This window comes from Tachypleus tridentatus, chromosome 7 (genome assembly GCF_004210375.1).
Source record: "Tachypleus tridentatus isolate NWPU-2018 chromosome 7, ASM421037v1, whole genome shotgun sequence".
Lineage (NCBI taxonomy): Eukaryota > Metazoa > Arthropoda > Merostomata > Xiphosura > Limulidae > Tachypleus > Tachypleus tridentatus.
Genome location: NC_134831.1, coordinates 78,205,429 through 78,277,517, shown reverse-complemented (window position 1 = coordinate 78,277,517; position 72,089 = coordinate 78,205,429). Strand labels below are relative to the sequence as shown.

General features: G+C 31.5%; 1 protein-coding gene and 1 long non-coding RNA gene across 2 annotated transcripts in view; both read right to left on the bottom strand.

Moving 5' to 3' along the window:
• LOC143258030 (uncharacterized) overlaps nucleotides 1–7,174 on the bottom strand; it is a 9,192-nt gene extending 2,018 nt beyond the window's left edge. The window contains exons 1-2 of the long non-coding RNA XR_013032100.1: nucleotides 7,008–7,174; nucleotides 680–740 (exon numbers count right to left, since the gene is read on the bottom strand). This is a non-coding gene — a long non-coding RNA (uncharacterized LOC143258030). The remainder of the gene's footprint in view (nucleotides 1–679; nucleotides 741–7,007) is intronic.
• Nucleotides 7,175–33,636: 26,462 nt separating this feature from the next.
• LOC143256038 (phosphatidylinositol 3,4,5-trisphosphate 3-phosphatase and dual-specificity protein phosphatase PTEN-like) lies at nucleotides 33,637–64,107 on the bottom strand. The gene is given in 11 exon segments (XM_076512622.1): nucleotides 33,637–37,178; nucleotides 39,265–39,379; nucleotides 40,835–41,124; nucleotides 47,863–48,026; nucleotides 48,623–48,764; nucleotides 49,611–49,718; nucleotides 53,054–53,228; nucleotides 54,319–54,363; nucleotides 59,766–59,850; nucleotides 63,991–64,036; nucleotides 64,038–64,107. Coding segments are annotated over 11 exon segments (1,386 nt in total). The 5' UTR covers nucleotides 64,071–64,107; the 3' UTR covers nucleotides 33,637–36,995.
• Nucleotides 64,108–72,089: the final 7,982 nt, after the last annotated feature.

Below are 72,089 nucleotides of genomic sequence, written 5' to 3'. Positions count from 1 at the left end.
ACGAAATACAAAGAAAAATTATAGAACCTTTGACTTCAAAACATATAACCTGTTGGAATTGTTTAGCAAACACCTTGCTTACGAGCTGCTCAACATTCCTAGGAAATTCTGAGAACAAGGCAGCCTACCTAAGAGTGAAAATCAAGGAAATGCCTATAAACATATATGCTCCCACTGAATTGACGACACGTCTGAGAGATTATAACCTAAAAACCGGGTTCGAAACCCATGGTTGGCAAACACAGAGAGCCCATTGTGTAGCTCTGTGCTTAACAACGAACAAATTGTAGACAAATATAAACTGGAAAACGAGAAATCGAGGGGCATGCGATTCATTCGTTGTCAGAAAACTAAACTTTGAAAACGCATAATACTGACAATTAATTTGTTTTTAATGTATTCTTTTACACCTACACTTTTTCACCTTCCTCAACCACATTTGCTATGTACCCTTTATGGTTTCCATGGAAATGACATAGGAAAGTCAGCATTATGAGCTGATTCTTCCCTATGTTAATTCCAGGGGTCCCTTATGTCTTCCCCACGTGTTGAGTGGTTACGTCCAATATTATGTGCGTGTATGTATTTTTTAGTATCAGAGCCACATCAGGCTATCTGCTGTGTCCACCAAGGGACAATCGAACCCAGTGATTTTAGCATTGTTAATTCTAAGACTTACCGCTGTTCCACCAGAGGGGCGAACATTTCCAATAGTAATTTTCTTTTCTTTTCACGAACCACTAAAAAAATAATAAACGTTTGAAAAATACACATGTACCTACATCTATTTAAAATATACTTAAAAAGAAACTTGGAATTACTTTTAACAAAGTAATTCATCAAGTATTCGTATATATATATAAATTTATATAAATTTAGACAAAACTCTAAAGAGTATAGTGTAATTGCTTTATAAAATGAAAGTACGAGTTAAGCCTAAAGATAAAAAAAAAAATACAGCTGCTGTAATTCGAAAAGGAAATGTCCAGTCGCGGCAGATTATAATGATTATGTTTCATGGTAATGAAAAAGGAGGGTCCTCAAGTATCGTAGATTACATTAAATAAATCATATTCTATGGGGAGAAACACGGACTCTCTTAAAATATTGCATATTTTTGTTGACTTTGTTCTGTAAAGCTATTCCAATAGATAATGATATTAAAATTTCGAACTTTTTAGATACACAGTAACAAACGGTTATCGCAAGTGTGATCGTTTACAAGAAATAATTACCACTAAAACTCATCAAAGTTTTTCAGTTCTTCACTGTTAGTTATTACCACTTACTTAGTTAGACTTGACAAGGTTTTCAAAATATCAACTTTATTTGGAGAAATAAAATAAAATATTCGACAAAACTGCTCCGTTGTTTATTTTATATGTGGAATTCCTTGTATCATTCATGTACTGCTCTATGTTTAGTCTGTTGCGAAGCGAAAGACGCAATTTGATATTTTGTGAAATAATATTTTTATACGTAAATGGTTAATAAGATATAAAAAAGAACAAATTTGACTAAGAGATCGTTCGTGCTGTTCTATTGGTAATTTTTGTTTCACATTATCTACAAGAAAAATAAAGATTTTAAAATGCTAAGAATGTCTCTAGCCAGTTGCGAGACTTTCAATATTAACTATAGAGACACCAATAACAAGGAAATAATTATTATTTGTTTCCATTATAATACTAAGTTTTGTGTGATAATTTAATATCTATTTTATATAATTTTTGAAATTTAAGAATCCACTAATCTTTATTCGCAACAGAATATTTTGTTTACTGGCAACTTTTATCGCAACAGATTGTTTTGTTTACTGGCAACTTTTATTAAATCCACCATTATTAACTGAAAACACAACTGGTCATTAACTGATAATTATTACCACATATGTCGCTATCTTAGGTTAAAACTGATTTTTAGAACTTCGGTCGCAATTTTTGATAAAAAAGTCGTCACCTTACAACTTTCACTGTCAAAAGTGTTTAATCTAAACAAAAGTTATTTGCATGCTTGTTTGCTCACGATAAAACTGGTGGTCAACTAATATCTTCTGATACGATTTCTTGAAAGAAGTTTAATATGCACAACAAAATAAATGTAGGGTCTTGTTCTATCTCACTAACGTGTATCTTGACAGTATTCCATAACAGGCCCGGCATGGCCAGGTGGGTTAAGGAGTTCGAATCGTAATAAAAGGTCATGGGTTCGAATCCCCGTCGCACTAAACATTCTCGCCCATTCAGTCGTGGGTGCGTATAATGTGACGGTCAACCCTACTATTCGTTAGTAAAAGAGTAGCTCAAGAGTTGGCGGTGGGTGATGATGACTAGTTGCTTTCCCTCTAGTCTTATATTATTAAATTAGGGACGGCTAGCGCAGACAGTTTTCATGTAGCTATGCGCAAAATTAAAAAAAAAAAAAAAACAGTCCACAACAATGTCTGTTGCAAACGGATTTGTCATAAGGCTATCTTGTCCAAAGCGTTTCTTCCTACATTATTTTATAAACCATCCATTGTATGAAGACCACGGTTTGGCAGTGTCATAGAAATCCATAAGGCCCGGCATGGCCAAGTGTGTTAAGGCATTCGACTCGTAATCCGAGGGTCGCGGGTTCGAATCCCCGTAACACCAAACATGCTCGCCCTTTCAGCCGTGGGGGCGTTATAATGTGACGGTTAATCCCACTATTCGTTGGTAAAAGAGTAGCCCAAGAGTTGGCGGTGGATGGTGATGACAAACTGCCTTCCCTCTAGTCTTACACTGCTAAATTAGGGACGGCTAGCGCAGATAGCCCTTGAGTATCTTTGCGGGAAATTCAAAACAAACAGACAAAAGAAATCCATAAATTAAAGTAGTATATATCTTCGTATAGAATAGCAAGAATACTCGCTTATTTTCCAACTGTTTCGGTTATGTGACTGTATAACGAATATATCGTTATACAACTATTTGCGTTACTTTTGCCCGTCTTAATTATGTTTCATACAATTAGCTGGGACATGAGGATGGCTTTCGCTGTTGATTTTTTTTAACCACGTACGACTTATTGCACGCCTTTCTCTAGAACTCCCCGTGGCATGTCTACGGGCTTACAACGCAAGAAACCAGTATTAGATATCTATGGTGAGCATAGCACACATAGCCCATTGTGTAGCTTTATACTTAACTTTAAACAAAACTCGCTTTACATATTCATTTCTTTTGCATTGCTATTAAGTGCAAGAGATATCCCTGAATATCTCATACTTACTGTGATGCTAACAAAAGCATATATATATATATATATATAGAGAGAGAGAAATTATAATTTTCTGATTCAACCACACCATTTGTCTCTAAAACTATCAATATTTTGCGTCCGAAAGGCCTCTTACACATCATTCTCGAAAGTTAACAACTTTCGTTAGCATCACAGTTAGTATGACTCTCTAAACAGTATTAAAATTTAGTTCTAATACAGTCCGTTCCCCAACAACTTTGTATCTGTTGGATATACAAGACTGTTCAGTGTAGACATTATTATTCAATTTATTTTGTAAGTTAATCTTACAATCCACTACTTTCAGGGTGTGTAGATTACTAAGTATACATATTTTACACAAAAATGGGCACAGGAATTGTAACTTTCCAAGTAAACAGTTGAAGAATATTGTTTAGGTTTTCATGTTGTTGTTATGACAAGTTTTGTTACGTAACTCGATAAGAGTCGTATGTTACGCTTGCAATTCATTGTTCTCGAGATTTAACTGGTGTTCTCGACGTCACGTTAACTTGAGTCTTATTTTCGAAACCTTAGTGAATAAGGTGTTTATATAAGTGGCGGGCGAAAGCAAATTATGAAGAAAGAAGAATATTAAAGAAGCAAAGTGAAACTAAAGTTCAGTCAAAGAAAAGTTAGAAAACGTGAAGTTAGCCGGCTGTGAGTGATTAACACAAGTGATTATTTTATAGTAAGTTTCACAGATTAGTAGAGATAAAGAAAATAATTTGATTTATCAAAGGGTGTACTAAAGTGATTTAACCCACCTGTGTGAACTTTGACGAAAAGGAAATAATTATTTAAGATTCAGTATAAACTGTGGTAACCCATGGAAAACATAATTAAGTCATTCACTGATAACATTGAGACAAAAGTAGATAAGATAGTTATCCTTGTCAATTGGATTCTAAAGTAATTGAATCAACTCAAGTGGACTTCTGACAAGAAAAAGAAAAGATAATATATGTAAAGTTTGATATACAATTGTGATATTCTATAATGTAAAGAATTTTTGTACATAGAATGATTTGTTTTTAATACATTATTTTAAAACACGTGGATTATGTGTTTTCTATTTACTGTCGAATTTATTGTCAACAAGTTACAGCCACCAAGTGTAGAAGAATCCTCATCCAACATATACATTAAACCCTGACAATATCGAATGTCGTTCTTACGTGACTTACTTAGTTACATGTTCAGAATTATTTGAATATAACTTAATCAACCATTTATATAATATAACACCCGAAATAAAAGTAGATTACTAAGTATACATATTTTTCACAAAACTTACACAAGAATTGTAACTTTTAAGTAAGCAGTTGTAGAAAACCTACAACACAAATGGATGTGCTTTATGGTGTTACAAGTTTAAGGTAGATCAAGTACAAATGTTTGTGGCTAAAGTATGTGTAATGATTTATTCCAAACTCAACAACGTAAGTAAAACCTAATTTAAAAATAGAGCAAAAACACCTTAGTGCTAAAAATAAGAACAGTGGTTGAGAAGGATTACTATTAAAGGTGTGCCTAAATAAAAATAATTTGTTTTTTATAGAAGAAACAACAACTTTAGATGCGTATAAACTATAAACAGAATAAATGGTTAACTAAAGATTGTAAAAACGATAAGTCGGATGCTCAAGTAATCACAAGCGAGACGTCAACGTTTGCTGAACTTTTCGAAGACAAAACAAATTAACTCTCATATCCATATTCTCTAGGTGTCTTCAAATCATCACAAAAACAGGGATATTTCTATTTCACGTAACACTAGTGTGTCCTCAATTTTAAGTTTCGATTTGCAACACTCGCCCTCTCATTTTGTTTCAATCTCTATAAATATAGTACAGTCTGTTATTTAGTCATGTAACTACTTCGCAAGGTGTATAAATATCATATTACTGCCTGTTGTATGTCCATGTAGCTGTTTCGCGAGGTATAGATAGAAATTCACCAAAACTGGTACAGAGGCTCATTGGATCCATGGGGAGATACATTAAATTTTCATGTTTTCAATTTTGCGGTTTTTATGGGTGTTTTTGCGGGTTTTTTTTAATTTAATCTAAGAAAAGCAACTTTTCATATCCTAATATAACCTTTCAGTAATCACGAATTTATATAACGTCCGTCCAAGGGACGGGAATTTTAGCTAATATGTAAATAATAAATTCATATCAAATTTCATTCATATTAAATTATATGTACAGGTTTCTCAAGATAGCCGAATTTTACCTTGTAACTTGCATTACACTTTCATATTTTGAATATTGTAAGATGTTCCACAATTTTCTTAATAGTTGTCGAAGATTATAGATTATTCTAGAATGTACTTCTGTGTAAGTGTTCTAGTAATTATTTGTTACAGATAGAACAAAAGTACCGAGCTTCAACGTAAGATACAACAAAAATAGACATTTTACTGTTAAACACATATATTAAAGAGAAGCTTGCATAAAGGCGGAAAAGTATATACATAGTTTTATAGCCCAATAAAGTAGACACGATATGTTTGTTATAGTAATACGAGCATTTCAAACATGTAATTCAAATAGAATCGAAGAAACTCCAATAGTGCTTATTGCTTATTACTAATTAGCTTTATATATGACGTTAGAGAAGTGAGATTAGCTATACATTTTATTCAACACAACTATCATTAATAATACCGCCAACTAAAATAATACTTATCAGTTAACCATAAAGATATGTCATTATCACTGAAAACTAACACGATACAGTACATTTATTGACGGTATTCCTCCTAATGGACTACGATTTGTAGCACGTGAACCACTGCATCATGCACGAGAGATGTTTAAGGTATTATATGTCCTCAAGAGCTGACTGTGAAATATACTTTTTTTAATATGAAATACTACTTTGTCTGCTTGATTCAGAAGAAACTAAAGTAATGAAAAGCACATTATCTTCAAACAGGCGAGTGTTGTGTGTGTTTTGCTACAATCGAAAAACATTAACGGCAGTTCGAGAATTATTAAAGTTTGTGATCATAGAAGCTGCAGCTTCTTAGAACAAGGTTCGAACTCCAGTTTTTCCAGATCGTCATTCCATTATGAAACTGGAAAATAGTGCACATATAAGGAAAATCAGAAGAAAACCTGAAACACAGCGAACTGATGAAGCAGTTTGTCAATAACTTGAATGAGCCATTTTGACATTACTTATAAAGATGCCTTGTTTGTTTGTTTGTTTTGAATTTCGCACAAAGCTACTCGAGGGCTATAGTGTGCTAGCCGTCCCTAATTTAGCAGTGTAAGACTAGAGGGAAGGCAGCTAATCATAACCACCCACCGCCAACTCTTGAGCTACTCTTTTACCAACGAATAGTGGGACTGACCGTGACATTATAACGCCCCCACGGCTGAAAGGGCGAGAATGTTTGGCGCGACGGGGATGCGAACCCGCGACCCTCAGGTTATGAGTCGCACACCTTAAAAGATGCCTTGAATTTGATTAATTAAGGACAGATAGTGGCGTGCAGAGCAAGATGAGCAGATCTTTAATGAAACTGTCATCTGTTGCGAATCATTCCAAAACAGTGATGATGAGATCGGTGAATAGAGTGCCAAAAACAGTGATGAAAATATGTGAACAATGGAAGAATCATCATACTCTAAACCTAGGAAGAAGGCAAGAAGACATACAATCACTCTAAATTTAGCCACAACTGTGGACATAATCAAGTTTAATGACAGAGAGTAAACAATTGTACTTACTGCCACAGACAGTGAAGGAGTTGACCATCAACCATTTCTCGATCCAAAAATCATCTTTGAGAAGAACTTGTCCAAATACTAAAAGAACTGTTCGAGTCAACGATTTGAATTGTAGTTTACTGGGATATCAAGTAACGGATGATCTCACACAGAACAAAAAAATTTAATTGTCCGCCAGCGACACTGCCTGGAGCAGAAATAAACAAATTCATACGTGTTCTGAACTTGATTTTTAACATTGGGAAGGCTCAAACGTCTGTCATGTCACGCTACCAGGAAGAGAGGCGAGTCACTAATTGTGTAAATGTTGTTTCCTTTGTCATAACAACAAGTATCACTGGTTACAAAAACTGAGAATGTCTGAGAACGGATATTGTAATTTTCAATCGAATTTCAACAATTTTTGATGTAAGTGGACTAGTCCGGTAATGACACTGCAGCTGATCATGGTGAAGTATAAGAAGCCATTGAGAAAGTTCATGACGGCGTCATTGAATTTGATACAAGACAACCTCAAGTCAGCTAACTTATAGAGAATTATTGAGAATTTCTTGAACCATAACCTTTCTTTGTCGTATTCCTCCTCGTGCAGAATGGTTTGCTGGACGTGGAGCATCACGTGTAATGAATGGTCAATGTATTATATGTCCACAAGATCTGTATGTGGATTATATAAAATATTACTTACAAGTTATTCACTAATCTACGATATTAACAATAAAATTTAAGGTGCATCAACTTTCTCTGGTTAAAAATATTCGTCTCTGAAGCCCTCTATTGACATTATATTTTGTACTGTCTAGTGTTTTGATAAGCTTGCAACAGCACTGTTCAAAATTACTCGAAATAGTATCCCCAGCTGTTATTTTGTAATTAATGGATTCCGACATGTGTTGATTTAAAACGTCATTCATGACTTGATTTTGATTTTTAAAATAAGCATAAATAAAGTAATTGTTGATTATTCTTTTTGCTACCAAACCGAATACATGTGTTTCATTAGCATGAGCTTCTTTCTCTAGGTTTTCAGTAAAATGTCAGCATTGTAAATCAATCTATATTGTAAATTAGCAATAACATTAAGAAAGTCCATCTTGACAGTGGCCCAGTATATTTAATGTGTTGGTTTTGATTGACTGAATGTAAGTATCGCTATTCCAGTCATTTTAAAATGTTCTTGAATTTAGAATATTTTTTACAGTTTTTCTCTTTATTACGTTTTATCTTACCATGTATAACAGATCCCCCCACGCGCACCAACAAGAGACTCTCCTTGATATAACAATCAGTCAAAAATCAGTTAATCGATGACTTATGCATAATTCATGAAACAGATACAATAAACTTGAAGTGTTAAAAAGACCAGTTAATTATAGTCAATAATGTAGACTAGAACATCGATACATGTATAATTTGTTTTGTCATGAATAGTCAAAAGTCATGTGCACCAATCTGAACTGAAGGATTGTTTAGTTTGGTTTTGGTGCAAATCTGCACAATGTGCTACTTCCGTTATGCTCGCCACTGATATCGAATCTGAATTGTAATTTTTATAAACCGTCAAATTTTCCCATAATTCACCGGAGGACCACGTGTGGGCGAAGATCTAGACGGACAGATTTGCTAACAATCTATCAATATGTATTTAATATTTCTTAACGTCCAAGTATGTTTAACTTTCTGCGTCAACTATTTTATTTTATACAGAAATAAATAATAGCTTTTGCTGTTTATGAATGACTCAATGACTAAAATTAAACTGTTATCAACATAGTTAACAGACATGTGAGTCAATCAAGCGATTTTTCTCTTTCAGGAAAACTTTTAAATGGAGTAATGATTACTTCAAAACGTCAGAACCGCCTCTAAAAAAAACATAGCCAATCAATTTTGAAATCGCTTTGACGTCACTCGCCAAACTGTACACTTATAAAATCATACTACCACACCATAAAACCTAATCCAAATAGTTGAATTTACCTTGGGAAAGATAAGATTGAAGACTTAACTTCCAGTGAATGTTAAATTTTCAGAAGCTACAGCGAGAAAATTACTTCACAAAAAAAATCACCAAACTGGTACTCTATTTTAGGTAAGTTTCAAAACCGTATACTAATATGTATATAACAGCTTATTATACGATATGTTCAGTATTTCAAACACTACAGGATATATAATACATTACTGGATATGAATCAGTAAGTTAATAACAAATATTATTCTTAAAATTAACCATCTTTAGTGATCTGGTAGTTTATTATCTATGTTTATCAAGTTCTATCTTACCCCACGAAACGTTTAACTCTAAGATTTTTATTTTCCAACATCCATACTTTTCTTTAAAGTGCTACTATTGAAGTGAATTTCTTGTTACAATGACTTCAGTAGGAAGTCAGATATAACTTGTCAACATATAACGTTTCTGGTTCAGTATAATCATGTGTATACAGGTCATTGTACATTGTTTAAACCATTAGAAGATTTATTTCAGTATAAAACTACTGATATTGCAGTGGAAAGACAGTGATTATAGTATATTAGTTAAAATTAATTTATTAAGTGATGTCGATGGGTACATTGATAAGATGACGACGAAATCGACAATATTTTCACATATTTCATTGAAATAAGATATATTTTAAGACAAAAGCGTGTTGTCTATAGTTTAGTATGTCGGATTGTTTTGAATTTCGCGCAAAGATATACGAGAGCTGTCTCTACTAGCCGTCCCTAATCTAGCACTGAAAGACAACTTTTGGACTACTGTTTTACCAACTAATGGTAATATTGACCATCACATTATAACGCCTCCAACACTGAAAAAAACGAGCATGTTTGGTGTGACGGGGATTCAAACCCATGACTTTCAGATTACGAGTCGAGCGCCCCCAACCATCTGGCAATGCTGGGCCCTTATATTTTGGGGTGTAACATGTTACAGTAATAAATGTATATGCGTATGTCATTTAAAAGGATAACATAGTTTTTAAATAAATTTTGTTGAAAGTATTTCGAATTGAAATCGCCTGCCACATTACACATTTTGCAAAGCATTGTTTTTTTTTGTTTGTTTTTAATGTATTTCAACTATATTGCCTCTGTAAAGATCTTAACAGTTTATCGACGATATGTAGTTCAAAAATACTTTTCTTCAATAGTTTATCAACTACTTATCTGAAATACTTTAATTAACTTATTTCCGTTGCTTTCAAACTCTCGTTGTCCTATAACGTTTTAGGGATTTGCAAAGTTAGCATTAAAAAATAAATACGACATTTTCAAATGGAACTAGTGTTTTTCATTGAAAGAGAAACGCATTAGAAACATTCAAAGGACCATAAAATATACCTTGAATTAAAATAACGAACAAGATATATATTTTATAAAAGTATTAAACATTTCTCTAATAACGACAATATGCGGTATTCTAAAGGAAAATCCATTATCCCTAATCTCGATATATACTAAATCGATTAAGGTGCTTATTTTTAAGCTTATATATAGAATAAAGGTTCCAACGAGGAATTGTACTGAGGAGATTAAAGGATGAAATGTAATATTCCGTTAAATTAAGTACTTATGATGATGACAAACAGTCTTAAGTCAAGAGGGAAATACAGGTAAAAGAAACGTTGAACAGAAATAACATCTGTATTGCTTGACTCCATTATTTCATTTGCAGCCCCCATGAAGTTTATTTGGTTCCCTTAAACTTAAAATGCAAACAACTACAGCTTGTGATATTCGGAGATAAATATTTTTTGATATTTGGTATTAATGTTTGAAGTTATCCACAAAACTATTCAATGGGCTATCTGTGCTCTGCTTAGCACGAGTGTTGAAAGCCAGTTTCTAGCGTTTTTACAACTTCAACAACAAACAATCAGTTTTTTTATCATTCTTTTCCGTAACATCTATGAATAATTGTTACAAACTACTATATATTTGAAATGTATGGTGATTCACAGTAAAGGTTCACTTTAGCTACAGGCCCGGCATAGCCAGGTGATAAAGGCGTTCAACTCGTAATCTGAGAGTCGCGATTTTGAATCTCCGTCACGCCAAACATGATCGCCCTTTCAGCCGAGAGGGGCGTTATAATGTGACGGTCAATCCGACTATTCGTTGGTAAAAGAGTAGCCCAAGAGTTGGCGGTGGGTGGTGATGACTAGCTACCTTCCTCTAGTCTTACACTGATAAATTAGGGACGGCTAGCACAGATAGACCTTGTGTAGCTTTGTGTGAAATTCAAAACAAACCAAACTTTAACTGTAACTGACAAACTCATAAGTAATGGTTATAAAGTGTTGAATTAATTTTGAATACTTTCATTAAAACATAAAGGCTGTCGTTTTGCAAGTGTTAATCACATGTCAGCTATGTATTACTTAATGCAGTATATTAAACAATAATCATTATAAATATATTTATGTATAAATATCACACAGGAGAAGAACCAATTAGTAATTTATTCGAAAAGAGGAAATTTAGCAACACTTTCATCCAGAATAAACCATCAACACTTTGTTCTAGTATAAACCATCAACACTTTGATCCAGTTTAAACCATCAACACTTTGATCCAGTATAAACCATCAACACTTTGATCCAGTATAAACCATCAACACTTTGATCTAGTATAAACCATCAACACTTTGATCCAGTTTAAACCATCAACACTTTGATCTAGTATAAACCATCAACACATTGATCTAGTATAAACCATCAACACTTTGATCCAGTTTAAACCATCAACACTTTGATCCAGTTTAAACCATCAACACTTTGATCCAGTATAAACCATCAACACTTTGATCTAGTATAAACCATCAAAACTTTGATCTAGTATAAACCATCAACACTTTGATCCAGTATAAACCATCAACACTTTAGTCTAGTATAAACCATCAACACTTTGATCTAGTATAAACCATCAACACTTTGATCCAGTATAAACCATCAACACTTTGATCCAGTATAAACCATCAACTCTTTGATCTAGTATAAACCATCAACACTTTGATCTAGTATAAACCATCAACACTTTGATCTAGTATAAACCATCAACACTTTTGAATCTAGTTTTTAATTAATTCTAATTCACCAGTTTGTTCAGATTACACTTTTTTTAATCTAATTCACGACTATCTATTAATTAAGTTAAATAATATTTCTATTTAATTTTCTTAAGATACAGAGTATGTTGTTTGTTTTGTAACTCGCACCAATAACTGTATATAGTACTCCTTCCTAACATAACGATGAAATTACATACATCTATTAATTTAGAATTATTGCAACTTTTATAAAAGTATAAACATTAGTAATCAAATAATTTAAAAATCACGTCTAATAAAAGTTAATTTGCAAGACCCATACAGTGCGTATGAGAATTGTTACCTATCATAGTATTACAATACGGGCACAATTCGTTTTTAGTCAAATTTATTCGCTTTAACCATATTGGGTTACATATTTCATCAGAAGCCTTCACTGCTCGTCACGTTTATTGTCCCTACCTTTGTACACTGTTTTCCATACACTTTTGTCCCCCACAGGCACAGCGGTAAGTCTACCGATTTACAAAGCTAAAATAAGCCGTTCGATTGCCCTCGGTGAACACAGCAGAGAGCCTCATGTGGCTTTGCTGTAAAAAACTCACCCCCTATTTCTTTTGGTAATCTTGGGTGATAGTTATTCAGAAAATTATTTTTGTTTCTTTTTATTAAATTTCTGTACAATATTTTAGTTTTATTTTCTACTACTGGCGATTTTAAACTAGATGTATTACCATGTTCAATATTAGTTACCTTTTCATTATTGCTAAATTATGTTATAGATTAACAATGCATTAAAACTATTGTAATCGCAGTCACTAAATATTTCAAAGACTTGTCGTTTTCTTCATGCTGTAATTGTGGCGCCAAAATTAACTTTACGTTTTCCCATCTTTTTCTTTCGTTATCTGCAATATTTGATTCTGTTATCGTGTTACTTACCAACGAGAAATAATGAAATTGATTTCTTGTATTATCTGACAAAAAATAATTTAACAAAAGATGCTCGTTTAGAAGTCCTTGAACAGAATAGTTTCCAATTTTCTTTCCTATGTTAACGTTACGCCACCTCTTTAAAGCAGAACTATAAACCATTCCTAACTTTCCTCGTGGTTCCATATGATCTATTAAAAGAACTGTATCTCGTAAAGGCTGACATGGGTATTAACAGTTTTACTGATAAGCCGAGAACATTGTTTCGACCTCCTTAGGTCATCCTCAGGTTAACATCTTTGTTAACCTGTAGATGACCTAGGGAGGTCAAAATGTTGTTCTCTGCTTATCAATAAAAGTGTTAATACCCATGTCAGCCGTTCTGAGATACATTTTTATTTCAAGTGGGTTTCTCTTCATCAAGTATTAAAAGAATGTAAGAAAATCGAAATGTTGATATGCCCATTCAATAATAGTTCTAATTGTAATTTGCATGGACGAGCTGGTTGGTTTATGTGATACACATTCGAAGTAACGATTCCTAGATTAGTTTACCATTCGATAATATAAAATTTAGTCCACCTCTTGAAAAGATAAAGTATTGATATTAACACAATAAACTATCCTTCAAACAAATTGTATTAAAGCGTTTTGAAAATCGGTTATTTTTTTCTTAATGGGTTCTCGTACCGGAAATCTACGCCACATACACCACTAGTAATTTGATTATGAAATAACATATTTTTCCCTTTAAAAATAAAAAAGGTTGAAACGCTTCTAGACTGTAACAGGTTTACTATATTTCTTTTTCAGTTCATCCCAGTTTCTTTGAATTCTACCAAAGAATTTCCTAAATACACTTCAAATATCTTCATTCCTAGATTCGACCATTTATTCAAATGATGCAGTGGCTACATAGCCCCAACCTCAATTGAGCAGATCTTAGTGGTAGATCAAAAACTTGACAAATACAAAGTTGCTTCCAAAGAAACTTAATAGGAGTGAATTAAAGACATCTGGAGTAAAATCCCAAAGGACACTTGAATGTTGCAACACTTCCTGAAAGGACTGTCTCCAGTTATCAAAGCAAATAGGGATACACAAAATTTTCACTGTTTGCTGAGTTCCACTGAGTTCCTGTTGTACTAAATATGAAGATTAATACAATTAATTTTGAAGTTTCACCCATGGTTTACTTTCAGTTGTTCTTTGAAAGTAGCCTGAATTACAGTTTTTGACTTTATGCAAACACTTTTGCACAGTACTGTATATATATATGTGTGTGTGTGTGTGTGTGTGTACATTTAAACGTATATAGAATTACAAAGATGCAATTGATAATTTTTTGCATTGTAAGGACCGCATGAAACAACGTTTAATATTTAGAACCAACATGATTTTCCATGTTAGATTATCACTTCTGATTCTTGTACGTTATATTTATATATAGTATTCTTAAGGTAGAACATTCTATAACATCAAAATCTCCTCTGTCGCTAAACGATATTTTATAATTATTGTTGTTTCTCACTCGTTATTGCTTTCAATTTGGAAATGTATTTTTTGAATACTATGATTGCTTTGTTTTTGGAATTAGGTTTTTCTTCTGATTCTCTTCCTTGATATATTCATATAAATGATAAATTATTTATTTATATTGCTCTGAAGTCCTGGCTAGGCCTTTGTTTATTAACTGTGTTGAATTCATTTATAAGTGTTGTTATTGTAAATAAATCGTGTGTTTTTGTTTCTTAAATCCCAGTTGTAACTGCGTATTTATTTCATACCATTACAAGGTGGAAATCTAGTTCAGTACTTAGAGTGCATATCTGGTAATCAGGAACATAGCGGTATATTCCGCTTTTAACGTATTCATAGTTTTAAAATACGTTAAGGTAGCAAAACAAATCATTAGCTGTATTTATTCACCAGGTAAATATAAAATGATTCATGTTTTTTTTCTCCTTTTTGTCTTAAAAATAAATTTACATTATCTTTAATAATATCTTGGTATTATTGAAGTAAGTTATACTGAAGGAAATCCTATTTCGTGTTTCTGTGCTTTCAGGGAGATACCTTCTCATAGGTTTTTAATTTCTTTATAAAACGAATTTATAAAATAAATTACCTCGGCTACATTTCACCAGCAAAGCAGAGTGGTCGTGTACTGTAATATCTGTGTAAAAATAATGTCGTCCACGCGTAACAAAATCTTATACAAATCTAACAGAGAGCAGAACAAAATTCACCAAGCAATTTCTTACTCGTATTTCTGAGACACTCTACCATTGTTGCGTGACTGGTAATTTTACCACAAGCAGATTAACATTAAAATTTAGCCACATTAGACTACTTGCTGTGTTAACTGCGGAGAATTGTGCCCCGGATTTTAGCATTGTAAGTCTATAAACTAACCACAGCAGGACATTGATTAACAAGTGTAAGTAAAGTCTTTGTGAACGCCTGCGTATCTTGTTTTACTGCACATCGTAGAAGTAATAAGGACATGCTGCCTTACTGCAGTAAAAAAACCACGTTACACAACTAGAGTAAACTTATAAACTGTTTACATCAGTAAGCGTATGCATTGAATCACTATTTACGTTTTTAAGTACGTTTTCTTTCGATATTTTTGTGACACATCTGACAACAGCGATTCGTTTTCTTACTTATTTTATCTTTGAAATCCTTAATTGAACCCCAAAACATTTGCCAAAAAAATGTATCAAAAAAACATCACTTTCAGTGCCTGAAAAGTTTTAATACAGCATTATCTGTATTAAAAAATTACTGAAAAACCTTCACACACGTTTTATGTTTTCCATGAGAAGCTCATATATATTTAAATAAATGCCTGTTTAACATAATTCTGTGTAACGTTTACATAAAGTCATCACGTAATAAACGTACAATGAGCAAAGCAATTAATCGTTGAAGACGAATTCTGTGGCTATTTTACGTGATTAGCACGTTATATTACTTACACATATTTTAAAAAACTGTAATAGTATAATATTTAAACATTTACATGATTTTATTCTATTTTTTCTCTTTCTTCCACAGTTTATACCAGAGTTAAAAATGCATATTATACACGGGCACACTGAATTAGAATTACCTGTGTGATTTCGTTATTTAAGATTTTTTAAACCTGCCAGAAACATAGTAACAATTTGAAAAATCTGGTTTAATATTTCACCTGTGTTAAAGTCTGGATCGGTAACTTCGACGAAATATTCAGTTGTCTCATTTAACACACTATTCTCTCATTACTAGTCCGAAACAAACAATAATTAAATTGGTTTAAAATTCTTCGTTATAAGTTCTTTAGTATCAACCGTATAATACCATATGATGGCTCATACAGTCATGTGAAAACATTAGGACACCCTATGAAAGCCTGTGTATTTTTGTAACATTTTTGGATATATCGATATTTAATCTCAATTTTAACAATACTGAGAGATTATAGGAATATAACTAAACAACTAAAACTGAAGAAAAGACTTTTCAAGATCTTTTGTAAATGTAATTCCACAAACATGCATATTTTGAGGAAAAAGTTAGGACACCCCCACATTTATTCCCACTTAAAATGGGTCAACTAGCACACAGGTGTATCACACCAGGTGCACATGATTAGAAGATCGTTACTCAGCATTTTGAATGAGGCTTGCTCTATTTAAACCTCAGACATTTAGTTTGGTGTGCTCCTGACTGTTGAAGTGAGAGTGAGCACCATGGTGAGAGCAAAAGAGCTGTCTGAGGCCTTCAGAAAGAAAATTGTGGCAGCTTATGAGTCTGGTAAGGGATTTAAAAAGATCCCAAAAGATTTTGAAGTCAGTCATTCCACTGTCCGGAAAATAGTTAACAAGTGGAGGGCTTTCAAAACAACTACCAACATACCCAGGTCTGGTCGTCCAAGCAAGTTCACCCCGAAAGCAGACCGCAAGATGCTAAAAGAGGTCTCCAAACACCCTAACATGTCATCACGGAGCCTACAGCAGGCTCTGGCTACTGTTGATGTTAAAGTGCATGAAGGAAAAAACTTCATACCAACTCTGAAGCATAGAGGTGGAAGTGTCATGGTTTGGGACACTTTGCTGCAGCAGGACCTGGACAGCTCACAATAATAGAATCCACCATGAATTCTACAGTGTATCAGAGGGTGCTTGAGGAACATGTGAGTCCATTTGTAAGAAATTTAAAGCTGAAACGGAACTGGACCCTGCAACACGATAATGACCCAAAATATACCAGTAAATCCACCAAGGACTGGCTGAAATCTAAGAAATGAAGAGTTCTGGAATGGCCGAGTCAAAGTCCAGATCTTAATCCTATTGAGATGCTGTGGGGTGACTTGAAATGGGCTGCACATGCAAGAAACCCCTTCAAACATCTCACAGCTGAAAAAATTCTGCATTGAGGAGTGGGGCAGACTTTCTTCAGACCGATGTCAGAGACTGGTAGATGGCTACGAGAAGCGTCTCACTGCAGTTATTTCAGCCAAAGGGGGTAACAATAGCTATTAGGGGGTAGGGTGTCCTAACATTTTCCTCAGAATATGCATGTTTGCAGAATTACATTTACAGAAATCTTGAAAAGTCTTTTCTTCAGTTTTAATTGTTTAGTTATATTCCTATCATCTCTCAGTATTGTTCAAATTGAGATTAAATATCTATGTATCCAAAAATGTTGCAAAAATGCACAGGCTTTCATAGGGTGTCCTAATTTTTTCACATGACTGTAGGTAAGTCTGGGAGCTACTAACGTTAAAAATTAGACTTTAATACCCGTAGTTGGCCAAATATAGCTCATTATAGTCTCTTGTTTTGGGTGTTTTTGTACTCAGCAAAAAATAAAACAACCGTATAATCGGTACCAGCTGTGTACTAAGTTTCACCCTATCTGTGTGTGTGTGTGTGTGTATATATATATATATATATATATATATACAGACAGCTGTAGGAAAGTGACTGCTCTCCAAAGTAATGAAGAAAAAATAATTGAAAAATAAGAATAATAAGGCTCTACCATATGGGGATAAGTTAGTTAAAAACACTGCAAGCAGTGAAGGGTGGTATAGATATGGGACGTTGTGGGATTGAGCACTCACATCTCGCTCTCCAAATTCCTATTTCTCTATCTATTAAATCTATTGCTATTCCTTTTCTTTATGTGAAACTCTATACGGTGTATCCCCACGGCAATATAGGTCTTACTTCCGTAGTCACCTCCAAAACGTAGGGTACTTTTATTTCCCACATTATAGCTTGTACTCTGGGATTTTTTTCAATTAGTGCAGCATTTTTGTGTATTATTTTTAAATATATTTTTCTTTCGGTTATAACAAATTAAGATATACAAATATATTGCTAAGTAAAGTACTAAAAATTTTCAAAACTTATTATGTATTTTCCTGAAATATTCATAAATAAATGAATCTCAAAATAGAAGCTGTTAGTTACTATCCTTTTTTAAAATATGATGAATATGTTAAGACTTTTTAAACAAACATACAAAAAGACATTTTAGAAATATTTTCAAATATAATTAAATACCATGACACTAAATTATAGTACAACTTATCACCGTATGGTTTTATATCATCGTTTTCATGTCTTAACTTTTTATATTCATCCATTTTTAAGTGTATGTATACATGTGGCTATATACTTATTTGTATGCATATATTACTAATTTTCTATTCGTTTGTATGTTGACTGTATTTTGTCTATCTTCTGTAAGTCGATAGTCTACTAATATGTTTACTTATCTTCCAAGAAACTTCTCTCGGTATAAAATCCCTCAGGTAATATAGATTTAAAGGAGAAATTATTTGACGAGTTTATCGTGTTAAAGCTAATTGTATATACTTATTCAATTTCGTTCAGGAGGAAATGAAATAGACATCCGTATACAAAACGTTTTCATAATGGAATAGAACCCTATTTAGTAGAGTGACCTTATAGACTTTTTAACGAATAGCTAAGACCTTATCTTTGAACTTCTCTTCATATGACCTTAAGCTATTTGAGAAGTTCTGGTGTTTGTTCACCAGGGTAAATGGTCTGTGTGTTTGCCCTCCTCCATGTCATTACGTTAAAAAGTGTTAACTTACCAAGAAGAACAAATAAAAATCAGAAAATCTACATACAATCAACATAGTGTCTATATATATTAACCGATTTACGCAATTCTATCACGATCATAGTGTCTATATATATTAACTGATTTACGCAATTCTATCACGATCATAGTGTCTATATATATTAACTGATTTACGCAATTCTATCACGATCATAGTGTCTATATATATTAACTGATTTACGCAATTCTATCACGATCATAGTGTCTATATATATTAACTGATTTACGCAATTATATCACGATCATAGTCTCTATATATATTAATCGATTTACGCAATTCTATCATGATTATATTCTTTTCCTTGGGACAGTATTCGTAATAAACATTCTCATCAAAAAGAAAGTGTAAACCAACACGTCCATGGTGATGTATAGGCACATAAGTCTGCATAATAAAACTGACAAAACTTTTCCGTTTGGCTTTGCCTAGTAATTTTCTTTCTGACTCAGAAATGATTGTTAATAGGCCTTGATCCTTGTAAAACTCAAGCGCAATTTCCGATCGGTTGATTATATGAGTACTAACGTAAGAATATCAAAATATCCACATTAAATAACTATTATTTAAGTCATATTTACCTTAAATGAAATGTAATGAATATAGATGTGAAGAAACCACAAACAATAAAAACAGCACAGTAGGGATAAGAATCTATAAGGTTTGAGGTTAACCCTTGTTTTGTGTTTTAATAGTAAGTGTTTGCTATCAGGCTGTAGTCATTTTTATTTTTTTCCTAAACTTATCTTATATATGTCGCTACCAAATCATAATTTATGTTATTAACCCTCTTTCCTTCACAATAGGTTTGACTTGTGACCTAGGTCAATGTTTTAAATATTCTTTTATAGAAAAATAAATTTTCTAACGCACTAGGCCCATATCTTACTAGTTTGGTAGTAGAGATAATTCGCTTGACTACCAACTTATTTGTATATTCGACTAAAAGATAAATCATACATACAATAAACTAAATGACTAAATCAGAAATTTCTACAGCTCAGACATAACTGTTCTTAATTTCTAGCGGTAAATAAAAGCACATGAGAGTAATCGGAAGTAACCATCGTCCTTTATGGCTATTCATAAACGACTACTGAGATTGACTGTCTCTCTTATAATGCACCCACAGCTGAAAATACAAATCATGTTTGATAGTGGTACGTGTCTAAGTAGAAATTCTTAGATCCCCAGTCCGAAGCACCAATATTTAAGGGAACAGTTGGACCTTGAAAATCATACCGTGGTCTTTGTGTTAAAGTTCCTTCTATAAATAATTAGGTAAGCTCTCTGACAAGTGTAATGTTTAAACTTTAACAGACACCTGATATCTTATTAAAGCGTTATCTGTATTATGAAATTTTTTCAGATACATTTAGCTTGTCTATCTCATCGGGGTTCAAATTTTCAAGTTGTCTTAGACAGCATTGCTATTAACCTAGATTTTAGGTTTCTCATATGCATGTAAACAACTTATCTAGTTATCATACCATAAAATATTACAAACTCTTTTTTTTCTTTGTTTAGACGACTGTATAGTTTGGTTGGGTTGGCTATCAGGTTATATATTATGTCTTCAATTTTTCATGTAGACAATCGTATTACCTAGTAGTTCGTTTGGTCATCAAACTGTAGTCGTCTTATGGTTTTCTTTGTTTCGAATTTCGCGCAAAGTTACACGAGGACTATCTGCGCTAACCGTCCATAATTTAGCAGTGTAAGACTAGATGAAAGGCAGCTAGTCATCACCACCAACCGCCAACTCTTGGACTACTCTTTTACCAAAGAATAGTGGGATTGACCGTAATATATAACGCCCCCACAACTGAAAGAGCGAGCATATTTGGTGCGACGGGAATTCCAACCCGCGACCCTCGGATCACGAGTCAAGTGCCTTAACGACCCAGCCATGCGAGGCCGCGTCGTCTTATGAAAATGTCTTTGTTAAATTATTGGTTTGTCCTTGTTTTTAAATTTATCTTACCGAACTTTTAGTGGAAAATTAAATTTAGAATTTTTAACTTTCGTATATAAATTGATGGTTTGGCTAAAAGTCCCTAAACTATGTTTTCTAGTTGTGCTACAGTGACCTATTTCTCGTGTGTTTTTTTAAGATTCAACGAGTGCTTAACTGTCAGTTTTTATAAAAGTAAAGTTTTTATCTTATCCTTTTTTACAGACAGAGAACTTGGTTACAAGGACATGGCTGATGACGAAACTTTCCTAAAACAAAAACAGAGACGCCGCAGAACTATTTTTACAGTTCGACAGGTAAATTTGTTGTGTTTTTTTAATTTACAATTACTTAACGTATCAGTTGTTGAAAAATCCGTTATCCATAACTTGTTTACATGTTTTACACAAAGAATTTTAACAAGTTAAGAAAAAATGTTCGAGTTGTCTGATGGAGTGAAAAGTGTTTGCATTCAGTTGAAAATATGACCTACTGGATTTGTTTAGAAAAAAATAAATGGTTCTAGACTTTAATGTGTTACGTACGCTATCATTTAGAAATTTAGAAATGCTTACAACAATTTAATTATGATATATATTAGTGAGTGTAATTAATTATATTTCTTTTGATTATTATAAGCTGGAAGAACTGCAGAAAGCTTTTGCACAATCTCACTATCCAGATTTTTTGACACGAGAAGACCTGGCTCTGAAGACCAACCTTACTGAAACTAGGGTACAGGTGAAGAGACATGTGAACTCCATCAGGATATTATCCGTTGCACAGCAACACGTTTAATATAACTTAAAAACTACGACTTAACACAATATTAAAAGTGCTAAACACTGAGTGATGTCTTTATTTTGTACCCTTAAAGATTCCATTGCTTATACAATGTATGCCCTGGAATATACACTTCATTACTATATGAAACTTGGTCTCTGTTCTTTCGATATGTCCTTGTTGTGGGTTACTGACGATTAATGGAATTTCTCAAAGCCGGAGCAAGTTATCGAATGATAGATTTAGCTTTATATTTATTTTGAGTACTTTAACAGCTCATCTGCTGAATAATTCACAAGCACAAATTAGTTTGGTTTGTTTTGAATTTCACGCAAAGCTACACGAGGGCTATCTGCGCTAGCCGTCCCTAACTTAGCGATGTAAGTCTAAAGAGAAGGCAGCTAGTCCTCACCACCCACCGCCAACTCTCGGGCTACTCTTTTACCAACGAACAGTGAGATTGACCGTCACATTATAACACCCTCATAGCTGAAAGGGCGAACATATTTGGTGTGACGGGGATTCGACCCCGCGACAACCAGGTTACGTGTCGAGTGCCTTAACCACCTGGCCATGACGAGCCATACAAATTAGTGTTACGAATGTTACACGTTATTTAAAACCAGAGCAAATATAGGTCCTCTTTGACGAGTAAAACCTAACTCGAAGAATTATACGCAGTATATAAGTTACAACGTTCACATCTGATTACACGCTCATGTAGACTACCAATCTTCAATTTCGTCACACCTCTTATCCAGAGAAAGAAACCGTCGTTGTCTAAACAAAAGCATATACAACACTGCATAAAGAAAAGTCTGTCTTCCAGTAACATAATGATACGCATGAGAGCTCAGAGTGATAAAAAACCGGGTTTCGATGGCCGTGGTTACCGCAGCACAAAAAGTCCATCGTGTTGCTTTAGGCTTAACAACAAACATACAAAATAAAAAATTGCTTCTACACTGTGGCTTTTGCCACAACGGCGTTTGCAGATCTGTTAACTGTCTATCGATGGATAAAAAATATTGTTCTAACTCGAACTTCGTTAGTGTTTTGCTAAACACTGAAAAAAATAGATACTAATAAAATTATCTTAACATCTCAATAAACTACTTTTGTATTTGAAAAGGAAACTGTATTATCCACTCAAATACGAACTATTGTTTAGTTTATAACATGATATTATCTCACGGATAAGTAATGTAAATATAATGAGGAGAATAATATGAGACGCTTAGTTACTTTATAAATGTGTTTAGTGTACTGAGTTGTGTAGGTAGTATAGTACGTTGTGTGATTAAACTTCATAGCACTGTTTAATTTAATGAGATGTAAAGTTAGACAGGATCGTTTAACATATTAAGATTTAAAGTTTACAGAACTGTTTACTATAGTAAGTTGTATACTTCGAATTTCGAGAACAGCATAGTATGTGTAGTTAGAACATATTGAAGTATTTCAGTTCACTGAATTTTTTGGTTTAACGAGATGCGTATTAAAATTTTTAAATTATTTAATGTAATGAAATGTGTCGTTAGAACTTATAAAACTTAGTGTAATAAATAGTTCGTGCTTAAAGGTACGTGAAAGGTAGTAAGATGTTAGGTACAAAATTAAATTGTGTTGTGTTTAAATGTAAACTTCTATTTCAATTTCGTATAAGAACTAGTTGACAAACATATTAGTTAGTTTAAGGTAGTATTTAATGTGGTGTTGCGAGCATTCAAACAACTCCAAAGAAATAGCACATTCATATCTGATTCAAGTCATACTTAATGATTATTAATAATGTGTTTAATGTGGTGTTGTGACCTACTCTATTTAAACATTCTTAATAAAGTTCGGTTGTTCGTTTTTGAATTTTGCCCAAGACTAAGCCAGAGTTATGGGCGCTAGCCTTCCTTAATTTGGTAGTGGAAGACCAAAAGGAAGTCAGCTAATCATCACCACCCATCGCAAACGTTTGAGCTGCTCTTTTACCAAAGAAGAGTGGGTTTGACCTTCACAATATAATGCCCCCCACAGCTGAAAGGGTGAGCATGTTTGGTGGAACGGGGATTCGAAACCGCGACCCTCAGATTACAAATCGAGCGCCCTAACCACCTGGCCATGCTGGACGCATTTTTTAATAAAGTACCACGTTGAAATCTGATTCATAACAAATGATTAATAGTCCTGAATAAATGTTTTCAAACTTTTAAGAAAATAAAGTTCATGATAATTAATTAGAATAATTTGGAATTTTTAGTGAATTAAATGGTATTAGTTAAGTAATAGGCCCACTTATATTAAAATACAGATTTAAAGCTAAAGTTTTAGGTCTATTTAGGAATCATAGTTTTTATAGTTAAATGTATAAAATATTTCACATTATGAATAATACATTTAGTTTAATATGTCAAAAATATATCTGATTATCTTTTCTTCAAAGGTTTGGTTTCAAAATCGGAGGGCTAGGTGGCGAAAATCTAATATGCTAAGAAAAATACGAGAAGAAAAAGAAAATATGCACGAATACCCAAAGGACCAAGGAATCAAAGAGCACAGGAAATGGTGTACCGAAACGTTCCGTTTCGGAACTACAAAGATTTCCTCAGAGACTGAAAATGCACTTACGTTATACGGGCTGGAACAAAACGCAGAAAACCAGAGAAGGAATCCAAACAGACTTAATAGAGTACTAAATGACCATACACTTCCTTGTACTTTCGCTTCAATTTCATTTCAAACGGAAAAAAATCAGTGTCCACAATACAAATCTTCGGATCAATATACGAGTGGAAGTAGAACAAACTATGAAGGTCAACCTGCAGGTCTCCCAAACGCTCAAGGCAAACATTACCCAGATGAAAATAGATTTCCCCTAAATGTTGCTACTCCGTTTTCCTTCAAACTTCCATCTCGAATTCTTTCATCTCTGGAAAGGCGCGTTGACTTCTAAGTGCTGTATCATTTACGAGATTTTATTATCAATAAGTTTACTTGCACAGTCGTATATACTTAATGCGATCTTTAATGAATAGTTTACAAGCTAACAAAACTAGAATAATATACAAATTTAAAATATATCTAACCCTAAATAACTTACTAGATATTTTTATCTTGCATTAGAGATCTCTCGAAATAACAATATTAGAAAAACTAAAAATATATTCTCTTTCTACTTGTTATATAAATACTTTGGAGTAAAATTTAACATCAAATTGCGCTTTATTCATATTTATTTTTTTATATTCATACACTTTAAATGTTACTATAACAACTTTCAAAAATGTATACTTTGTCAAAGTTTCTGTAAACAACTTTGAAACATTAGATAACAGTTTTAAAGGTTAAATTAATGAATTAGTTTTAAACTAGCCTGATTTTTTTTTCCTGAACATTCCTTTTCTAACATTTGGCGCTAGAATTATCTCGATTTTTCCATCATCACAGCGTCAAATCGAACATTGACTTGTTACTTTAAAATACCTTAAAAAGCACATTTAAAAAATTAACGTTTTCGTAAATGCAAGGATGACAAAAGTGACATACCATTGTTTTCCTTTCTCAATAAAAATACATTTTTTCCACAGATTTCCGTTCAGTGGACAATCTAATATGGGTAGCATTCTAGCTCCAACACAACCGCCATATTTTACTCCACCATATTTATCTACTAGCTCGACTCACCTGTTTGGTTATCCTACCTTCCCTGTTAAAGGTCAGCAAGTCTGCAGAAGGCATGATATCATGAGTCATTTGGTGTAAGTAGATGTGCATTTGTATGTCTAAACAGTGTGTGAATATAAATACAGATTTTATTTATTCTGCGAGAATCCTCATTCAAGTAAAATTCGTTATATTAACTTACATTCTTCCTCAAATTTTATATTGAGGGTTTGAGAAATATATCTGATTCGCAAAATGATGACTTTTAAAAGTTATTGTATATATATCTGTTGTTCTAATCAGGTCTTCTTTACCAAAGACACTAATGTCATGTCGCTTTCTCATATTTTCATTACCCGTGGTATATAAAACATTTAATTATCAATCATCGCATTTTTATTTTCACTTTCTTTTATTTTGAACAAAGCCCATTTTCTACTGAGTTTTATGTATGGGTTGTTTTGGTGTTATTGAAAAGATGAAAATGAAATTATGTCAAAATAACAATCATGGAAGGGTCGTTAATACAAAGGTTTATAAACTTCAAACGTCACTGAAGATCAGTGAGCCCCCCTCTCTGACGTCAAAAGCAATTAGGAAAAGTTATCAAATATACATTGTGACTTTTTAAAAACTCAATCATTCGACTGGAGAAAACATGTGAACGTATCCAAAATTATGTTCAAATCAATTTAGTGTTTATCCGAAACATTGGTTCAATACAGTATTGTGTATTAGTTACTAGAAGATAGATGTTTATATTTTTATAATTCGTTAACAAAATATAAAACAATTTAAAATATTTTACTTCGTAAAAATTTTTATTCTTAGATAAGTTCTAGTTTTATATAGTAATTTTATTGATTTCCAATTGGCTTTATAATCAAAATTTCTCAAGAAAAGAGAAAGGGAGTTAATTGTTTGACCATTTTCATCATTTTGTTTTCGTGTTCTGCAAACTTGTTACGCTCAACCAATCAAATACCAATGTATCCATCCGCTAGTTTATCGTATTATCTTGATTACGTGATCAATTCTTGCAGTTGTTGTACGTAATTATACCAAGTTAACCTGGTTAAACGTTGTAACTATATGTATTATACTCTGTATATTCAACTGTAAATAAGTTTTAAGAGTCCTTCATTATTTGATTTATAATTTGGTTAATAATTATATCCTCGGATTTTACATTACGCACTCGAGAAATATGTGATTCACTAAAGGAGAATTTTAAAAATACTTATATATATTTGCAGTTCCAGTCTGTTCCTCTTCTCTGTCAAAGGCACTGATGTCATAGACCCCATCTCAGATCTTCAATAGCCACTATGAGCAATCATTATCAAGTGTTACAGAGGAAGGACACAATAACTTTAACATGGTGTACTACAGTCACCAGTTCAAAAGTTTCCTTCTATTCTGGCTAATGGTTAATGTATCACTTAGCTGTCTTAGCACTTCACTTTTATATTCTAATGTACAAAATAAAGAACCTGCTTTTAAGTTGTGCAATACATTGTAAAACATGTCCTTATTGTAATTAAAAATTAAATTAATGTTCTGGTGGACTCCTTTTTACGTGCATCTCAGTAGGCCAGTTGATCCACTAAACCTTGGCCCAGCATGGTCAGGCACTCGACTCGTAATCCGAGGGTCGCGGGTTCGAATACCCGTCAAACCAAACATGCTCGCCCTTTCAGCTGTGGGGGCATTATAATGTGACGGTCAATCCCACTATTCATTGGTAAAATAGTAGCCCAAGAGTTGGCGGTAGGTGGTGATGACTAGCTGCCTTCCCTCCAGTCTTACACTGCTAAATTAGGGACGGCTAGCGCAGATAGCCCTCGTGTAGCTTTGCACGAAATTCAAAACAAACAATCCACTAAATCTTGAAATTTAACCAATATGCATCGCCTAGTCCTAGAGAATAACTCTGTAGGGCTAAAATATCTGTATGCAGAAATATATTTTGTCATCGAATGGCTTTTCTAAGTCAGTGTTAATCTGACAAAATAATCCTATTATTCTTTGAGGCTTAAGTGTTCTGACTCATTTTGGAGTCGGGATGATAGAGATAATGACTTCTCACTTATCCGTCCAACCAATTTTACTTTAAAAACAACAACAACAGAGGCTTGCTCCGACATTTTTGCTTCTTACAATATCACAAAACATTTTTCAGTTTGTTATCGAATATGTGTTTCACTTTCTAAATATTCTGATTACATCGCATAAGTCGCGTGCCATAAATATATAGATCCCACGTTCGTGTTTTATTACCGCAAAATAAATATAAAAACTCGCGCGAGTTAATATCTCATGATTGTTTAGTTTTTCATAATAAGAGTTAAATTACCAACCATGATTCATTACCACAGTTCAGTACCAAAAAAAAAAAAAAAGAGTCCAAGAGTCAGAGATAAGTATACGGAATTACAACGCTAAAATCCAGGGTTCCATTAACAGCAGTAGACGCAGAAAATAGTCTTAAGTGGCTTTGCCGTAAAACTAAAAAATAAATCCGGAACTTTCACCTTACATGGTAACGTTCAGGTGTACAGATAGGTGTGTACAGATAAGCTTTATTTTGATTTTTATGTTGTATTAAAAGTGAGAACACACGAGTATTGAAGTGAGAATATACCTACTCTACTGTTCCGCAAATGTTTACCAAAAATACTAGTGTATTCTTACAACGTTATGTATAAATATAGATACACACGTAAAATCAATTCTTTCTTAACTTTAAAAGTAAATTTTATATATATATATATATATAATTATAAACTAAGTAAGGTTATTTATATCTGATCCATACTAATTAACAGATTTCAATGAAAATTGAGGCCCGGCATGGCCAGGTGGATTAAGGCGTTCGACTCGTAATCCGAGGGACGTGGGTTCGAATCCCCCTTCCACCACATATTCTGGCCCTTTCAGCTGTGGGGGCGTTATAATCTTTCAATCAATCCCACTATTCGTTGGTAGAAGGTGTTGCCCAAGAGTTGATGGTGGGTGGTGATGACTATCTGCCTTCCCTCTAGTCTTACACTGCTAAACTAAAGACGGCTAGCGCAGATAGCCCTTGAGCAGCTTTGCGCGAAATTCAAAAACAAACAAACAATAAAAATTGGTCCCTCGCTGGGAGAGCGGTAAGTCTACGCCAAAATCAGGGATTCGATTCCCCTTGATGGACACACAAAATAACCCGATTTGGCTTTGCTAAGAAAAACACTCGCACACACTTTGTTTTATTTTTTGGTTATTAAGTATCTAAAGACTCGACTTTTTATATTTATTTAAATCGCAAATACACAAAATAACGATTTTGAATTTTATTATTAACATCTCCATAAACCATTAATTATGAGTTACGTACAACGTGTTATCTTATGAAGATTTAAAAGTTACCTCAAATGAATACATCTATCACCATAATGATTAATAATTCTGCATTTTTCCTATAAACTTTCGAGGGTTATCCGAAAAGCAGTTTGTGACCCGACCTAAAAAAACGAAGTTATCATTCTTTCTTATAAATATCAAGGGTTATATAGTTTTATAAGTAAACAACACGTAGAATGTAAACTGACTGACTTATTTTAGGCGTTTTGAATTTTTGAATGAAAGATGTGAATAATATTCAATGTTCTGGATAAGATAAACTTTATACCGTGGTCAAATAATTTATTTAAAAATAATCAAAATGCAAGAAATCGACTATCAGTACATTGAAACATCATTAGGAAAGGATGCTCCAGCATATTAAACAGCAAAAAAAGTGATATGCTAAGTTTAAAGCGCGGTATACAATCATGTGAGAGATAAGAAGTCAGGTGGACCTCGACTACAACAGAAGTCGTATATAAAGTTTATAATATGGTTATATATAATAGAAGAATCACCATTAAAAAGTTAGCATTGAAAGTTGGAATCGGTAAAAGCACTGTATTAAGCATTTTGAGTAATAGTTTGGACATGAATAAGGTTAGTGCCAGATGGGTTTTAAAAACGTTGTCAACTGTGCAGAAATGGATCAACGTTGTTGAAAACCAACGTCTTCGCCAAAGATTTCAATACATTAGCAATTAAGGATTAAATGTGGGTTCACCACATCGACCCAAAGACAAAAATGCAAAGTTTGCGATGGAAACACCCATGTTCGTTCACGCACCCTAAAGAAGTCACAACCCTCTCCTGAGAAGATCATGGAATAAATTTTTTTGAACACCATAGGCGTTTTACTAGTTGATTATTCAGAAAGGGATCAAACCATTACAGAAGATTATTATACATTCTTAATCAACAATTCGCAACTACAATTAGATTTGATTGTTTTTGAATTTCTCACAAAGCTACAGAAGGGCTATTCGTACTAGCCATCCCTAACTTAGCAGTGTAAGACTAGAAGGAAGGCAACTAGTCACCGCCACCCACCGCCAACTCTTGGGCTACTATTTTACCAATGAATAGTGGGATTGGCCGTCACATTATAACGACCCTGCAACTAAAAGGGCAAACACGTTTGGTGTGACGAGGATTCGAACCCGCGACCCTTGAATTACGAGTCGATCGCCTTAACCACCTGGTCATAAGATCAGACGTCAGAGAAATCTATAAACGATATGTTCTTCCATCAGGACAATGCACATCTCACAAATCACGTGATACTTTGGACGACATCTATGATACATGCATTGAATTAATTAATCACCCCTTCTCCATTAACGTATTTAGCTCCGACTAATTTTTTCTTTTCCATAACCTTAAATTATTCCTGAAAGATCGAAACTTTCGGAGTTATGATTACCTAGTGCGTACTGTCCGGACATGGATTAGGGATCAGTAAGAAATGTTCTTTCAGTTGGAAATAACAGCCTTATGGCACCACTAGTACAATTGTATAAAAACAGGAGGAAACTATGTCGAAAAATAAGTCACGCCGAAACCATTCTTTTCTCTACTGGTCAGGCAACGAACTCTACGGACATTCCTCGCACGTATCTAGTACGTTTTTAGAACATTCGCTAGTAATGTCCAGAGTTCTTATTCTCAAATGTCTTCAATTCTATGTTTATAGTAACTTAGATGAAAGTATTGATAAAGAAACATCAGTTTTTGTGAATGTTTATGCTTCCTTAAAATTCACGAGGCAATAGCATAGCCTTCATCAGAGATACAGTTTCTATTAAGATACTCCTTAAAATCCATTTTTGTAAGGTTACAAAAAACACACAAAAACTTGAATATATTACAGAACGTCAAAATAGGTGGAAAAACCTTAATACATATTTAACGTAGCGGTTAGGAAGCTCGACTCGTAATCTGTGTGTTACAGGTTCAAATCCCGCCATGTTCACATTTCCAGCCGTTGAAGCATTATAATATTACAATAAATCCCTCTGTTTGTTGGTAAGAAAAGAGTATCCCAAGAGTTGTAACTGTGTGGTGTTGACAAGTTCCCTTTCCTTCAGTCTATCACTGCTAAATTAGGGGCGACTAGTTCGAACAGCTTTCCGCGAAACTCAAACAAATAACGTTGTATATTGTACCTGTGTCACCTCAAGTTTAGATTCAGTTTATGATTCAGATTCTTTTTAACAACACTTATCAGTATCAGTTATTTTCTTAATGCCTAACTTCTTAAAGTTAAATAAACGAAACTCAGTTTGACTGAGTTTTATAAACCAATGTGATTAGTATCAGTTTGTTTGATAATGTTTTGTTTTCTCTCCTAAGTGGCCAATCATACAAACAGCCGGTACATGTAGGTAGGAATATTTTGACCTTTTCTGTTCTTACTGTGTTCCTCTAAGAACGGCTCGGCATGGTCAGGTGGTTAAAGCACTCGACTTGTAACCTGAGGGTCGCGGGTTCGAATCCCGTCACACAAAACATGCTCGCCTTTTAAGCCGTGAGGGGGTTATAATGTGACGATCAATCCGGCTATTCGTTGATAAAAGAGTAGCCCAAGAGTTGGCGTTGGGTGGTGATGACTAGCTGCCGTTTTGACACTGCAAAATTAGGGACGGCTAGCGCAGATAGCCCTCGAGTAGCTTTGCGCAAAATTCCAAACCAAACCAATCAATCGATCTAAGAACATAACAAAATACGAATCAGACCCAGCAACGCCTCCACTAGAACAAAGATAAACAGGTTATCATTTTTGTTCTACACACTAAACGAAATTTAAAGTTGCTGCTGGTACAAGTGATGAGCATATCACTTCAGTTCAACCGTCAATTTATATCATTCAAAATATCCGTACTATTTTTACGATATGTCTTAATTTGAAACTCAATACAAAAAATATTAAACCAAGGGAATGCGACACAATAGGCATATTTATTGGAAATAGAATGTGGAGTTTATAATGAACAATAATAATAATTTATAATAGGAAATGCAAGAAATTGTACAAAACCCTATAGTATGTTCGGACAAAAAGCACTCGATAATTTGAGACTCGATACAAGAAAGAAGAAAACAAAGTAATATGACACAATACACACATTTATTAGAAGTAGTAAAGTGTCGATTTCATTATGAACCACGAAAGAGGTTTGAGTGAAGATGAAACCGGAATTACCAGCCAATAATAGATAAACGTTAGATAACTAATATGTAGGTACTCAATGCTTTGTACATTATACAATCGGAGTTTTTACTCGCCCTCTGTATAAATGATCATAGATAACAAGAGATTCTAAACCAACACATTCCCGGAACCAAAGCAGTTTGTTGGTTATCAGGTCAACGAGTTACTTAAATAGGATAAATACATTTTCTTTTATATACTTGTCTCTTTGTATTTAAGTAAAAGCGTTATCATACTGTATTGACCCACCTGGAACCAAGTTCTCGCTCTATAAAACATCTCAGGGTTGTTTGTTTCAGAATTAACGCGAAAGACCACTATTCGCGTATAGCTGTAATTCTGAACTACAGCAAACTTATGGTTGAAAAAGTGCGAAGCGCGCCTTCGTATCAGAGGGATGATAACTACCAATTTGTTTATTTAGTCGGTCAAACTAATCACTATAAAGGTCATTACCTATTAACATAAGTCTGTCATAAAATAACTAATGTCATGTTTAGAAACATACTTTAGCCAAATACCATGTTGTAATAGTCAAACGAGTACGTGTATTCGTAAACCTATCAACCGATAGAAACTATAAATAAGCGTCCAAACAGCAAGTGGCGTATTACTACATTGGAAATTTTCTTTAAAATACAAGGTTGAACTCGTCTAGATGAATTTTAAGTACACTGAGACTGATGTTAACATTATAATCTAATTTGCCCTGTGTTGAATTAAATGGCATTTTCGTTGCTGCCTCGAGGCCATAACACTGTAAACTTTAAACCCAACACGTTTTCACGGAAATTTAATAAGAACACGAAAGTAAAGTTCATCTCAAACACTCATGCCAAGTTATTTTCCTAAACAAACCAGAATAAGTCAAACTTGTTTCCTAATACGGTAACTTTCAAATAAAGGTATTTCGCACTCGCATAAAAAATCACTTCTTATTTTCGTTAAGTTTCATAACTGTTTCATACTACCAATTATAATATTTTTACTGAAAATGTTATATGTAATAGTTATGGATACGGTTTCCTTGTTAGTATACACAAATGTTTACGTTAACGATGTTAAAATACGAACTTTTTTCACGTAAATTGAATGGTAACTAAAATATTAATATTTAAATGTTGATTAATCATCTGTTCATATCGACTTTTATTTTCTATTAAAAACTTATTCACGTATATAATGCAAATATAAAACCAATTACTTTTACCATACAACTTTTTAATACAGGAAATCATTAAAATATTACTCGCTTATACATGAGGTCCAAACATTTTACTTTGGATTTAACCACAGAAAAACATACCTACCTGAATATTTCTTTTGATACACGCCATATCGATGAAACATCTTACTTTGGAAATGTAAACTATTCACACCATTACGTAACAAAATTCTTCGAGTCACAATGTGAAAAACAATGATTTGAAATATTAAGCCTTTTAAAACAAATTGGTTTTTGTCCTCCAATTCAAATGCAATGACCATAAAAACCAGCAATTCTTTGCACATATCTGACACGTCTTATTTCCAGGATTTTATTCGTATTTTCTTTACAACGTACAGAAATTCAGTAAGATTTAAATCTGACGATGTATGTACAACTGCAAGTATGCACTTTGACCTGAATAAAAAAAAAATCCTAATTCACAATTTCTGTCACTTGTACTTCAAGTGGGATTTAACTGTTCTGATAAATTATCTACGTTCAGAGGAACATGTCCATACATCTGAGAAGTATCACCAAACTTTACGTAACCAAACCGTTGGTATGATTAGTGTCGAATATTTTAAAAAATTTTGAAAAACATTTTTAGGCATTTCCTGAAGTCAGATGACATAAATTTACAGCTCAATACATTTACGCACACGTGCACGACACAAATACATCAAATGCACTGATATGTCTACACAAACACTATAAAACAATTACCTCTCATATACTACAAAAATGACTTATGTACAAAAGCAGTAAAAATTAACTTCAATAACGATTTTGCATTAAAATCAAGACATTTGTACTCGAAACAGAACATTTCGTTTAACAATTCTCCCTTAATTCTCACGAACTTCAAATGTTAATATACTCCGTTCAAAATGGGCAGTGTTATAATACTGATACCAAACACTTCTGAGAACAGAAAAATGTTTGGAAACTTTTTGTTTCATTTGTTTCACAACATTTAAATTACATTAAGGGTACTCACTTTAGATCTTTAAATTACAAATTACAAAAACGAGACGAGAAGGAAATTATTGTTTCTCTTGTACTGTCTAACAAGTTGTGAATTAGAATAGGGGATATTTAATTATTCTAAATACAATACAAAGACTAACACCTTTAGTTTCTCATTTGTAAGAAAACATTACTGACTGAGAATTAATTGCTTAGTAACTAAAAATTTGAATTTAAAAAAAATTTTACATACCTCATACTTATAAATAGTCTCAATCCAAGATGTTCTTTGCAAGTGGGTTTCATGATTTCTCAAACATGCACAGATACAAACCACTAATTTTGTAAACATTTTTGGAGCTAGAACTACAGTAAGTGCAACAATGTGTATTTGTTTATCTTTCAATGAATTTTATTATGTATAAAAAAAAAACATACACAAAGTGTATGTGCCTATCAGAATATCAGCATTAGACATCCAGAGGTTTACCATGTTGAATATACCACAAAGTGGTTTGATTTGATTTTGAAATTAATAATAACAGCATACATTTTAAACATCACTACCATTTTTTCTAAGTACTCTGTGATTATCTTTCTGTTAATGAAATTAGTAAATCAAATAGGTCAGGTGTTTATAGTCTACATATAGTAGCCAAGTAGTTTCCACACACACACACACACACACACACACAAGTGTACAACAAAAACAATGTAATTTAACAAATCTTGAATTCGTTCAAAAGTTAATTACTTAAGATTTACCTTAACAGATCCAAAAAAGTGATTTTTAAACACAATACCCTAATTTCTATTTAAAATAATTAAATGCAGAAGAACAAATATATTTACTTTTCATTGGAAATCTTTAAAAGAGAAAGTTAAACAAGTGACCTGTGTACACCTCGTACGAGTTATGAAAAATTTAGAAATGGCTTAAGTTTTCAAGTTAAAAGAACACCTGCATTATATGTTAAGATACCGTTCAAAAACAACTATACCACAGAAAAGAATTCAATAGTACACCACCTCTCAAACCAATAAAAAATATCTATTAAGTTTAAAATGTAGTTACAAAAATTCAGTCCATTTTACACTATAAAAAGCATCTTCAACTATCTATTCATTCTCTATTATAATCTTTTCATAATGTTCAAAATGTTTACAAAAATAGTTTATTTCCCTTGAAAGTTTCTCAATGAAACATGAATACTAATATGTTTTTCATCAAAACTTATTGTATCAATTTACTTTAAAAAAAAAAAAATTGCTTAAACACACAAGTTTTACAGAAAAGATAAAATTAATATTTTTTAAGAAACAAGTCCATTTCTCACAGTGTAATAACAGGTAATATTTACTTAAAATCTTACAATTTCTCCTTCCGTTTTTATATTTCTAAAATTTGAACACTTTTGGAAATAATATTTAAAATATAAAGTACTTGTGGCAGTTAATTTTAACATTCAGGTAAATATGAAACAAGCTAAATTTCATTTCAAATTACTCATACCCTATTATCAATATTACAAAGAATTTCAAGTTTTGTTATTATATAACAATGAACAATGGACATGACAGTGACTATAGAAAAGTTCTGTACACAGATCAAATCCTCAGCATAAGAAACACTAAGAAATATTTAGTCAGCTACTAATGAAATAAGCTCCCAAGACTGATTTATACATTACAAATAACACATACTGATTGATTTCCACACAATACAAACTTTGTATGTACACAGTTGATGAATGTAATATTACAGCAAATGTCCTGCTAAAGAGTTACTTCAAGTAAGCACAAAACTAATAATAAAAAACAATGTTCACTAGCTTTCATTATCTGTTTATCATGCTGTTTGAACACATCGAAAATAAAGAAAGTTTACAGTTTTTAAAGAATCTGGTTTGACATTTTCATCCAACTCTTATGTACAAGTTACTAATACATTGAACTTTCTAAATTTTGAACCATTAATTTACTGATGTGTAACTTCTAAATTTGTCATGATTTTATCATTACATTTATGTTGCTACATCTAGTCACTGTTTAAATGACATAAATTTAGAAAAAAAATATAAAAACTGCCCTTACCCTGTAAAAAATATACATAATTATTTATGCATCTTGAAGTTTGCAATGTCTAATGTAAACAAGAGATTCTGAGACAACTTTTCCTTCAAAATATGTTGTATTAAAATTCATTTCTTGAAACAGTAATACAAAATTTTTAGAATTAAAATAATTTTCTTCAATATACACCTGATATCTGCACACTCTTTCTTGCTAAGCAGCAGAAACAGCCAAAATATTTTAAACCATTTTAATATTATTAAATATACACTTCCACATTTCTCAACAATAAACGAACCATGTTGTCAAATTATAGTTTGACCTCTATTTTATCAGGTACTTGTCTTTATCCTTAAATAGCATTCTTCTGTAATTTAACATTATATACAGTTTATAAGATTAAACTGTGAAACAAACACAACTTTTTGATGACAAAATGTAATAAAGTAAATAAGCTTTTTTTCTTCCATAAAACAAATGAAATACTCCTTAATGCCTACACACCAAAATGGTTGACAGAAAGGTGTGCCCTCATAATGTTGTCTTTGTACAGTCAATATACATAATGAACCGAATAGTACAGCACTACATAATGAACAAGTGGGAGGAGTTACTAAACACGTGATGCTTCACAACCTTCCCATTCCTCTTCGTCATCATCATCATCTGTTTCTGTGTCAGTGTCACCTTGAATACTAGAAGTATCACTTAAGCTATGACTTGGTGATAATTCCCTGTGGTCTAGGTAAGGTGACCTATTCATGGTTTCATTAACCTTGTTGAAAAAGAGTTGTACCTGTTCAAATAAGCAGACATCAGGCTTACATTTTAACCTCTGATCTGACAAAATTTTAATTAATAACATAATGTTTAATGTCAACTATATTAAAAAAAACATAGTATTGGCTTATTGTATTTTTAAGCATTATACTGAGTATTAAGTCCCAAAGATTTTTTAAAGTTTGCTAATTCCAGATTTTAAGACAACCTTTCAATACACATTTTTTTACTACTTGCTGTAATAAATAATGTCACGTTCACATAACAAAATAGCCTAATATTGTAGTCTTATGGCAAACAATTATAATCAACATAACTGTTATTATAACCAACTGCTTATTGATGTATCAATCCAACCATTATATTTTTGTTACATCCAAGCTAGCCTGATGAGCTCTGGTACTGAGCTAAATGCATCACTGGCAACAGATATAATGAACATAGAATGGTTCAGATACTATTACATACTCTATTTAGAAAAACCTTTTGGAATTAATTAGAGAATAGTTTTCCAACGAAAATATCAACTATTTTCTTATTAGAAACTGATTATAGTTGTGCTTCAAAGGATGTTTACATCACAAGCGTTATAATAAACAAATTTATGTTAAATAGTCAGTTGTCAAATATCAAACACAAAATAAAGCTTACATATTTATTGTAGGCAGAATTGAATTTACAGAAATATAAAACAATACCTAGTTTAATAAGAAAAAAATTCAAGCACAGCAAAAGCAATTGCAAGTTCAATGACAAGAAGTCTGAAAAATTGTTTAATGTTCAAAATGTAAAATTTGTGGGATGACAAAACTAATGTTGGTCAAACTGACCAAAAGCCATTTTGGTGGAAAGTCCTTGAACAGTATGTAAAGTTAGAGGCTACAAACATTATACACATGCGAGTATAAAAGCCCATCAAATATGAATGTCTGCACATCCGAAACGTACCTATTCTCACTTATTTCAGTCTTGAAGTAATTAAAATAATCTCCATAATTTTAGTAAAAGCTATGCAGAAAAATGAAATGTTATGAAAAAAATAAAAAATACACGTGAACTGTGAGAGAGGCTTAAATAGCATTCTTAAACCGTTTCACCGTATTCTAGGTCAGGAAGTAGAAAACAGTGTGAACATTCCTGCATAAACATTAAACACTTTTAGCTGTACAAAGGCTAAGTATTTGGTAGTAATAAACATTTATTTTTCTTTATGTTTTAATTCCAAGTAGATAGCGTGCATGTTAAAACACCAAAAGAATATTTATTAATTAACATTTATTCACCAATTAAAACTTCTCGAACAGTAGGCCTATTTGTAGTCTAATTTAATACTTAAGCATTTATACTAACATAATACGTCCTTTGCAATATACTAAGTACATTTCTTCAAGTTGATGAATTCCATTCTCATCACATTCAATCTTAGTGAATCATACACGTTGACTACTCTATCATTTCTTCATCCCATATATTACACCTACCGTCAATTTAAAAGTACGTACAAAACAGAAGTACTACAAAAACCTGTACCTTAACAGGCAAGATTTCAACCTTGGACATTAAAAAAAATTGAAAAAAATATGTTTGGAAAGCATGTTTTTCACATTATTATTTTACTGATCAACAAAACTGATTTTGGCACAAAAACGTTCAAGTTTTAAGTAATGAAATATTTAAGTTGTTAATGTTTCACAAGTGCTGGAATGGGTGCAGTTCACTTTAGTTTGTCCAATTAACTTTAATGTTTGTGATAAATGTGATTTAATATTAAAATCTACAATTAAGAGCTTTGTGCAGTTTCACCTTATGTACATTTGGTGCTCAGCTTCAAGTATCAAATATCATGGATGTTCAAAGTAAACAATTTTATCACTTTCTAATAACCACAGAATAAAATATAGAGTTTAACAACAGTAAAACCAACAATAAAGTATAGTATATATTGTCTGTTTTAGACACAGAAGACCTAAAGTAGTAGAGAATAGCATATGATTATCCAAGTATACCATTTTAAACATTGAGAATTTGTGATGTTTCATTATTATTTGATACATTTTAATACAAGGAGTCCTACTTTTGATTTTAAACACTGAATTTCTTACCTTAAAATTTTGGCTGAAGAGTCTATGGGTTTTGTCCTTGTTGGCCTTGTCCAAACTGTGTTTTGGCAAAGTAATTGTAAAAAACCTTCCTTCTTCATCTCCACTCCAGTGCCTACTGTTATTCATTCACAATAAAACCAATATAATACTACATTAGACTAAACACTTAAACTAGGAACATTTAACACTTATCTTCACAGAATGTTAAACTCTGACCCTAACACTGGTTTCTCAGGCAACTCAGCTAATTGTCATTCTTCACAAATCACCTATTTTTCACCATTGTGTTTTACCAAAGCCAGGTTCATTATATAAACATATCTAATTGATTTCTAATAATCACATCAAAAAATATATAAAATTAATTTCTAATAGTGCCAGACTTAAATGTCTAACAAAATCTTCTCTTCACCAAATTCATTACCCTTAGTAATTTTTTTATGAGACGTTTGTCTCAAAAAAATTTATTTAAAATAAGCACATTATACTGAGCACTGTCTGCTAACAAACCAAACTACTTAGAAAACAGAAAACATCCACACTAGCTTTAACACTTTGAAGATCGATAGGTCACTCCTGGTGCATGTTTGCAACTCAATTTTAAAAATCTAATTAACCAATTCAATTTAGTGGTAACAAAGCAATCTGAAGACAAAATGTTTAAGAACTTCTTCAAACTTTTGACTATATTATTTCATTTCTCAATAATGTTTCTGGATAACTAGAGGAATATTCTTCTGTAACATTAGTAAAGGACATTTAAGTTTAATAGGTAGACTCAGTTAATCCTGTGAGGGCAAAATACTTAATTGACAAATTCTATGTTTTACTGAATCCAGATTTCTAAGCTTATTGCATTCAACCAACAAATACAAATTATTATTATAACAAATGCATAACAACTATAATTAGACATAAAATTATTTACCAAAAAATGTCAAATTAATATCGTGCTATAAAACCTGGCAAACATAACAAAATCTTATTAAATGATAAAGTATTTAGTCACCAATAAATATTTTTCAGTCTTACTGTAGTTGTATAATTAACATTCAGAGACTGGTTTAATTATTATAAAGGTTAAAATAAACACTGAACACGTTAAAACTTAAAGAATGGATAAAACTAAATTACCTGAAGCACAATAAAAAATACTCAAAGCCCAAGATGAAAGGAAATATTTTTCTTAAAACTGCATTTCATAATTTCAAAAAAACTGTACAGCCTAAAAACTGACACAAGAGTAAATCAAACTTTTGATATATCTTTTTTTTAATATAAACTAAGAACTAAATACCTAAATAGGTACTTGTACCAAATATCGTAAATAAGTTCAAGTATTTTAAGAGTGAAAATTCCAGAAGGCCAATGGGTGTTTTTTGCAAATCTGTGGTCCAAAATTAATCCAATTACATTCTGCAGTATTTTTTTAAAAGATACTTTTCAGTTGCTCAAGATAATTATCTGTAGTACCATATTTCACATTATCTAACATCAGTGCTTTCCCCACACACACAAAATATTCATATTTTCAAATACAAAACTTTTTAAATAATTACTTAATACTTACTATCTGCATCTTCCACAAAGACTATAGTCATGTAATTTTGACAATGAAATGGAACTCTCCTCACGTTCTGCTCTTTCAAACCTCTCTGGCCTTTCAAGTTTAGAAAGTGATACAGAACTAGGTTCTCTTTCTGGCTTGTTAGTCTCTTTTTCACAGTCCACTTTAACATTCCAGTTGTTGCTTTTTGTGTTGTTTTGCTCTATAAACCCATTAGCTTGCACAACCCCAACTGGAGACTCATCCAGTGGCTTGGCAAAAAAGGTGTTAATCCAAAATGAAAACATCTTTTCCTGAAATTAAAATTGTGAGACTAAAAATAAAGGTTAAGCATTTCTTATACAGATCTTTCAAAATGTTTGCACAAACGTAAAAGAAATGCAATGAAGTAAGAATAAGAATTTCAATAAATATTAAATATCAGTAAGAGACAAACCAGTTATCTTTTACATACTTATTTAAAAACCAGTAAGATAAGTTAAATTTAGCAACTTTTATTGCAATATTTTTCTAAAACAATTCATAAGTTTGGCTACTGCTAGCCTAATTATCAAACATCACATCATAAACAGTAGTGTTTACACTACCAGTGAATGTTTACATATCATTGCATTTAGTTACATGTTACAATATAAATATTAGGCAACTATAATGCATTTTTAACTGTTCCTTATTGATTTTTTATAAAAATTCATTAAAGTACATTGTATCAGAGGAGAAAATAATGTTGGTTAGACTGGTAGAGAGAAGAGCAATTCCTAATAAAATAAATGCAAATATATTAGAAACTGTTTCACGTTTATTTCCTATTGAAAGTATATCTATCATACAAACATACTTACACCATGCAATTCAATAGTAGGAGTTTTCTAATTCCCATTTTTCACACTTGACATATTTTTAACGTAAAATGTTAAGTAAAAATATATTTTTCTCCTATAGATACATATATTAGTTTGTTATAACTCAAAACCTAGCCAAAACAAAAACAAATTACACAAAAAATGCTGGATCAACTGGAAAGATCCCAGGGTATAAGCTACAATGTGGGATTATAAAATGTACCCTAGGGTGTGGAGGTGACAGAGGAAGTAGGGCCCACATAGCAGTGGAAACATACCAGTCTTAACCTCCATTCACCAGTCTCACAAAATAATAAAAAAAAAAAAAGAGTAGCAACAGATATAGAATTTGAAATAGAAATTAGTAGAGTAAGGTGTGGGTGCTGAAGCCCACATCCATATCACCCTTCACTGTCTGCTGACAGTTGTACTAAAGTAACTACTCTCCCAAGTAAAGAATTAATTGAAATAAAATATAAAAATAAAAAATAAGGAAATAAGGTACTACCATTTGGGGGTAAGTAAGATGAAAACGTACTTCTTGATCTCAGCATTTCAGTAGCCAATATGGTAAAAAACCAGTAATTGATAACACAGCAAATGTACTATACCATCATGAAGCATCCCATCCAGATGTCTAAACAAACTAGTACAGCTACCAACCCCCACCCATTCACCTAGTCTACTGTGATTATCATGCTCTAAAGAAACCTTTTTTGCAGTAAGGTGAACATCTGCATAAAGTTGTGTCAAGTTGTTAAATGACCTTATTCATAACTAATTTTATAACAAATTTTTAGTTAAAATTTCTATATATTTATTTAAAGTTTCTTTATTAAATTCATTAACAATTATGGCATCAGTATTTCAACATTACTGATAAAATATTGTAATTTATTACAAATCTTACATCTGGATAACTACAAAGTTTTAATGCTTATAAAAGGGTAAGCCATAAATTGGAAAGGCAAAATATTTTTTCCAGTTCTGTATAACCCATAATTTTTGTTTTAAATTCATTAATAGAAAAGTTCTGTTATCCTTTTATAGCACAGGAAAAAAAGAATATTTAGCTCGAAAAACATAAACAATACATTAAGTTTCTCTATTTATAATAATTATATATTTTTCAACAACCAGGTTTTTAACGGAATAATAGGAGCTTTAATGGGAGCTAGCTATTCTACTCGTATAGTAAATTTATACCTTTACTATTATGAGAATATATTTATTGAAAAACACACAAATAGATACTGAACTTACATATACACTGCCTGCCAAAATCTTAAGGTCAATGAGCATGAAGACAAAATATACATTTGCATTGTTAGACTCAACCACTTACATGAGTAGAGCTTTGAAAGATGAAAATAAAAAGAGGGAAAATAAAAATATAAAACATTTTTAGCATTTAATAGGGAAAATGTGAACACTATGAAATTAGCCTAAATACTAGCTGGTCAAAAATTTAAGACCGTACTGAACAGAAGTCCTAAGCAGGGTAGGAAATGCCCAACAAGAGGTCTCAGTAGTGAGTTGCATGACCATCATTGCAAATAACTGCAAACATTCCCTTTGGCATGGTCAATATAAGCATTTGCAGAAGGCTGGCTGGAATGTTATTCTAAGTGGCAAAGATGGCTTCACAAAGATCATGCACTGTTTGAAACTGACATCCATTTCTTTAGAATTCCCTTGCCATCCACCCCCAAACATTTTCAATGGGGTTCAATTCAGGCAAACATGCTGGATGGTCCAAAAGAATCACGTTATTTGCCAGGAAAAAGTCCTTTGTCCTGCAGGCATTCTGGATTGCAGCATTGTCCTGCTGAAAGATCCAGTCATTTCCACACAAGTGAGGGCCTTCAGTCAATAAGAATGCTCTCCCAAACATGCCAAAGTAGCCAACTGCTGTTTGTCGCCCCTGTATAACCTGAAACTCCATTGTTCCATGGAAGGAGAAAGCAGCCCAGATCATGATGGAACCTCCTCCACTGTGTTGTGTAGTAAATGTCTCCAGTGGGATATCCTTATCATGCCAGTAGCAATGGAGGCCATCTGGACCATCCAGGTAAATGTTTTCTCAATAGAGAACAAAACCTTCGTTTACTTTTCTACGTTTCATGTTTGGTGCTTCTCAGCAAAGTTTAACAGAGCTGTTTCGTGGTGTGGAAGGAGGCATGGTCTTTGAGGATGTTTACAGTTTTTAAAGCCTTTCTCTCGTAGATGCCGTCTTATTGTTCTTGAGCTTCATTCTGCACCCATAAGGGTCTTAATCTGAATCGACGATCGGCTTGTGTCTTGCCAGACAACCCGTCAAATCCTCCTGCTCAATACCGGTGAAATTTTCTTGGGCTGACCACTTGAAATTCTCATTCCGTATCCCTCAGTGCTTTTTAAGAAATTTGCAACAGCAGTTTTACTATGCCCAATCTCACAAGCAATGGCACACTGAAAGAGACCTTGCTTTTGCAGCTGGACAATTCTGCCACATTCAAACTCTGTTAAGTTTTTAGCCTTTGCCATGTTTTTATCCAATGTAACACATGGAGAAATCAGTGGGAGATGTTGACAACGTTAATGCTTGAACACAAATGACTATATTTCATTACGTGATTACCGATTAACGCTTCGTTTCAGTATGGTCTTAAACTTTTGACCAGCTAATATTTAGGCTAATTTCATAGTGTTTACATTTTCCCTATTAAATGCTAAAAATGTTTTTATTTTTATTTTCCCTTTTCTTATTTTCATCTTTCGAAGCTCTACTGAAATAAGTGATTGAGTCTAACAACGCAAAATGCATATTTATTTCTTTATGTTCATTGGTCTTAAGATTTTGGCCAGCAGTGTATATAGATGATTTAATTAGTATAAATAATCCTGAAATAATGTTATTTACACTATTTATCCAGCAGAATTAGAAACTGAAAATACTTCAATATCTGATACATAAATACATTATTTAATTTAGAAATTAAAGTAATTGACAAAGATATCAATATAAAGATTTTTGACAACCGAAATATTTTACCTTTTTATCTTACTTACCCCTAAATGGTTGTACCTATTTCTTTTATTTTTTAATTCAATTAATTCTTTAATTGAAAGAGCAATCACCTTCCCACAACTGTCTGCAGGCAGTGAAGGGCAATACAGATGTGGGACGTTGTGGGCTTTAGCACCCAAATCTCACTCTCCTAATTTCTAATTCTAATTCTGTATCTATTGCTACTCTTTATTTCTTATGTGAGACTGGTAAATGGAAGTTAAGACTGATGGATATTGTATCTCTACCACAGTGTAGGTCCTACTTCTTCAGTCACCTCTAAAAACCTAGGGTACATTTTATAATCCCACATTGTATCTTGCACCCTGGGATCTTTTTAGTTTATGCAGTGTTTTTGTTTCAGCTTGGTTTTGAGTTATAACAAACTACTATAATTGGTCAAAGGTTTGGATTTGCTGTTTTCAATGCAATCCTTGCTTGCAATTTTACTATTTTAACTTCATTAAAATGTATTTATTTTCACTAAAATACACAAGTTCAGAAACACACACAGGAACAAAAAATAGGGTCTAGTTATCAAGATAAAAAAACATTACCTTTTGAGATATTACAGTAATTAACTGGAGAGTTATTTTTTAATAGCTTCTTTAGTTAATACAGTAATGTTTGTCCAATATAATTTCCTAGTACACCACATATGTAGATATAACTACTAAACATAAGCAAATATGAAGTATCACACTGGCTTAAATTGCAATATTAGAATTAATATAGGACATTAAATACCCCAAAACAAAGAAGCACTGGAGCATTACTTATTTAGTAAAAACCTGGCATTAAATGGCATAATGCAGATTGTAAAATGTCTTGTAAATAGTTCTTGTGTGTCTTATAGCAAAGCCGCATCAGGCTATCTGTTAAGCCCACCGAGGGGAATTGAACCCCTGATTTTAGAGTTGTAGAACCATAGACTTACTGCTGTACTAGTGGGGGCATAAATAGTTCTATAAAATCAAATAATTTCAATAAATATAAAAATGAACTTACATACTCAGGACTGTGCAAGACTAGAAATTACAAACTATTCAGATTGTTTTTACTGAATTTCAAAAAAAAAGCTACACAAGTATTATCTTCATTATGCATTCATAATTTTAAAGTTTCAAGCAAGAAGGAAGGCTTTCAACACCATCAACTCTTTGGTGGTGATAGCACAATGTGGTTTACCACAAAAACTTCTGTTTAGAGTACAGTAAACAATGTTCCTTGCTGGGCTAAAACTACAGAAAAGCTAAGGATAAATGAACAAATTATAAAACAGGAAAAGTCAGCATAAAAGTGGTCTATTATACACATTTTAGCAATACTGAAACTGAATGGTCCTACAATTTCCTTCCCAACTAAAATGTTTTAGATGTTAAGATGCCTGGCCTGTCTTTTCACTTGGAGAATAGTATTGTCCTGTTATGCAACATGAAATAATAAATATTAAAAAATGTTTTTTTGAGTTAGAGTTACATTTAATTTGGTAAATTAACCCTTACATAAATACTTCATTTCATTTTGAAGCATGTTAATAAAAACTGATTTTAAATTTGGGTGCTAAAATCATTTACACTAATACAAAAATATGCATTTTTCATGTACAAGCCACAGATTACAAACAACGTCACCATTTTACTATAAATAGCATTATATGGGTATTAACTATCTTATGAGAAACACTTGCATTTGTAGCATGGTTGTTTTTTTTATGGCATCATGTCATGCTTTAGCAGTTTAACTTCAAACAAGGGCCTGCATATTTTCAGATCCACACAGTTACACCCAAAATTTAATTAACTATATTATCAATTTCATGTCAAGAAAATTAGCACCACTGTGTCGTTTATAACTCAATTTTTTTTTATATTTATCAGCTAAGTTCCAATTTTGTAACTTAAAAACAACATATTTAAAAAAATTATTACCCTTCACTACTCGGCATCAGGTGATTCTGACTTCTCTTTTAGTTTGTACAACTTCAGTAGTAATGCATTTATTTTGTCCATGAAGTACACAAAATTTATAGATAATTCCAAGTTTACTAAGATCATTAAATTTTCCCAACCAACAACAAAAAGCCTCGTAAGCCTATCCTTAACTTTCAATGAAATTTTTAAAACTATTATTTTATTTAATGTACAATTACAACCAATAGCAAGAACTTATTTTCAATTTCAATCTTGTAACTGTCCTTTTAAACTGGCAGTAACAGACATTAGATTAGAGGTCATGATTGCCTGGTGTATTGGTAAGCAAACTTTGTGTTTGTTTATAGCCTTTAACAATTTTAACATATTCATTCCTTACTTATAAAGACAATTATATTAGATGTTTTTGAATATTATATTCCAGCGAACTATTGGTATTTATGTTTGAAAAGACATGTTTGACAGGTACACAATTTGTTTTCATGAAACAAGTTACAGAATATTTAACACGGCTATACTCCGCTGAGTGACGAATGTAGAACTTCATGCATACAGCAGGTGAGTGTGTAGAAATCAGTTGTATTTTCACTGTGATGTCTTAATTTCAGGCATGGATAAAGTGTGTACATTATAAAATCTGTACAGTAAAACTATAAAATATTAAAAATAAACTACACGTAAAAAAATTAAATACTTGAAATTTAACTTATAATAATTTTGCAGTGTCACAAAGTTTTGGTGTAAATCTCAATTCATTATCTAAAAATGCACTGAATTAATGTCATTTGGACATAATCCTAAAAGTAATGATTCATTAAAAAAAATCCATTCTAATATCTTGTTCTGTTATATAAAGAAACAACAACTGAAATACAAATGTAAACATTGTAAATAAATTCTCTATCTTTTCTTGTAAGCATACTGTGACATTTATTATGATGAATTGCACATCCTCTATTTATCACCACCTCTACCTCATGTCCAGAGTATAAGCTAAAATACTCATTATAGTATAGATATTATTCAGGCATAGGCTTCTTTGTTTGTTATGATATCACTTATAACCATGAAACAGATAGTTAAATTTACCAAATGGCATATAATGCTACCTTCTCAGTACAGATCTTCAGTTATTTCACCTGGAAATTGAAAGTTACTATCAATGAAATAAAAAAAAACAAAGTTTCAATCTTCTGCACAACTCACTTTTTTCATCATTTTTGGTTTGTTATAGAATTCGATTTTTATGTCCCCACACACTGGTATTGACTGAGGAATCTCAAAGTGAAGAACCTTTGAGCCTTTCTTGAAGTCTATCACAGGAGATGTGTATAACTTCACTTTAAGCTGGTAAACTACAAAATATGGACCTACAGATGGATAAAAAATTCAAACTTATACATGTGCTTCAAACAAAAAAATCAGAAGCTTGGAATGTATTTTACAGCACATAAAAGTGGCAAATATGAATTAACAACACGTGGAATCTAAACAGATGAACTGGATTGTATCACTTTTCAATAAAATCTATTATTAAAATCCATGAGGTTAACTGAAAGGAACCAACAGTGGTGGTTAAAAAAAAAAAGAGAGAGAGAGATGTTGTGGAAAAACACTAACTACTTTTATTAAAATTAATTTTGAAATAACATATTTCAATACCATCTTCAATCAACAAAACTACCACTTACCAGAACTAATGATTACCAATGCGCATGTACAAATACAGCTATTTTTCCTCTTAAAAATCAATACTTGCATTTCATAAATTTGAAACATCAGAAGAACCCTAAAAATCATTAAACCTACATACTTTTAAAATTTTTAATACATACATATATATTAATGGGAAAAACAGCAAAACTGAATAATTTGCTAAAGTGACATGTAGTAACTAAAAATCTTCAAATATTAAATAAAATTGATACAATTTAATCTCCTAATACAAATAATCTTCATCACTTACTACACGTTCCTCCAGTGAATGATGGGACAGGATTAAGTCTCACCGATCTCAGAATAAGTGCTAATGGTTTGTACTCTACATTCCTCCTGACTAGCTCACCATAATATTCTACGTACCTCCTTTGACTTGGTATTGTAACTCCCTGAAATAAAACCAATAATACTGCCCACACTACTTCATCCAAATGAACCTGATAATTTTTGTTGTCTTGGCAACCACAGACATACTGCAACTAAATAATAGACTGTTTAAAATTATAAAGCTACTTTCAGGATGTATTATTGTGTTCCAATGTTTCTTAATCTTTATCTTACCTTATTCAAACACAACCAGCTAAACCACAATGCTGTCCTTGAATTAGGTTTGTTTTGAATTTTGCACACAGCTACACTATAGCCATCTGGGCTAGCCTTCCCTAATTTAGCAATGTAAGATTAGAAGGAAAGCAGCTAGTCATCACCACCCACCACCAACTCTAGGGCTACTCTTTTACCAATGAATAGTGGGGTTGACTGTCACATTATAATACCCCATGAATAAAAGGACTAGCATGTGTGGTGTGACAGGGATTTGAACCTACAACCCTCAGATTAAGAGTTGAGTGCCTTAACCACCTGGCCATGCGAAACTGTCATTGTAAAGATTATACCAGAAAGTGAGCTTTATTATCTTTTTTTAAAGAACTAACTATGACTACAAGTTAATGACTTTATTAATAAGGAAACTTACTTTTCAAGGCAAGCAATATTTATTTAGTATAACCAAAAAGAGCTAGTCTTCAACTAGTTATTTACCTGGTATTGGAAAGATCGTGGAATTTTACAGTAGCCAATACTAGACTTGAACAACCTATCTTATCTACAAATATGAAAGGCAAAAAAGTACCAAGTTTGACATTTAAATAAGAAATATCTTTTCTTCTCTTCTTTTTTTTTTTTAAATATTATTAAATTATGTTTTTTGTTATATGTAGGATGAACAAAATTACCTTCTGGTCATGTGTCCTTGCTTGTCCATAACAAAACAAAGCTTCTTCTGGAGTTGCACAAATCTGTTTATGTAATAGATAGGCACAGATCATGACCCCTGTTCTTCCCTATACATAAAAATAGTAACACAAGAATGAGTTTCATGTTCTAATCAAAGTAGAATTATTAATGTAGTGAAATTCAAACACATTAACCATCAGATAAAAAACAAAATGAGATATAAAATTTAAAAAAAATCCTCTAACTGTATGGAAACAACTTCAACTAACCTAGACCAGTTGTAACAAAATCATCAAGTCACAACTGTAAAGAATTTCAACATTAAGTACTGTAGGGACCCAAAAATGTGTAGAGTTTCACTGGTTCTTTTGTAGTCGTTACAAACTGATGTGTGAAGAACCTAAACCATAGAACAGGTTTTCGAAAAAAAATGAAAGAATAAAAAAGGACTTTGTTACAGTAGCATAACAATAAAATATGACAGAAGCTATAGGGTTCCAACAGACATTTTGACAATAAAATTATACATATCCCAAGGCTTTACAAGAGTAACAAACTTCAAACATATCTTATTTGCTTCTCCAGCCTAAAAATACACCCAATCCATTCACACTTGCTTTTAATACCAATTACTGTGATACAAATACAATATTCAGATAACAATAAGTATTAAATATACTGGTAATTCTGGGCAAAATGTTTAAATTGAATTAATATCAACACACAAAATTTCAAATCCAACTGGATAAGAGAGCGATTTCTATTAAATCATAATAATAACTCTCTTAGAAAATTCCAAGCATATCCTTAGAATTCAGAGTTACTGTTTCACAACCAAAGATAAAATTAAGCCTTTTTTAGTGCATTGCTGGAGATTCAATCCATAATCTTTAGTGTTAATTCTAATGACAGAAATACACTGTAATGCGAACAGCAAACCAATAGATATGTGTTACTTATATATGATTTTCTTTTAATCAGATTAATTAATTATTAGCTATGTTTCAATTATAAAGTGCATTTCATATACTACTTTTATTTCACATTAATTCCATGTTTGTTGCTTCTTGGTTATTTTCCCATCATTCCATGTTTGTTGCTTCTTGGTTGTTTTCCCATCATTATATTAATATAAAATTCTCATCTGAGCAACCTATTTGCTTAAAATGAAGCTAAACATCAATCTGGTAATAGGTAGAACTAATTAACTTATTTCCTTAGGTACTTAAGTTTAGAATGGATTGTTTTATTGATTAGGTGCCTCACTTTTAATGATATTTTAGCCATAAAAAAAATTGTTCACTGGAAATGTGTATTAAAACATTTTCTTTAACTAAAGCTCAAAATAATTACATACACAGCATTACAAAAAAGAAAACAGATTTTTGTCTCTTATTTCAAAATCCCCTTCCCCATGAACATGTTTTGTTATTGTATCTAACAACTACACAAAATATACTGGAAATTATTTCATTCATCACATATAAATAGCATTAAAACTAAAGATGAAAAATGTAGTTATATCTAATTAAATAATTATTTTGTCAGGAGATGAGGTTATGATAAATTATATAGTTATCTGTAAAATACACTGCAAATAGATTCAGTTTTTCCTATGAAGCACTTTATTTTCCATTTACCATCCACTTACCAACTTAGGTATTCAATAATAACTGCTTTAACATTCTATATAATACTCCAATGTTCATAATGGCCATTAATATTTCTCAAGTGTTCAGTTTTGTTCTGACAACATTTTACTTATGGATTTATCAACCTTTGTCAAACATTTTTGATTGTTGTTACAATTCTCTTACAATCAAGTTGTCTCATTGCATGGGAACCACAGTATACAACATCAGTAAATGATAACCGAAGTCTCCAAGGAATCACAGAACCATGCTTCCTGCCAATCATCAGTCAGTGAGTATAAAAATGATTTTCATCATTTTACTGTCATTCCTGTGTTTGGATCTCCACTACATATTTCCAGTTATTTAGCATAGCCTGCTATCTTCCAACTTATGTTTGCAGATGTTTAACACAGTCATCTCTCAAACTTACTCTAACACAGACTCCTGTCTGGCATATCACTCTTGAACATGTCAAAATTTCCATCACCCAACGTTATTTTAACACAGACTACTACCTGGCATATCACTCTTGAACATGTCAAAATTTCCATCACCCAACGTTATTTTAACACAGACTACTACCTGGCATATCACTCTTGAACATATCAAAATTTCCATCACCCAACGTTATTTTAACACAGACTACTACCTGGCATATCACTCTTGAACATGTCAAAATTTCTATCACCCAACGTTATTTTAACACAGACTACTATCTGGCATATCACTCTTGAACATATCAAAATTTCCATCACCCAACGTTATTTTAACACAGACTACTACCTGGCATATCACTCTTGAACATGTCAAAATTTCTATCACCCAATGTTATTTTAACACAGACTACTATCTGGCATATCACTCTTGAACATATCAAAATTTTCATCACCCAACATTATTTTAACACAGACTACTACCTGGCATATCACTCTTGAACATATCAAAATTTCCATCACCCAACATTATTTTAACACAGACTACTATCTGGCATATCACTCTTGAACGTATCAACATCTCTCTGTTTCTTATACATTATTCTAGATGTTCAACATATCCTTATTTATATTATATTACCCTTAAAAATCAACAAAGCCTTATTTATGTTATATTACTCTAGAAGATGTACAAAAAAAGCCTTTTCTACTATTTACTCTTGCATCTGTATAACAGGTTATTTCCTCTCATTTTACATAACAGATTTCGAACTTTCAATTTTACATAATATATATATATACACTGAGAACATATGCCCATTACATAAACTGAGTCACTAAGCTATTCATTCACATGCTGAAACCATATGTCACAATATTTCATGCAACATTTTCTCTACCATTACTACAGGATTTTCAGGTCTTGAACTCTGCATTAAAGATAGCTTACTCATATCAAGAGACCACCAAGCTGTTAATGATTTATAAACATCATACAGTTTCACTTAACACTCAGCCATTTGTAATTTTGCTACTTTAAACATATTCTATAATATTTACTTCTTTTTTTTTTACCACTTTAAATATTCTACAGTACTTAATGAAGTTACCATAGCATCAGTGAATAAATATAATTAACTATTACTTCCAGTTTTCCCTGAAGATGGAAGAGATGTGTTCTGAAACATTCAAAGTATTTATAAACATGTTGTGTATGTTAAGTGTTAAAACTGATGATTTTAGTTTGCAAAAACCAAGTGTGTTGAATTTGGGTAATTGAGATATTTAAATTAGTGCATTCCAAAAACACAGATCACTTCTCTTTGACAAAAAACAAAACAATACTGGATTTATGTTTGTATAATAATAACTCACTTTCCCAGCTTTACAGTGGATGGCAGCAACATTCTTATTATCCCGAGAAAGCCAACGGTCAACATCTTCACAAAATGGCTTCATTAGTTCAAGCCTTGGAGGGTTATGGTCATCGAAAGGATACTGTGCTACACGCTGGTGGAACTTGCCCGTGTCATAACTTCTTTCAGAGCATCTAGAGGTTATTTATTGTAATTCAATAAAACCAGTTTTTGTCACAACTGATTACAGTTTCAATCAAATGAGAGCTTAAATATACATTAATATACAATTAACCTGTTTATAATCTACATTCTTTCAATACTGATTTTATTATCAAGACAAGTAATGCTTAGCCTCTTATCAATGATATAAAAAATAATCAGTTTTTTAATTTATACATTTAAAATTTGTATTCACACATTTTCTAGATAAGTGGTTCCCAACCAGGGGTGCGAGATAACATTTCAGTTTTGTTTTTTTTGTTTATATTAAGGGTGCTGTACTGTATATTAAAAAATTACGTTCGATTTTTATTTATTTTTCTTGTTACAGGCATAGCTTTTTACCTTGTTATGATAAACTATCGTTTTTACTGTCACCTTTATTCTTAAATAAATAATTACTGTGAGAGGTGCGAGAACATATTAAAATTTTTTAGGGGTGCGGAGCATAAAAAAGGTTGGAAACCACTGTTCTAAATACAATTGGCAATTTATTAAATGTGACTGCTATTTCAAACTTTGTACTATTTGCAACATGTGGGAAACTTTAGCAATGATTATTGTAATCCATAAATGTCTACCTTTAGTGGTGTCTTGATAACATACTCAAAACTTCATATTTTTTTTTTTCCAGCAGGGTTGAACAAAGAAATTTAATAAGACTGTGTACATATCTCTCATTTCACATAAATATCCCATTAACTCAGGCTCTATATTTATACCAGAACTCAACTATTTCTCAGATAATCTGGGCTTTATACATGGTTTTTGTAACTGATAAAGTATCTGGTAAATGGAAAAGCTTTTATATGAAAAAATTCAAGATGCAAGAATCTTATATTTTTCAACAAAACGAATAATACTGTTTGTAAAAATAAAACTTTACATGTATGAGACAATACTCTTAATAAAGCTTTCTACAATGGCAGGTTTAGAAAGTTAAACAATGTTTGGGAAACATTAATTAAATAAGTATAATTGTTTAAAAAATAATGTATGTGTAATTTTTATAATAAACTGATTTCTCTTCAAATTCATCAAGAATCAATGTTTACAACTTACAGATTATAGATCTTGTAATGGTCTTTGTGTCTGGTTTCTAAAAACCTATCACACAAAAAAAACAATAACATAAAAATCAAGCATTAATACAAACATAAAATATTTGTTTTACCTTCAAAAATGTTCTTACTGAAGTTCCAATTTTCTGTTTAAACAAATACAGATTGAATTACAATTATTTTCCTTTTTGTAATAGCCTTAAAATATAGGATAAAGAAAAAGTTTGTGTTGTGACAGATTTAAAATATAAATAATAATTAATTTTACCCTTTATAATCTACAAAAGTTTAAGATGAAACATTTCCAACCAAACTGAAAACAACATTTCTGATTATTACACCAATCAATTAATCAAAACAATTAAATTGATTACAACAAAAATAATCAAACCAAATTAAGGTTTTAATTATTTCAACTATCCAAATAATTAAAATATTACTCTCACATTTGTATGTTCTTAAGCATGAAGATACATAATGATATATCCATGCTCTGCTCAATTTGAGTCTTATAAATTTTTTAATTCAAGTTTGTTCACCTTTGGTGAATCCAAGGAAGGGGCTTGTAATTCAAGGGCTTCAGGTTTGATTCCCACTGTTACCAAATTTGATCACCTTGTGTTTGTTATGGTAAAGCTACTAAGGCTATCTTGCTACTGTAAATAATTTTCATCTGCCAATTAGAAAGCAGGCAATTGGCTGACAATAACTGCCACCAGCCTTTTTCTTTTTTTAAACTGCTGACTGGAGCATTAATGTTGTTACATAACATGGTTTGAAGAATACTGTACAAGTACTTAACTGAAGGAGGGTTAATGACTAATTAAAAATAAAATATCACCAACCACCCATCTCTAATTATTACTACTCCACAGAAAGCCATAAAGGTGTAGTACAAATATTAAATTTACCTTTGTATATATAAAAACAAGTGCAAAATTCCATATACCACCTAATAAAGTTAAATATATTACAAGTTCAATACATCGTGTTACTAAATGTCTTTTCCACTCAACAAAAATGAAATATCAGTTTTGAAACATTTAATTACCTCAAATTCTCTTGAGCCAGATGCTTTATTTTTACATAATAAAACAGATTTAAAAGATTTGATAAGCCTTTATTATTTTAATTGTTCAAATTTTAGTTATCTCCAAATATAATTTACTAAAAATCAGTTTACAAGGTACATAATTTTTATATGTACATTATTTAAATGGTAATTTGAAACAACAGATTGTCTTTCACATGCTTTTCACTCATATATGAGAGTTAATTTATATCAATAATTTAAATTTTGATCCTTTAAAATCTATCCTCAGAACTTCAAGTAGAATGATGCAACATAGCACACATTTTAAGATTCAGATATTATAAAGGTTGAGTAGAATTTCTACTTTTGATAAACAATAAACAGAATTTTAATTTTTCTTCTGTTGGTTTACCCTCCCCAAATAGTGTAGTTCCATATTTTATGTTGAAAGGAAGTCATCTCACAATTAAATACAATATTAATTTGTTAACAAGTAAATTAACTTTTAACACTGATAAAATCAAGAAAAATATTAATATTTTAAAACTATTTTATGATAAATATTATAACCTATTAAATAATAAACCTTTTATAGATGTTATGGCTACTTTGCTTTATAATATGCAATCCACAAGAGGATGCTAGTAGTTCAAGGTCACCCAAATATAAATATTAGCTTTAAATCTAACTTTATTATTAGCTTTGACTCCGTTATTATACTAGGCTCAGAAAAGTCAACTTCAAACAGCTATGAATTATGTTAAAGGAAAGAGATGAATGCTCAGTGATAATTGAACTATCTACATAAGGGTTTCATGGTTCTTATCTTGCAATACTTATCATCAGCTGGAGGTCAAGTGTTCCACAAACATTGAAATTAAGTATGGTTTTTAACAACAAAAATTAAGTTTAACATCCTGTTAAATGCTTTCAAGGATGACTACCGTACTCATAACCAGCTGCAAAGAGTGAATGGTAGTAAGTATTGAAAAAATTGAGTTATAGTGTCCATTACCTTAACTCCTATTTGACCACCCTTGCTAGCAATATTGTTTTTCATCTTCATATTTTGGGTTACATTCAACACTTTTGGCAACCACTGCTACAGACATTTTTCCAATTAATAATTACATCTTTTGTACTTTCTTTGCAAATGCCACAATTTTTAACTTTATTTTTTTTGTACATGTTGTTGTTTTAGTGGTACTTGTTTTATAAATATTATAATATTCAATTATCTTGTCAGTGACAGTTTTAGTTTTGCTTTCTGTACTTGTTTGTCACTGTTATGTAAGTGCTGAACTTCTACCTATATATTTTGATGCAATTTACATAATCAGGCTATATAAACACAATCAGTTATTACAATTACAATTGTCTCCAGTTTCATTAGAAATCTGTTTCTCAACATCTGAAAGCTTTCCTTCATTGCACAATTGCACAATACAAATATCTTAATTAAAAAAAAAAATTACTGTAATGCTAAACCACATTTATCACAAGCTGATGTGAAAACAGCTAATCACTTTATACATACATATAAATGAAATAATGAACTGCTAAGCTATGAAACTTTATAATTTAATCCAAATAAAATGTGTATAGAAAAAAAAATTAATACATCTTTAAATCAGAGTAGATGTTAGTTGTCATCAATTAGAAATCAGCCAGTTTATATCTCTGAGTATACTTTCATATACTCAGTTGGCCTAATAGATGTAAGTAAGGTCACATAAAATGAATAGTTACTTTTAATTTATAATGTAAAACAAAAATTTAATATTTAAATAATGAAATCAACTCAGAAAAATAAATATAGCTTCAGAATGAAAATCAAGACATTTCACATATTCACAAACAACTTGACTCTGTATACAACTCTGTTGTTAATAGAAAATAGTGTTAGTCCTCAAAACAAAAACTTGCCAAATTGTATCAGTGATTGTTAGTATTATTTATTCAGAACCTGACTAAAACAGTTAATTTGTGCAAAACATAGAAAAGGAAAGAATAGCTGTCAACTATAGCAGCATTAACAAAAATTAATATGATACCTGTACTACTGTAAAACATGAATATTTAATTTGATAGTGGTTTGTCTGATGATCCTAAGTATTCAAAATAAGCTTACAGTGTTAGCAAGACTTATTGATAATCCAGTTTTCTTTTGAATTATTGGTATAATTTATTCCAAATATGGTCCACTAATATAATGGGGAAAAATTAAAACAAATTTCTTGGTCCATATAAAGTCATCACCATTGAAAATGGGTTTGTATTGATTATATTTCAAGATCATATTGAATGTGTATAACACCAACAAATTAATAATCCAAAGAAGTTTTATCTCCCTTTACTTTTGATATCTATATGTTCATTTGTTCTAACTAATATGAAGACACCTTGCATAATCAATGTACAGTGATATGAAATTTAGAAAAACTATCAAAGTAAAATTAATAATACCCTTTTCTTCCTCTTCAAATAAATAATTTGTTACTTATCCTCAATTTCATTATATTCAGAACTTCAACTTACCTTTTCATATTTATATTAATTTTTATAATTTCACTATACAAACTTGTAGGGCATTCAGTTTTTCATGCCTGAAGAGCAACACATCATATTAGCAGATTTTTTATACACTTATGTATGCAGCTTGGACTGGTGCACCTGAAGCTGCCTAAGCCTAATATACAAGTCTTTATTGTCAGAAAAATTGATTCATCTTTTGCACATGCATTTTAAAACATGAGTAATGCATAATTCACAAAAACAAAATGTCCAAAACAATTACAATTTAACTAGTTTTTTTCCAACTAAGCTATTTAAAGTATTACAAAAATCAATCAAAAGAACTACTGAAAGTTTGAAGTTGAAAACAAGCTCCATTAGCTATGATCATGGCCATCAAATAAAGGCAAAGTTTCCAAACCTGCCTTGTATATTAATGGTTAGTGCTTTCATGTAAGTTAAGAAAAATTACCAATTTTTTGTTTGCTATAAAGAGAACTTGCAATACTGAAACTATACTCTGGACCTTGGAACTGTATTTGAGATAAGTCAGACAGTGTGGCCACTATGACAGAAATTACACAAAACTAATAGAGAATTCAGAATACAGGCAAACCACATAACAGAAGTGAAAAGTGATTTTTTTAAATATTTTCTTTTAAAATTAAGACACCAAAACATATGTAACATAAAACTTTGAGTTATTTATAAACTACACTCTAATGTTAACTTTACTGGCATACATTCACAACTTGGTTGTTTAACTCCATTTTGAATGTAAGTCTGTAAAACTGTATAAATATTATGGCATGCACTGAAGAACCATACCCTTGTTTAAAGGAGTATTCACAAATACATGCACCAAGCAACTAGTATCTAATATATTTAAATATTATAGTCTCTATAACTTATTGGGAATGATTTCAACAAGTAGCAAACAACTGACCTGTATACATTCATTTTGCATAATTTTAAATATTAATAAATGTCAACTATTCCCGTAAAAATAAAGTGAAGGTTTAAAATGCAATATCAACATGAAAAAGTTTGAAAATATTGTATTTTATTTAACTCTTAAGTAAACCATCCAAAGTGCAATTGCATCCCACTAAACTTTAAATATATACTAATCAAAGCAGGTCAAGCTACAACACATTCTTCAGTTAGTAGTGCTTCATTTGAGCTAAAATAAAAAACATTTGGAGATGAAGAATCACCATGTAGATGGCAGCAAATAAATGATCAAGCTACTCTTGATACAGCTTTGAGGAGGGGAAGTACTAAAATGTTTTTTATGTTTTGTTTATTGTCTAATATATAAACATTTCAGTACAATAATACTACATTTAAATGGTACATGAATGGTTGAAACAAGTCATTTTGACATGCATGTAGATAATTCTACACGACTCTCTTCTGAGAAATCACCCAAGTTTTCTTATACACACAAGAAAATCAAGAACTTACTATTTCTTAGATATTCTTTGTCCCATGTCTTAATACATTTCTTACAAATGTGAACACATTCATATCATGGCACAAGTCTGATTCAATCCACAACTCTCAGTCTTTTAACTTTTAATTTTGTATGCATGTGTTAGAAGAAACAGTCAACTAAAAGCTATCAAACTGTAGTCTATGTTGATAATGAATGTTGTAACCTACTATAGATACATCTGTTATAGAGGTGGTTACTTTAGTAAACAGTATCAAACTTACACAGTACAAGTTTGCAAATAATTCAGATATTAGTTAAGCGTAAGATACAAATCAGTCACAATTTTTAATTTTGATCATATATATTATAATAAAAAAAAAATTAAAATACAATATTAAAATTTAATTTCCACATCTAATTACATCTATTACTGTCTTAACAACATAATCAATTCTAAACTCACCGAATAACTTCATCTATATGGTTACGGTAGATGCCTTCAAGTTTCTCTGCTGGATAGCCCATAGCAATAATGTTGTTACAAATATCTAATTCTCATGTTAAAAAAAAATTAACAAGCTGAATGGATATAACTAAACTTAAGAAAACAAAATGCTTGTATCAACAGATCACACAAACTATGATGTATAATTAAACCAGTGGTATCCAAACTTTTTTTACTAAGACACACTAACCCACTTGTGTTCAACCTGCACATCGTCCTTGCTATTACACGCTATTTTTTTTTTATATTCCTAAATATTCTTCATTTGGTAAGCCTTCCTAGAAACTTGCTATAACACACAGTTTGGAAGCCAATGAATTAAACCATGCACATTAACTTCATTTGGGGTACGGCCCGGCATGGCCAAGCGCGTAAGGCGTGTGACTCGTAGTCCGAGGGTTGCGGGTTCGCGCCCGCGTCGCGCTAAACATGCTCGCCCTCCCAGCCGTGGGGGCGTATAATGTGACGGTCAATCCCACTTTTCGTTGGTAAAAGAGTAGCCCAAGAGTTGGCGGTGGGTGGTGATGACTAGCTGCCTTCCCTCTAGTCTTACACTGCTAAATTAGGGACGGCTAGCACAGATAGCCCTCGAGTAGCTTTGTGCGAAATTCCAAAAAAAACAAAACATTTGGGGTACAAGTACCAAACAAGTCCCAACACTAAAAGTAGTCCCAACTTTTTCTAATTTCTGTTTAATTTTAAGAGGTCTAGACTCCAGTGATCTCATAGCTAGCTACAGCCATGCACTACTCACTTCATTTGATAATATTAATGTCTTTTGAAAGCTAAATAAGTTGAAAATTCACAAAATGTTCTAAAATTTAGTAACTTTTCCTGGATGTATTAGAAGCAACACAAGTCAGTAAAGTTAATGTTATAACATTTTTCATACATTTTGTTTAACAAACATTGATACAAAAAGGTTTTGAAAATTTGCAGCTATTGCTTTAGGTTTTTATACATTTTGTTTCAGCAAAATTGAAAAATGTTTTGTCACTCTCTTTTAAATTGTTTCTTCAACTATGGTGCAATTTTTAACTAAAAAAAAATATATCAACTCTAATGAAACATAGTGCAAGGGCAGCAGGCTTCAATACCAGTCTCACTTGCTGTTATTTCAAAGGAACTCAAACTGCTACTTGAAAGTTGATTATTTTCTGTGTTTAAAACTCTTATGGCTTTCTAAGAACAGAAAGCTTTACTTGATATAATTAATAAAATTATTACACCATGAAGTTGCTCATACATGTTTATTTTTGAATGAATTTGTTATAGATCTTTGATTAAACAATTCTAGTTAAGTCAGTTCCATCTGAATTTCTAGTTTACCTCAATTTTCAAATTCTTCAAACAATTCTCATTTTTTCTTTGACTACATTTTAAGCCTTTAGTCACTTTTAACAATGTCACTTATTTCCCACACTGCACCTGGATACTCAAGCTTTTCTTCATCCTTTACTTATTCACTGACAACTTGACATCAATTATGATTTATTAAATTACAAATAAAGGACATTTTATTAATGAAAGTAGCAGATTACCATCCATATCAAAATTTCAAACAGTAAAAATCACATACTGGATTACACACACACACACACACACAATTACCCAAAAATCACAACTATATGAAGCACAGTTAAATCACCTATACAGAGAAATGTAACTTTCAAAAATATAGAATGTAACCTAATTTTAATCACAAAAACTATTCTAAAATCCAAACAAACATTTTTTCTAAAAATCATGGCTTCCCAAATCCTGTGCACCAGATTTCACAAGGAAAAAGCAATCTGATATGCAGTTTTTTTTTAGTTTTTCATTAATCCTTTCGCTATCAGCTCAGTATAATCTACATGAGTTCATCTACATATTTTCATGTGTTAAGTATTTACACTAACTTTTGATACAGCAAGTAAACTTTCACAAAATTTGGTAGACTTTTAGTAAAGATTACAAGTATTTTGTACACAAAAAATCTGATTCTTTAATGAAATATTTTTACTAATGATTTGTTTGTCAAAACAGTCAATTTCATTACTAATCTAAGTGCAAATTGACCTCATATTATGAATAAAAACTATTCTTTGTTCCAAAAATCTCCAATATTATTTGCATAATCTCTAAAACCTCCTAAACATATTTCAACCATTTGTTTTCATTAAAACTTATATTTTATGTTACTTTCTGTGCTATAACTATATGCAGTCTATCACTTGACCAACCTTGCAACAAACATAAAAAATTGAGAAATATAAATGTTTTTTTGTTCTAGAATGACTACATATAACACAAAAATACAGATGTTTAGTCTTAGTAGCTTAAGTCTCATAACACTATATGTATACAAATTTTTTTTTTATTATACTGACCTTCCAAGTCGTACCTAGCTAACATTATGCAATTTGCATTAACACAGCACACACACTTATTTTATGTTTCTGGTATTATAAAACAGATTTTTAGTCTTCCCTGTCTTGGCTGTATTTTAGTGGACTATTATTTTATATACAGTCACATTTCAACTATTATACATTACATATGTGTATACAGATTAAGACTATTTAGAAATAAATTATTAAACTTATTTTTCTTAAAATATAGAATACTAAATCAAGAAATAAAGCAAATAATTATGTCTTCTCCTTATAATCTTTGTACCTCATTGCTGTTGGACATAGGTTGCTATGCCTTTTAAAATTTTGTACAAGGAAGTTATCAAACAATTGTTTTTAAGGTTTTATATACATACAGTTTAATAACCAAAAAAATCATAATTATACCAATACCATAAAATTTCACTATAATTTATTAAGTGCAGTAACTAAGTTGTATTAAGGTTTAAAAAATATTAAACCTTGAGCAGACTCAAGATACAACCTACCTCCTGGAAATCTTGGATTGAAAGAACATGGTAGCCTTTTCACAGATTAAAATGGTTAAAAAAACTATTCTATGGATACTCCAAGCTGTTGATTGGTTGTTCACATGTCACATATTGAAGCAGGTGTATACAAGGAACCATTTTCAAAAATAGAAATGAGTGAATGGGGACACTGTTTGATTCAATACATAAGCAAAATAAAAAGATACAAGGTTCTTATTTGATATCTTAGTTTAATAATATTATAAATTTGAGTTCATAATTTGTATGAAACTACAAATTTAGTATTTTGACATCAAAGTCATCTTATCTTAAACAGTGCTGCATTCAACACACCACGACTCACTAAAATCTAACACATTTAGATGTGTTATTTTAATATTCACTTTTTAATTATGAAATTAATCATATATAACATTAAAGTTTAAATTATAATCTACAATATGATTCCAAACTAACTGACATATGCATAAAATAGTACTTGAATAACATTTTGAATGAAAGTCAATAAGCATGATGACAAGGCCTTTAACATGCAACACAAAAGGGTTAAAAAGGTACAATTTTTTTTACATCTAGAACTATTACTAATTTAACAAAACATCACATTAAAAACTAGCACATAATCTGAAATTCCAAAAACTATCAAAATAATATAAAAGATATACAAACTGACTAAGCTCTGCAGTCTTTTAGATTACCAATATTTGACCATCAGCTGCTAAACAGGGGTAATTCTGAAAGTTTCTTTGTAAATCACCTAAATCTTCATTGCACAGAAATATTGCATGATTGGTTTACCTTCAAAACGCTATAAATATTACACTGCACAATAAAAGAAATGTGTGTATTTTCTTACAGTAATGCAGCAATTGATACCCCACCCCCTGGTTTCTCACTGGGTTAACCAATTCTCCTAGTTCCTAAATGACAGATAACTAGCAACTCTTATTAATAGTTAATTACTTGCAACTAGTATTATAGTTAATGTTATTTACGTTCTTGTACTTCACACACAGTTTTTATGAAGACTAAGTGTGCATATCTGTTTATTTTACAAGTCAGAATGAAATTAAAACAGATTTTATAAATTATTTTCCATTATATTTTAGTTAAATTATAATACTGAAAACCACAAATGTTTAACAGAAAATGTATGCTTAAGAAAAATTTAAACATAACTGGAACTTTTCAGAGTCTTCAGCTTTTGGTTTCAACCAAAACTAGAACCCCAAAAGTGCTATGAGTACAATAATGCAAATATATTTATCTTTAAGACAATACAAACAAATAGGATACAAGATAAATCTAAGTCAAATCCATCTTCTTGATAACGACGCTTTTTTCTTACTAACCAGGCCCTTAATTTTTGCTGCCATCTTCCTTAGGCCTGAAAATACGTTTAATCCAGCCACTGTCACCTACATAAATGTATACATAACAAGAATACAAAGCTTAAGCATTTAAAACTTTCTTCCTTAAAATAAATAACATAAGAAAATATTAGTAAATGTTTCTAGATGGTTCTAACTCTTACCAAAAGTCACAATAAATGCATATGTATTTCTGAAAAGGTAAAATTTGAAATGGCAACATGAATTATAAAGGACACAATTTCAAAAGCTTTGGATGCTTAATCTTACAAAGTTACTTCTTCCACATGCATTTTTTACACAATGGTTTATCAAAAGAAAAAGTACGTACAATAATATTTTGTCTAACAAGACTTTGTTGGATAAGTTTATGAAGATATATTAAAAAGCAACATTTAATTATGTAATATTTTAGAGTAGCTGAGAAATGATACTGTTTAATCAAATAAACCTGTCTCATGTTTCTACATGCTCATATTTATAACCCAAAATAAAAAGTTTGTAACAATCACAAGATAATGTAACAGTATAAAAAATGTATGCTTTATAAAAATAATAACAGAAATATTTCACTTTGAAAGTTAGACATCTTTCAAACACATCAAAAAGTAATAAAAGCCTTCAAAATTGTAATTATATCACATTAATAATTAAGCTTCACTTATTGTCAGTCATACTTAAAGTTGTTAATATGGTGTTGTTCTAAAGTAACTTATCCAATGCATATTATTTGCAATACATTTATAATACCCAGACAACAAGGGACCATTTGGTCCTTAAAAGTAGTCCTTGCACACTCATTTGCCAATGGAAAAAAAGTAAAAATTTCAATTTATTAAAATTTAAAAAAATGCTAATTTCCCCTCTCAAACTTGTGTAAGGACTGACCTTGGCTACTGTCAATGGCAACCCACTTCATACAGTAATTCCACTAAAAACTATATAAACTACATGTGATATTACTCTGAAAGAATGTTTTTATCAATTCCTGGAACAAGCTCCTGAAGTCAATTATAAACTATGTTAGTAGCACTGAGTTCATTAACACTATCAAAAATAAACACATAATATATTCCATATTTATTCAAAGCCAAATAATCATAGTTACATGAGGCAATACAGCCAAAGACAAATGCTCTTTCAGATAGTTGTAAGGTAAAAACAACATTAAACACACCCTAATACTATCAATGAAATACAGCTTACATTTATCTTCCATATACAGCCTTTAACCTGCAGTGGGATAAGTAGCTTTCAAACAAATTTACAAAATATTTCAAAACCTGATTTTTGCTATTAAGGAATTTTCAACTCAAAACAATAAAAAGCAGAGTTAAAACTATTCAGCCAACAGAGATTAAAATTGAAAAAAATTAAAATCAGTTACACATTTCAAACAATTTACTATTAGTTACTTATCAGCTCTTCATATAACGTTTTGGAACAATTTACCTACTGGTCCATCTCAGCTATCCAATACTCTTTTTTTTAATCTAAAAGCCAGCCCTTATAATTAATGTAGTTATTACACTCTCTCTTAAATTCACTTAGATCTACTGCCTCCACAACATATAAAGACAACATATTCCAAAAATCAGCCATCCTGTTAATAAAACTGTTTTGGCTGAAAATGTCTTCTACCCTGCCTAAAGTTACAGTTGTGTCCCCTAGTCCTACTATTCTCAATTTTAGGTATGAAGAAAAGAAGGTACATCAACACTATCAATTTTCTTTACAATATTAAACATGTCAATCATATCTCCTCTAACTCTTCTTTTTCAAGAGAAAACAATTTCAGAGATCTCAACTGCACTTTGTTTGAAAACCTTCTATCCTGAACACCATTCTTGCAACCCACCTCAGAACCATTTCCAAAGAATGTGATGTCCTTTCTACAGTGAAGTGGCTGAAAGCTGCAAAAATTTAGTTTAAAGGACATAAAAAGCCACACAACTGCATTTGGGATTATTTGAAATGTCTGCTGTAGCTGCAAAGTGATGTAGACATTGTCAAAATCCAGTAAATCTTTTTAGTTAACACAATAAAAGACTAGTTCACATATTTTTCAAACTATGAACAATGGAGAATATTTTGTTTAATCTGTATGGTTCATTTCAATACATGCAAGTCCAATCCCAAAATTAAATTAATGCCACAAAACAAGAAAAACCATGGATTGCAAACCTTTGCTTAAAGTAATTCTTAGAAAGTTTGGACATATAAAAACAATATTCTAATAAACATTGTAAGTTATTTCAGACACCACAGCAGTAAAAATGCAGCATTCACTTTCTCTTTTAACCATTTTGCGACTTGTTGACTTGCATTCAAAGTTTTATTAAATTACTATTTATAAATTTATGTGAATAAATTTGGAATAAAATTGTAAATTACATTTCAAACTTCAATAATATATGAATATTATAATTTCTTAATTTAAAGGTTAATATTAAAAGAACACTTAAACATAGACTTTAGCGAGTCACGTGGTACACTGAATACAGAACTGTTTAAAATTAGATATATGTGACATCAAAATACTGAATCTACAAGTTTGTACAAATCATGAACTCAAATTACCAATACTGACAAGCTAGAACACAAAATAAAACCTCGTATCCTTTTATTTTGCTAAGATATGGTTTATGTACTGAATCAAATACAGTAGCCCCGTTCACCTCTTTCAGTTTTTAAAAACCATCCCTTATATATACTTACTTGAAAATATGATGTGTGAAAAACAAATAGACAGCTTAGAATGTCCCCCTAAAAGTTTTGTCAGCCATTTTAATCTGTGAAAAGGCAACTTCATTCTTTCAAACCAATATTTAGAGAATGCAAGTTTTGTTTTTAACCTGCTTAAGTTACATATTAAGTCTTAATACAGTTTAGTTACTACACTTAATAAATTATAGTGGAATTCTATGGTATTGGTATAATTATTTATGATTTTTTTGGTTATTAAACTGTTTATATATAAAACCTAAAAACAATTGTTTGATATCTTCCATATACAAAATTTTAAAAGGCATAGCAACCTGTGTCCAGCAGCAATGAAGTACAAAGGTCGTAAGGAGAAGAAATAATTATTTGCTTTATTTCTTGATTTATTATTCTATATTTTAAGAAAAGTAAGTTTAATAATTTATTTCTAAATAGTCTTAATCTATATACACATATATAATGTATAATAGTTGAAATGTGATTGTATACAAAATACTAGTCCACTAAAACACAGCCAAGACACAGAAAACTAAAGATAAAGTTTTATATTACTGGAAACAATATTAGTATGTGTGCTGTGTAAATGCAAATTATGTAATGTTAGCTAGGCATGACTGGATGGTCAATATAATAAAAACTAATACATATATAACATAAGACAAAGTAAGTATTTGACTATACATTTGTATTTTCATGTTATAATATGTAATCATTCCAGCGTAAAAAAAGCATAATTTATATTTATTTTCCTTCCTTTCTTTTTTTTGTCATGGTTACAAGGAGGGTCAATTGACAGTCCCCACATAGTTAGGGTATAGTAAATAAAATAGTCTTATTGAAAACAAATGTTTGAAATGTATTTAAGAGGTTTTAGAGATAACATAAATAATAAAATTTTTGAAATGAAGAAGAATTTTCTTAATCATAACATGAAATCACTTTACACTCATAGTAGTAATGAAATGGACTTGATATGTTCACAGACAAATCTTTAGGAAAAAATTATCAAAAAATCTGATTTTTTGTGTAAACAAAAAAACAGTAATATCTTCTAAAAATCAACCAGATTTTGTGAATATACATATGTTGCATCAAAAGTTATAGTGCAAATACTTAATGTGTGCAAGTGTGTAAATGAATGTCTGTTTATGTTACACGAGCCCATCGCAAAAGGGTTGAAGAAAAGTTTCTTATTTTTAGATATAACAGCCATAAGATACATCATTAAATAATCACAGCTGACCAAAACGTGACACTTCTTTTAAGGTTGTGTACAGTTCAAACACTTTTTCTGATTGCACTATTATTACACTGAAATACTTTTTTGTAAACCTACACCACATCATTTAATCAATTTGTTAGGCATAAATAATAACTGAAATTGGAAGTTATAAAAATAAACTTAGGCATTATTTGCAATTAAAGTTTGTTTGTTTTCACAATAGAAGGTAATCTACCATTGTAACTTGAAAGATAGTCCAAAATTCTATTTCCACTTTAGTTACAGCTTAAGTACGTATTTAGTATTATGGAAATATCACACAGTAATTTGTAAAATAAACTCAACAGACAACAGGTTAAATTTTTCTATAATAGCACTTTTACATATCTGTTTCAGAATACTTTTGTTTTTCTAATACATGGGTCCAGCCTGAAACATTTTTCAGTAATTTTCAAATAAATTTAGACTATCTACACTTGTCTCAAATAAGAGTTTGCAATCCATGGATGATCTTATTTTGTTGCAATATTTTATTTTAGTGGCAAAGTTAAACTTCTAGAGATAAAAATAAAACATATGGATTAAATATACATCTAACCTTGTTCATAATTAAAAATAATGGATATATCTGCTTATCTGTGTGTTCAACAAACATTTGAAGGTGAATAATTTTGACCAACATTTTAACAATGTTTATACCACTTCACAATTCTCTAACAGACATATTGAAAAAGGATAAATTTTCCTTCCAAGTGAGCCCTAGTTCAGCTATTTTTCTTTTAGAGATCTTTGTGACATAAATCCACTTTACTACTATTGTAAGAAGCTCAAGACTAAACACAAATGTTGCCTGAACAATGACCTATGCAATGAAATAACCACTTAAGTCTTGTATTCAATATTTCTGTAGATATAACCTAAAAATTATATTTACCTTACCACAAACAAATTATTGCAAAATAAACAGAAGGCACATGACATACAAAATGTACCATGCTTTAAAACCTAATTACATTATATTCAGTTGAAATAACCTCTGCTTACATTTATTAATTAGCAAGGTCATACTTTGAGATCTATCCCATTGATGTTCAATACCGTTAACTTTCAAAAAAATATTTTATAAGGTGACCCACAAGAAAATGACTAGCTAAAATTCAACTGAATGCTTATGCAATTGTTCTAGAATTTAAAAACTGATTCATTAACCAAAGAATGATAAATACTAGTACTAGTGATATTAACAAAAACAATATAGTGCACTTGAGTTGGGATACTTCAGTTGGAAACTAGTTCTTGGTAAGATGTTTTAGACAAATAAAAAGTTATACCTAAGATTTTTCAAAAAAGTAAAGCTTTTTACTGAGTGTTTCAGTGTCTTAAAAAGTATTCTTCATTCTTGTTACCATTAATTTTTAAACTGTCAATCAAGCATAAGTTGACAGAACTAAATAAAAGCACACCTACATCAGTTAGACCCATATTTCCAAGGTACTTCTGTGTCCTTGTAAATTTAATTCTGTTATCACAGCTGTAGACTAAAACTGTCACTTTTAGAGATTTTTTCTTTTTAAAGAGGAGCTGTGCTTTATTATGAAGTCTTCTCATTATAAGTTTTACTTATTTTATTTAACTGTTTATTTTAAATTTTGTTAAAAACAAATTGAAAAACTTCCTACACTAAATTATAGGCTAAAGATAGTAATAATACTCAGTATACTCTTCATATTTGAAGATCTTTAATTTTGGATTGAACTTACCAAAGAAAAGCCATGAATCATGACACAAGTCAAAAGTCACCGAGTCTCACTTCCCATCACATGCAACTTCCAAGCTGACTTAAGTTAAAACTGAAGTTGAAGAACATAGTTGGTGATTATCGAGTCCAGAAATGGGCTTGGCCCAGATTTTCATGCAATAAAGTTTGCAACGCCATAGAATATAAACGGTATAAATGTGATCACAACAATATGACAAGTAATGTAGACTTTCCAAACAAATTACAGAGAAGGATACTGTTACTGAATATTCATAATATTCAAGGTTAAGGTATTTTTTTACTCCAAACTACCTGTATAGTAACCCACAAACCGGATTACTTCAAACATGGCGTCGTCCAAGCGAACCAAACTAAATTTCGGCCTAGATTCGTTGTATTAATACGCAAAGCAAATTAGTAATAAGACAAAAATTACTTTTGATAAAGGCATCTTTTTAACAGAAAATTATCATATCATATATGGCCACATCTAACATACATTATTTTATTCTGCTCGTAAATCTCAACGTTCTTGGAATCACTCGTTGAAAAACGTAACCAGTTCAAGCCAGCGAAACGAAAAAGCGTCGGCGGATTAATTGAAATGGAGCATAATCTCTAACCTATGTTTACGCTGGTACCCACTGTGTTTTACCGATCAAAAATAACTACGATTAGTAATACCTCGATTGAAACAATGAAAATAAATTTTGTTTACAACCAGTGTGGCAAATAATTAAAACTTTGCACCATAATATAACTTAAAATTTAAATAACAGTGAACGAAAAGCTATTTATTAGGGTATGCACTCTTGTACCGGGTAGTATTAATGTCTGTTTATATTTTTTAGATCCCTACAGTGAGTTTCAAAACCTGTATGAAGGGGAAAATAAGTTGCATGTAGATAAAAGTGGTGTAAGAAGAAATTGCTCAGTGGAGGAGCTTACCTAAACATGCAGATTTAAGAATAAGATATTGGGTGTATAAGGAGTTGCTTTTAACAGCTCCCGTACCTGGTAGCTCAGTCTAGAGATGTCTGTGGGCACGCCCCCAGAAAAGTTTGATATATAATTTAAATTTACAAAAGTGAGGGTCCTACACAACTCCCATTTCTAACAACTATTCCAAGTCTTTTCATTAGTGGTGTGAGGGGAAATGTTCAGATGTAGATCAATGAAACATTTACAGGTCTTTCTTGCGATTTTTGTCTCAGTAAAAAAAAAAAATCACTGTTGATGACTTATTTTCACATGAAAAAAAAAACATTTTAATTTGTGTTTTGTGGTAGTTTTGACTTAAACTAGGTATGGTTAATGGAACTAAACCATTTTCGAGATTTTCAGTGTAGTTTTATTGCATAATTTGTGTAGGCAAAATTAAAATAACGTCGAATTCGTAAATAAGTCATATATTTAAACTTGTAACATAGCAAAATTAAAGATATAATCCATCCTCATTGTTTTTGACCCACTAATGCTCGTGGAGCAGCTGGTAGACATTATAGTCATAGTAACAAATTGATCAATTTTCCTTTTGATCACTGCATTCCATTGAGTCAACTAGAGAAATATGAAAGGCCCATCTGTATAAGAGTAAGAAATTTATTGGAACACAAGTATCTAGTGTTAAGCAACAGCTCACTGAAGTGTGAAATTGCCAAGTTCCTTAGAAAACTTGTTGAACTTCCAAGTCCACTGGTACTAAACAAATATATTCCTATCAGAATAATGTGCCTAGCATGGCCAGGTGGTTAAGGCACTCGACCAGTCTCAGAGTCGCTGGTTCAAATTCTCGTCACACCAAATACGCTCACCCTTTCAGCCGTAGAATCGTTATTATGTATCAATCAATCCCACTATTTGTTCATAAAGGAATAACCCAAGAGCTGCCTTTTCTCTAATCTTATAATAAGAAATTAGGGACGGCTAGCGCAGGTAGTTCTTGTGTAGCTTTGCACGAAATTCAAAATAAACTTAAGTATGTCTGTATTGTTACGTATTACAATTTCAAGTAGCCTAAAACTGAGTTAAATTGTAATTTAGATTTATAAGTTAAATACATGTCGACATGTTTTCAGTTTATGATGCTTGCCATTATTATTGATACGCACAGTTTCTTTTTTAATACAAATATATTTTAATACACAAACAATAATACATTTTACAATAACGGTTATTATAGATAATGATCTGTGTACAAAAAATATACAAACTTACAAACAATATCGAGTCTTTATTCTAGTCTGGAACTTCTTCGATTTTTATCAAGGGTTCACAATGAGCAAGCTGATGCAAGTGCAAATAATTTAATTAACAAGTG